At 39.9% G+C, this 72,089-nt stretch overlaps 1 long non-coding RNA gene and 1 pseudogene across 1 annotated transcript; one reads left to right on the top strand and one right to left on the bottom strand.

Moving 5' to 3' along the window:
* The first annotated feature begins 36,942 nt into the window (after nt 1-36,942).
* Nucleotides 36,943-37,380, top strand: LOC129625636 (60S ribosomal protein L27-like; annotated as a pseudogene).
* A 19,403-nt stretch (nt 37,381-56,783) lies between these two features.
* Nucleotides 56,784-65,579, bottom strand: LOC129629050 (uncharacterized). The gene is made up of 3 exons (XR_008703059.1): nt 65,530-65,579; nt 58,789-58,966; nt 56,784-57,672 (listed from the first exon to the last, which is right to left on the bottom strand). It is a non-coding gene; the product is annotated as an uncharacterized LOC129629050 (long non-coding RNA).
* Between the last annotated feature and the right edge of the window lie 6,510 nt (nt 65,580-72,089).

Genomic DNA, 72,089 nt, shown 5'->3' with positions numbered 1-72,089 from the left:
TAATCATAAGAGGGAGGTTTAAGCCAGAGGAGTTTGGTTTTAGTCTAAATGGGTGCTTCTCTCTAGGCCTGAAAGAGTAGAATACCCAAAGAGGGGACTATGGGCAAGGGTTCAAGTACCTTCTTGTATTTACTCAGCCATCCCCTGAAGGTCATAAACTCAATAAAGGAGGAGAAAATACAGAAAACAGCTCTCCTATTTCCCCTAATTAATACATCTCTGTAATAGGTGAAAGAAAAGCTTTCAAGTTTCCATGTGATTTAAAATCCCCTCTTTCAACAGTGTGACAGAGAGCAAGAAAATTTACACACCCTTGAGACAAGACAGTGAAAATATATTACTGTCCTGTGCAGGTAGATGCAGATTGCTAGTGGTGATTTTTTTATGTACAGATGTAGAAATAAATGCACTGGCCAAATCTGTTGCTAATATTACAGGGCATATTGGATAGCTTTTCCAGAATTGAAACAATCTCAAGTCCTGTATTAACAATGGCAGGAACAATTTTATTCCATCAGCAGCAATTCGTAGTTAGTCTCTCAAAATCATTTAAAATGACCACAAGGAAAATTTGAAAAGCAAAATAGTTGCCTACCTGGCATCTTTCATACCTTTAATGATATTAGGGGTCTCTCCAATTACCTCCAGCATTCTATATTATTTTGCATGAACTCTTCAGACAACCACCTAAATAATGGTAAGCAGTGTAAGTTCTAGTATTACCCTTCTAGAATTTCCACTCACAACTGGTTTAAATTACTTGGGTCCATTCTGGGACAGTAGTTGGCATTCTCCACACCTTGAACAGATGAAAAGATAATTATGTCAAGAAAACTGTCTCTGTTTTTCCCACTTGGGGAATTAAAAGTACCTATTTTCCTAGGCTTGTCACCTTACCCTAGAACCTGCAAATAAAAATATTTTTTATTTGCTTCAGACTTTGTCGGGCCTTCCTGACATTTCCAGGTGCGGTTAATCCTATGTTTAGTCATTTTCCAAAGGAGAGCATGCTATATTGTCCCATGAACAGTGGATACAAGCAAGGTTATGAAGTCCAGTATCCCAGCAAAGATGGGCAAGGACCAGGTCTCCTGTTCTCAATTATGAAGTTTAGGCGCTCTCATTCCCTTCCCCCTGCTCAGGGGCCCTGAAGAGACAGCTGTTACCTTGAAGTCATTGCTCATCAATGACAGGAGGCAGTAGGCCTTTTGTCAGGTGGGGTCCAACACCCAGGGACTGGGTCATCGCTCTGATGCAGAGTGTACGGTTGAGGCAATCAGAATGCTCTTCACACAACAAGAGGTAGAATGGCTTCCAGGTTAGAAACTCAACTGCCTGCCAGTTGTGTAATCTTGATGGAGTCATCATTTTCTCAGTTAATGTGGGGAAAATACTTAAATCATGAATTCTTTTTGAGCACTAAATAAGTTTGTACATGTAAAGTGCTTGGAACAGTGCCTGGCACAAAGTAACTACCTAATAAATGCATTAAGTACAATGAGCTACCATTATATTAATTTTGGTTCTTAAAAGTCCAGCAGCCATTCCATGAGACCAGCTTTCCAAATCACACCGACATTCTAAGGAGCCAAGGCCATGAAGTCTCTTGCATTAGATGATATGGTCCCCATCTTGTGGATCCCATTTAAATAGACAGCAGGTATGTAGGTTTAGGGAGCGTAAATATACCCCAATAAACCAGGTGTGCTACAACAGCCATGGATCTCTTCCTTAATGACTTCTCTAATTCCATTTGAGATGGTATTCTAAGAATGGAGAAATCCGGCCATTGCTCTGACTCTCTCTTTGCCCCATCCAGATCAGCAGTTTTGATGGATAGGATAGCTCATGATGTAAATGATGCAAATAGATGCAACTCTGATCTTCATCATAGTGGTGGAACTCTGGCCATTCTGTCACCCTCTGCGGAACATTGGACTACATCAGGGCCAACTGCCTTCAGCTTTGGGCTCTTAGATCAAAACCATGAAATAGTAGGAGAAATCTCATTTGACATCCTGTTACATTTGTACCTGTTTTGCCCTGGTGATTTCTTTTTTTTAATGACATTTCTTATTTTCTTTATAATTTTACAAGCAATATATCTTCAATATAGAAACTAGAAATACATAAAAGCATAAAGTAAAAAATAGCAAACATCCATAACCCTTACCCTCTAGAGATAACCATATTATCATTTTTATACACTTCCTCCCAATGTCTACATATTTTTCAATTGAAATATACTTGACCTACAACACTATGTTAGTTCCAGACACATAATATAGTGATTTGATATTTCTATACATTACAAAGGGATAACCATGGTACATCTAGACTGCTTACTTCTTTACCTTCCAATGTATTCCGAAATCCCAAGTCACTTGCAAAATGTCAGTAAAACTATGTACAATGAAAGAAAGAACCCTGGAGAATCCTTTTTGGAATCAACCAGCAGAGGAAATAACATAGCATTGAACATTAAGAATGGCCACTGATCAAATTTCACCAAAGGTTAGTTGTCTTGACTCTGAACTTCCCAGAAAGAGTAAATAAATAAGAAATAAAGTTGACTTGATTCATTTTGGCAGCCAACAGATAGATTTTGGTTTATTTTCTTCCTGTCCTACAGGATAATTTTTTTTTAAGGCAAAGAAAAAAATATATAGGGAAGGAACAAGGTAAATCCCAGGTCGATATTTAAATAAATTGTTCTACTTCGTCCAAAAGGAGCACTGAGCTCACAACAGGCATTAAAAGGGAGGAAAAAAAAAAAAAAAAGCTAGGATAAATACTAGACAGTTTAAAATGTAATCAATTGGCAATGCCCTCAAAGGCCACAGGGTACTAAGTAACCCCCAGCAGAAAAGCAAGTGAAAAAAGTCCAGTCAGGAAGCAAACATCCCCTCCTTCCCTCCTCCCTCCTCCCACAGGACAGGCTAATGAGAAACGATGAACTGGCTCTTGACTTGGGACAGGCTTTTTTTTATTCTCTTATACATGAGGGAGTAAGATAGTGATCAAGGCTGCCTCCAGCCCTTGGGTGTAAAATGTACTCAAGCTCACAAAATACAATAAGTTGATTATTTACCATTATTTTAGAAAACACAATGTCACGTATCTTGGATCTGTGGTTTACACATTTATCATTTCCTACACTAGACATACTGACAACTCTGACTTCTACTGATAATTAAAAGAAATTATAAACATCTTCTATGTGTAGCACAATGATCACTTTAACCTTACAAAATACAATTTGCTGCCCACACATTACCATTTTATCTTTCCATTTAACTACAGATAATGATCCTTTATGAATCAAACCCACAACCTGGAGATTTTCTATCTCATGTTCCTTTGGACCCCTGCAAAAACAATAAAGAAGGCCTGCAGTGTAAAATTAGGCCAAAACTTAATTATCTTGCAGCTTATTTCCTGAGTTTAATTAACTTTTCTGAGTGGTTTCTACTGCAATGAGGACTAGGCCCATTTTGTATTATTTGGTGTCATAACTTCACTTCTCTCTCAGTTCCAAGGACACCACAAGCTCCCTCCAGTCCTAATTGCCATGGAAAATGCAGAGATATGAGAACTGCAAAACAGCTATAACCAAAATTAAGAATATGCTGCTGTGCATACTAACAGAGGGACGGAAATCTATGTGTGTGCTATCTATAATCCCTTCTAGCCTCCAAATGAACTGACTTTAAATATTTAATTACCTTGTTAAGTAAATTCAGATTATGGATTCAAATTCTCCTCATTACAGATCATCAGGCTGTTTCAGAAGGAGAATAAATTGAGACCAGGCCAACAGGCTTTTATAAACTAGATTATGATGCACGGTTTATAGCTTAAAGTCCTCCTCCTCCATGCCTATGAATACTACTTCTCTGGACCCCGAGAGGGCTGGAAGTGACAAGACATTCTGCCCCTGGAGTGTCCAAACCTCGCCCCCATGCATAGTGGAGTGAATGTGGCCTTTGGAGCCCAACAGATGAAAATCAATCCAGACTGTTCCATGATTTGCTCTGTAGCCTCTGGCAAGCTACTAAGTCTCTCCCAGCCTAGACAGTCCTGCTATTAAATGCAGGTAAAGGTAAGTGCCCCCATGAAGGGTTCTGATGAATGTGGAACTGTGACCTGGAGACTGGGAGGTGAGATCACCAGTGGGCTACCTCACCCTCCCTTCCCCCATATAAAGCAGTTCAGGAAAGAAAACAGTTTCCCTCCAGGGAGAATTGTCAACTGATTTTTAACATGCCAAAATGCTTTGTGAATGCCTGAGAGCAGATAATGAACAGGAAATTGGACTTGAGGGAGGAAACAACCTCTGTTGAGAGGCGTAAAAACAAAAAGACTAGAGGAAAGGTTGTGAAGACCTAAACATTGCTTGTAACAAAAAATAAACAGATAGAAAATGCAGTAGGGGGAAGGGGGAAAGAAAAAAGAACACAAAACATCCAGAACATTCTGACACAAAGTACAAGAAAGAAGGAGAGTTTATGACAAAAACCAAGGAGAAACCAGAAAGAAAATAGGAACGCTACTAGGTCACCTCCCAGTCTCCAGGTCACAGTTCCACATTATCCACGACTGTGCCGCTGTTCTGCCCAGAGCCTGTCTTCACTCCACAGGGCTAGGGAGCAGCTGAGGGTCAGTACTGGGAGATGCTGTAACCTTTTAGATGCCACCAGGTAATTTGTGCCTACCCACCTCTCCACTCATTCTTGCTACTGGTCCAGTCACACAGTTGAGATTCTCCTTGTTTTAAGCACATTTTATATCCTTAGTTCTGTAATGTGGAAGAGTGGAGTGGCCCGCCACTGTTCTGGGTCAGAGGGATACCTTGATCTGGCTCCATTCAGTCTCTCCTTGGTCCCTCCTAGGCTAGCTCTGGAGAATTTTCCTTCACACCAACATCCATCTTTTTCCTGTCCAGGACCCTACGCTGGCTCCAGGTATACGGGTAGGTAAAACAAGGCCTGCTTAAGATCTTCTGAGCCATGGAAAGGGCCATCTCCAGTCTAGAAGGAAGGAACACAGATTTATGACAATAGTGAGAGGAAGGCACTGGCCAAGTGAGGTCCTCACATTAGAGAAAACAAGAGGATAATCACTATAGATTTTAGGCTCAGGTGACCAGTGATGCCACAATTTTGGCTGACACCTAGGATAATGACTGATACCTACAAAAGTTCCTTCCTAAGCTTTACAAGCATTGCTGTTTATAGTCCAAACACTCAATGTCTTGGGGAAAATTCGGCTTTCCTGTGCTAAGTGTCCCATACATGAAGATGCTGGGGTTGATCTAGGCAAAGGCATGGCTATAACTAGAGTGATGACCTCTATTGAGGTCCTGGCATTTTTGTTATTGCTGCTGTTACTATTCACATCATCTCATAGACCAGGAAGAATTCTCCTCCACATACTCATCTACTTGCTGTTTTCATTCCAAAATTTTAAATCTACCTTGTCCAGGGAAATTATTCTCGATAATTAATCTAATATATGACTTCGCTCTTCAAAAACAAAAAGGACTCCTAGGAAACAGAGTATCTATATTTTACTCATATTTAGTCCATAACCTTGGCCTTCACAGGCCCTCACATCCATGCACCAGCCCTTATTTTATATTAAAATGTAAAAACTTTGCCTTGAGGTTACTCTGAGCCACAGAGGACTTTGTACCTGAAAGCCTCCTGCCTGCATCTGGTTCCATGGCCTTCCACACACTCCACTGCACAGGCTTTAAATCATCCTGCACACCCTGCTCTTGTACCTGCCAACATCATCCACTGTCTAAATGCAGCGAGCAGCTGTTTATTTACAATTAGATCTGCCAGCTGGAAAGCAAACATTCTCCGCTACCGAATCAATCAATGTTACAGGGAGAGAAAAAAAAATTAGGTACAGCATGAAATGGAGGACAGCAACATCACATTATATGCCATTAGATGATCTCAGCACCAAGAATTCATATAACTACAGCCTATGATCAGCTGCCTTCCAGGCATAGATTCGACATCTAAGAAATACTGCCAACCAGAAGTGAAGGTTTGGGCATTGGAAGCCCACGGCCACCATCTGATGTCATGAACAACACTATCCTAAGGGGTAGGGCTCTAGCATGAAATCAGGGCTTTAGCATGAAATCAGGGCTTCTGCCCTAAATTACGATTATCATTTTTGTTTCCTCTTTTATTCAAGTAGTGATTAGAACCAAACCATGTATATTGATATTGAGCTTTCAAAATAACATATTGCCATGTTGATTATTTGGGGGCACTCTCTCATTTTGGAAATCTCAAATAATAATGAGAAACTCTTCCTCCTTGTCAAGTGGTGCTGCATAAATAAATCCTTCCATTTCTATTGGTTTATGTATTTACCAATGTTCATGACCTTGATTTGAGTTTGGATGTTAATTTAAAAGGCATAAGTTAAAATACACTTGACTGATTTAGACCTTTGACTGTGTGGATTACAATTAACTGTGGAAAGTTCTGAAAGAGATGGGAATACCAGACCACCTGACCTGCCTCTTGAGAAATCTGTATGCAGGTCAGGAAGCAACAGTTAGAACTGGACATGGAACAACAGACTGGTTCCAAATAGGAAAAGGAGTATCTCAAGGCTGTATATTGTCACCCTGCTTATTTAATTTATATGCAGAGTACATCATGAGAAATGCAGGGCTGGATGAAGCACAAGCTAGAATCAAGATTGCTGGGAGAAATATCAATAACCTCAGATATGCAGATGGCACCACCCTTATGGCAGAAACCAAAGAACTAAAGAGCCTCTTGATGAAAGTGAAAGAGGAGATGTTGGCTTAAAGCTCAACATTCAGAAAACTAAGATCATGGCATCTGGTCCTATCACTTCATGGGAAATAGATGAGGAAACAGTGGCTGACTTTATTTTGGGGGGCTCCAAAATCACTGCAGATGGTGATTGCAGCCATGAAATTAAAAGACACTTATTCCTTGGAAGGAAAGTTATGATCAACCTAGACAGTATATTAAAAAGCAGAGACATTACTTTGTCAACAAAGGTCCATCTAGTCAAGGCTATGGTTTTTCCAGTAGTCATGTATGGATGTGAGAGTTGGACTATAAAGAAAGCTGAGCACCGAAGAATTGATGCTTATGAACTGTGGTGTTGGAGAAGACTCTTGAGAGTCCCTTGGACAGCAAGGAGATCCAACCAGTCCATCCTAAAGGAGATCAGTCCTGGGTGTTCATTGGAAGGACTAATGTTGAAGCTGAAACTCCAATACTTCAGCCACCTGATGTGAAGAGCTGACTCATTTGAAAAGACTCTGATGCTGGGAGGGATTGGGGGCAGGAGGAGAAGGGGACGACAGAGGATGAGATGGTTGGATGGCATCACCGACTCAATGGACATGAGTTTGGGTAAACTCTGGGAGTTGGTGATGGACAGGGAGGCCTGGCGTGCTGCGATTCATGGGGTCGCAAAGAGTCGGACACGACTCAGTGACTAAACTGAACTGAACTGATTTAGACCTCAAAATTAGTAAAGAGTAACAATTTAAAAGGAATATGGCAACAAAAGCATAGCAATATGGTTTGTTTAAATTGGTGTTCAAATGGTGAGGCTGTTTATCTGCAGGAAATTTGTTTGGTTTATGCTGTCCCAATTTTTTTTTTTTTTTGGCTAGTAATTAATGGAGGGAAAAAGGCTACTAATTAAAAATTGAAGGGTCACTAAACATGAGATTCCAATACACAACCCAACATTTTTAACCCACAAAAATTACTTATGAATGCATTCATACTTTTCAGCACCCCCTAAAACTCACTGCAGTTTGAGTGTATAGCATTTACTTGAAATGCTATAAAAGTCCTTCTCTGGCCCTGGTGTGATATGAATTGGAAGGTTTCCCCTCTCTATGTGCTCCTAATACAAAACTCAATTGCACTTGGTGTAAATGCAGAAACATCTGCTCCATCCACCAACTGCTTACTGGAAAAGTACAGCCAAGGCTTCTGCAGATCTTCTCTGTCCTCATTAGAAAATATGCTGGCAGTAAACAGAAGCACAGCAAAACTCGGAGAGCTAAAGGAATCAGGAAAAGACAATGAAGACTTTCAGGAGGATAAATGAAACACTCCCAGTCGAGAAGTGGGAGTGGCCATGAGTAGATCCAGAGCCTTCATTCAGAGCTTCCTAAGTTCTATATCTGCAGGCCCAGATGCCACCCTTTTCATCTACCTCAATTCTAAAGCCATGGTCTATTTTCTTACTGTCTGCTTCACTTAATGGGGCTTCCCAGGTTGCACAATGGTTAAGAATCCTCCTGTCAATGCAAGACTCACAAGAGACACAGGTTCAATCCCTGGGTCAGGTAGATCTGCTGGAGGAGGAAATGGTAACCCACTCCAATAGTCTTGCCTGGGAAATCCCATGGACAGAGGCTAATGCTCCAAAGTATAGTATAAACACTGAGTTTTCCAGAGTACACAGAAGAGGACTTGGTTCAAAATTATAACCACATTCTGGGAGATTGATAGGTTGACCACATATATAGGTAGACTTGGGGCTTCCCTGGTGGCTGCAAGGCAGGAGACCTGGGTTCAATCCCTAGGTTTGGAAAATCCCCTGGAGAAAAGAATGGCTACCCACTCTAGTGTTCTTGCCTGGAGAATTCCACGGACAGAGGAACCTGGCAGGCTACTGTCCATGGGGTTACAGAGAGTAGGACACAACTGAGTAACTAACATACACATACATAAACTTACAGAGGGGCCAGACTCATTTCCATACACCATGACATTCAAGTAACAGCATCATATCATCATATTGGTTTGGATTATCTGGCTGAATGTAACAAAACAGGTTCTGGCTAACTTTAAAAAATAAAAAAAAATTTTCACTTTTTGGAAGGAAATGAGGTAGGTAGTACATCAAATGAAAGGGTAAAATGAGCAACCAGATCTCAGGACAGATAAAACCCAGAGTAACGCCGGGAAACAATGTTCGGCCTCTTCAGAACCGCCAGAAGGATGAATCATATTTTTTATCTTAAGCCCTTCTGCTCAGGTTGAGATTCCCATGAAGACTGCATGGAGTGTGGGACAGGAAGGTCCCCAGGGCTGGAGGCCAGGCAGGCGTCACAAGTGGCCATCCACCACAGCCGTAAATGGACGCACTTGTTCATGACACATTTAACACACAGCAATGGCGTGAAACTCAAAGAAACAACATTATCAGGGTCAGCACTTAAAAGCACAAGTCCGTCAAACTGCTTTTCATTTCATGGCAAAACACATTCTGCTCCAACACCCACATTCGGTGACTTCTATTCCTTTTAGAAATTTCTCACTTCAGTATCTAACTTTCACAATGAACACTGCCTGGCTTTCATTCTCCACTCTTGTTCATGAAGTAATTCTGATTAATTCTGTTTATCATGAAGAAAAGCAAGATAAAGCTATAAGAAAGGTCTCAAAAAAAAGGCGTTTCAACCACATCAATGCTGTCCAAGAGAACTTTCTGTGATGATGGAAATGTATATCCGGATTGTCCAATATACAGGCCACTGGCCATATATGGCTATTGGCCACTTAACATATAACTTAGTAAGATGGAGAAAATTAATTGTATTTCATTTCAATTAATTTAAATACAAATCTAAATAACCAAATGTGGGTAGTAGCTACCATACAAGACAGTACAGAATAGATACATAATCTTCAGGAAATCCTTGTTCTGTTTATTTTGAATGGACGTGGCTTTTACGTCCTGTCACATGCACGCACACCATGAATGTGGAATGTTAAAAGCCAAATTAAATGTTTTTCTGGGAACCTACTGTATAAATATGACAAGAAAGGCACCTTGTGGCTAAACAACTTGCATCAGGTCACCCAAAACCAAAACCATCCCAGATAAACACACAAAGCTGCAGGAAGTTCTGAGTTCTCTTTCTCTCTCTGGGTTTCCCTAGGCATGTGACCCTGGGCAGGCCAGCTTTCTCTTTCTTGAAAGGAAAGGGCATAGACTAGATGGGTTCAGGTTCCTTTTCCAACACGAAAAGTCTTAATTTCTATTTTCCTCTCACTATAATCTAGAAGCTATAAGACATGGTTCAGGCTGGTAAGGGAGTAAAACTTGCCTGATGAGATCTGGAGCAAATTGAACAACATATGTCCCAGTGAGTCATGCAACAGGGAATGTTAGCCCATCATCTGGAGATTCTGGTTTCCAAAAAGACGCCAGAAATCCTTTATTGTTGGAGTCTAAAACGGTTTTTAAGAAAAATTTCTGTGAGCTAAACAAATCTCATCCATGGGAAAGATGCGACATAGCTAAAAACCTGGAACTCTCAAACTCTATCCCAGCACATGACCCCTGGCCCCATACACACACATACCTCAGAATTTCTTCTCCACAGTCCCATATTGTTCTCTGTTTAAATGTTAATTTCCAAATTCCTCTCTTCTAGGTTCCAAACAGAATTTAAGTTAAAATACCAATTGTTAGATCAAGCCATGACACTGCTCTGATTTGTGAAGGTGACTTTGTTTCTAATAACCAGAATTGAGGATAAAGTTGTAATAGCTCAATGATACCCAGCAGATGCTCCATCTCTCATTTATCATTTGTGATGCTATTAAGGGAATTCAAGTCTTCTTTGATTCATTAAATTTGTGTTTTACGAGAAATACATTCAACTCATTCTCAGACAAAAGCTCAAATAATTACCTTCTCAAAAATTTAACCTTTCCCTGAAGCAGTACTTCACGTGGCAACTCCACAAATCTTACTGCAGTAAAGGAACACAAACACCAGGTGGCAGCATTATATCATTAAAGACACTCAGACCTTGCAATTGAGGTACATTGATAACATTTGTCTTGGCACATTTAAATCAGTCCCCCAGCCTTCTAGATCTCTTCTTAGCTGATAATTTATTTAGAATTTATTTTTTAATCAGTTATTACTGTTATTTGAAATTTATTATTATGGTGACTTAGCCATTAACCTGAAATAGGCTTTCAATTTTTGGAAGGTTCAGTTACCAACATCTTTGGTGTTAAATGGTATAAAATCACATAAGGATAATTTTGTAATGAATTTGTTTTAAGCAATGCCTATTATTAATCTATTTGTTTTATAGATGCCTGGGAGTGATAAATGTTGCATTTTGGAAGGGAAAGTCTGGATGGTTAAGATTCATGTTCTTGAATCCCTAGGAGATAGCCTAGATAATAAGCAAAGAACCTCTTTTAAAATCCAAGAATTGCACTTCCATGTATTCTGGAAATGAAGCCTTAGTCAGATATCAACTATAATGCTTAAAACCTGCTCCCCAACGACTGAGAATCAGAGACGTTCTCATCCTCCCTGCCTTCATCCACACACGCTCCACTTTGTTTTCAGTCTGTCACTGGAAACTGCCTTCTCGAAATTCAAACAAAACGTTTATTTTTACCACAATAAAAAAAAAAATTGTGTATTGGTTTGTAAATAAAAGGATTTCCTAAATAACTCAGTGGTAAAAGAATCTGCCTGCCAATGCAGGAGATACAAGAGATACAGGTTCTTTCTCTGGGTGGGGAAGATTCCCTGGAGGAGGGAATGGCATCCCACTCCAGAATCCTTGCCTGGAGAATCCCATGGACAGAGGAGCCTGGTGGGCTACAGTCCACAGTGTCAGAGAGTCAGACACAACAGAAGCGACTGAGCACGCACATGTAAATAGAAAGATGGATATACATTATGCCATTTTCTACTTAACAGTAATAAGTCCTTAATACCATCGAATATCCAGAAAGTGTTCTAATTTTCCATTGTTTCCCTCAATTGAAATGTCCTCAATTCTTAAAAAAAAAAAAAAGAAAAATTGCATACCTTTTATGCTTCCTGTCCCTCTCCATGTACAATTACATCTGGCTGAAGTCTCAGATTTGGAATCCTTTGCTGGGAGGAGCAGGGCCAATGCCAGAAGCAGGTGTTGCCTTAGGCTCTTTGACCCTGAGGGCTCACTCCCAAAGTGACCCTTCCCAAAACAAAAGATCAATCTGCCCCATTCCATTCTTAGAGAAGGCACAGAAGCAAATTCCTAGCAATTATAGAACAGCCGGTTTTATCCCCAATTCCAGAAATCATAGTTCAAAAATAATAGTCAACTCTAAAAGGACCCTGATACAAATGAGAAATATTTTAACTAGAAAGGGAAAACCATATCTCTCTTCTTCTTTAACTTTTTTCATTTAACGAGGCAAGAAACTAATACATTGAATCATTCATTTCTTGCTAGTCCTACAAGCCCCTTAGAAAACCTTAAGGAAGTTATGAACTCTCTCTGCACCAAAAAAAAAAAAAGTTGACATGCCCTAATGCAGAGAGTACATATTTTCTGAGGATTGAGGGATGGAGGACCTACCCTTGGCCCCAGTGTCAGAACCCATGGCACTTTCAACCTCTGTGGCCGGTGAGAGCTGTGCTGTACCCACAGGACAATACACATACACAAATCTGTCTCCTTAACCTAAACACCAGTTTCTAGCAGGTTTTTTGTCTGCTTGTCATTTTATTTTGTATTGTTCTATTTTTCCCACACAAAGCCTGTGGGAGAGCTGTAGTGTAACTGAGAGCCACACAGAAAACCACATTCAGGAAAGCAAGTCAGAGAGCCAGGGCAAAGGTCTAAACTCTCAGATTTTCCTGGTGCGTGAATAAATCGGGCAGTTTGGAAACCTACAAAGAGACTTCAAATTCTGCACATGCCTTGACCTGGCAATTCTACTTCTAGAAAGTTATCCTAAGGAAATAATTGTGACTGTGCAGGTGATGGTACCCAAAGGGTAGTCATTAGAAATAAACTGTCTGACAATGTTGAAAATGTTAAACCAACTACGGTACATCCATTACACAAAATAATATTCAGCCTTTTGTACTGACTTGATAAAGGTTAGTGATGATACTGAAATAGGTTTTCTATATTAATAAGTAGGAGAAGCAGATTCTAAAATAGTCTATGCTATATGATTCTATTTTGATAACATATCCTGAAATGATATACACAAAATGGCTAATATATGATTGATGCCTCCAAATGATAGAATTATGGTTGGTTTTCTATGTTGTCCCTTTTTTCTTTTGAGTCTTATTTCTTCTTACCTGTATTTTTCTAAAGATAAATATTGTTTTATAATAAAAAAAGTTAACAAGTGTGTTCCAGACATAAATACAGTCTGAGGATCCTTGCTTATTAAGGTCAGAGGCCCAAACAGAGGAAATTTGGAAAGCAAGAGAGGCAGGCCCCTGTCAAGCATAAGCATCAATATGGAGATTGAAACCAAGGCAAACTCTACTCCAACACAGCAAGATTTCAAGGTACAGGCCAAGAAGGAGAAATCCCAAGAGGCACGGGTCATGTCAAGAACCAGAGATGCTGCAGGTAGAGGGGTGCAGTGGTATTGACACCTACCCACACCCTTATTTTTTCTCTTCTCCTGAAGTGATTCTTGATATACAAACTCTCTTTATATAAAGCTAATAAGGAAATTACTTTGCCAACAAAGGTCCATCTAGTCAAGGCTATGGTTTTTCCAGTGGTCATGTATGGATGTGAGAGTTGGGCTGTGAAGAAGTCTGAGCACCAAAGAATTGATGCCTTTGAACTGTGGTGTTGGAGAAGACTCTTGACAGTCCCTTGGACTGCAAGGAGATCCAACCAGTCCATTTTGAAGGACATCAGCCCTGGGATTTCTTTGGAAGGAATGATGCTAAAGCTGAAACTCCAGTACTTTGGCCACCTGATGCGAAGAGTTGACTCATTGGAAAAGACTCTGATGCTGGGAGGGATTGGGGGCAGGAGGAGAAGGGGACGACAGAGGATGAGATGGCTGGATGGCATCACTGACTTGATGGACATGAGTCTGAGTGAACTCCAGGAGTTGGTGATGGACAGGGAGGCCTGGCATGCTGTGATTCATGGTGTCGCAAAGAGTCGGACACAACTGAGCGACTGAACTGAACTGACTGAATAAGGAAATAAATTCAAGTTTCTAGAGCTTTATAAAAAGTGGCTCCCAAAGGAGAGGGTGGGACGAATTGAAAGAATAGCATGATTCATTTTGATATTTGGCAAAACTAATACAATTATGTAAAGTTTAAAAATAAAATAAAATTTAAAAAATAAAAAAATTAAAAAAAAAAAGAATAGCATGGAAATATATACATTACCATATGAAAAATAGATAACCAGTGGGAAGTTGCTGTGTGACTGAGGGAACTCAAACTAGGGCTCTGTAACAACCTAGAGGGGTGAGATGGGGTGGGAGGTGGGAAGGAGGGTCAAGGGGGAGGGGACATATGAAAATTTATGGTTGATTCATGTTGATATATGGCAAAAACCAACACAATACTGTAAAGCAATTATCTTCCAATTAAAAATCAATAATTTCTTTAAAGTGGCTCCCAAATTCTTAGCCTGGGGAAAAGAAAATTTTTATTTCTGTATGCAAATCCCTGCCCAAGTCCAGAGAAAACTGCCATATGTAGAAGAGAGAATGCAACACTTTCCCTGATAAATAAGATTAATAGCAAGTTCCCGTTTCTCTGTCAATGATATTTTTTAAAAAGGGGTTTTGTTTCATATAAGAACATTTGAACCCATTCCTTTGTAAGTCTGAGCACTTTTAACTCAGACACTTATTAAATTCCCAGAATAGGTCCTTTAGCTTTGTGAATCTCAATTGATTTTTCTCCTATAATCCATGTCTCTAGTCTTGTCTGCCTTTCACAATGGGCTCAAATGCTCTGAGACTCAATCTCCAAAGCATGGATTTCTGCAGAAGCCATTCACAAACCCATCAATAACAGTCTTAAAAAAAAAAAAACACGAATTCCTCATTTCCTTGACTTAGAGACTCCCCCTTGTGACAACATTAGCTAGAACCAAAAACTTAGTGTCATAGATACAGTCATTTGATTTTGAGCTCCCATTTTGTGAAGATGGTAAAAATTCAGTTCTTATTGATTTAGAATTCTTTCCTTTTAATTAGTTGTATCTAAGTTTGGGGGAGTTTATATAAAGCCAAGGCCTCGGGACTTCCCTGGTGGCACAATGGGTAAGAATCTACCTGCCAGTGCAGGAGAAATGGGTGTGATCCCTGGTCTGGGAAGATACCACATGCTGCAGAGCAACTAAGCCCACACACAACTACTGAGCCTGTGCGCCACAGCTTCTGAAGCCCAAGCACCTACAGCCCGAGCTCAAGAGAAGCCACCACAGTGAGAAGCCTGAACACTGCAATGAAGAGCAGCCCCACTAGCCCCAACTAGAGAAAGCCTGCACAAAAGCAATGAAGACCCATCGCTCAGTCATGGCCAACTCTTTGTGACCCCAAGGACTATTCAGTCTATGGAATTCTCCAGGCCAGAATATTGGAGGGGGTAGCTTTTCCCTTTTCCAGGGGATCTTCCCAACCCAGGGATCGAACCCAGGTCTCACACATTGCGGGCAGATTCTTTACTAGCTGAGCCACAAGGGAAGCCCAAGAATACTGGAGCGGGTAGCCTATCCCTTCTCCAGCGGATCTTCCCGACCCAGGAATCGAATCAAGGTCTCCTGCATTGCAAGTGGATTCTTTACCAACTGAACTATCAGGGAAGCCCTAAGACTCATTGCAGCCAAAAATAAAAATAAATAAATAATTTTTTTTTTAATCCTCTCTTAAAAAAAAAGAAAGCCAGGCCTTGAGAGGTTCTTGTATCATCAATCATGAAGGAATCCCCCAGGCTGCACCCAGCTGCCCCAAGGGCTGAGAGGATACCCACCCCCTAAACGCTTTGCAGAAGTTCACTGACCTTGTGCCAGTGGTTGTTCCCTCAAACTAAACATCAAATGGTCTATCCAAGTCTGATGAATTCCATGAGGGAGGGACTCTCTACCCTAGACAGAAAAAAAAAAAAAAACATTCCATAGATTCCACAGCTAGTATCTATCATGTTTCGCTTTGTTCTTTGGCCACACCACTTGTGGGATCTCACTTCCCCCTCCAGGGACTGAACTTGGGCCCTTGGGCCTTGGTGCAGAGTCCTACCCACTGGACCAACCAGCGAATTCCCATTTCTATTGTTTTCTTTACCACAGTATTTTTCCTAGATCTTTTTGTACCAAAAAGTTAGTTTCAACTCATCTTTATTAAACTCTCTGAAATCTTCCAATATTTTTTATGCTTGAATGGTTCTAAATTATACACTCTGGAGTAAAATTAATTTAGACTTAGCATGTACTTTTTCTGGCTTTAAGTCACATTGGTATGTATGCCATCTTCCCAAATGATATATTATCTCAAAGCTAACACTAGGATCTTCGCAGGACATTTTTGTGCCTCTGTTCCCCTGTCAATCTACACTGCAGTAGGTGTCCAATAACTGTGGGCCTTGCTATGATTCCCTTACAACTAAAGATCTGTCTAGTCAAAGCTATGGTTTTTCCAGTAGTCACATATGGATATGAGAGTTATACCATAAAGAAGGTTGAGTGCCAAAGAATTGATACTTTCAAATTGTGGTGCTGGAGAAGACTCTTGAGAGTCCCTTGGACTGCAAGGAGATCAAACCAACCCATCCTAAAGCAAGTCAACCCTGAATACTCATTGGAAGGACTGATGCTGAAGCTGAAGCTCCAATGCTTTGGCCACCTGATGCAAAGAGCCATCTCATTGCAAAAGACACTGATGCTGGGAAAGATTGAGGGCAGGAGAAAGGGGTGAAAAAGGATGAAATGATTGGATGGCATCACTGACTCAATGGACATGAGTTTGAGCAAACTCCAGGAGATAGTAAAGGACAGGGAACTCTGGCATGCTGAAGTCCATGGGGTCACAAAGAGTAGGACATGACTTAGCGACTAAACGACAAGGCAGCGGCTGTGTACACTGTCCAGAGTGTGGGCTGTGACCTCTGAGGACTGGGTTTCAACACCAGCTCTGCCATGATTAACAGACAATCTTAGTGTTCTCCCTGCCTTCGTTTCCTCTTCTGAAGAATAAAGTAATAATAATACCTATCACACAGAGTTGTTTAGAGGATTTAATGATGCAATGTATATCACACACAGAAAAGTATGCAGACACAAATATAGACCATTTTTAACATTTCCATGAAACCAAGTTATAAATCAGGCCATTCTAAAGGGAATCATGTTTTCTCACACTACTTTACAGAAGTGCTACACACCTGTATAGCTTTCTTGGGTTGGGTGCAAGAGATTGTGTTTATTTGTTCATTTGTACAAAGATTGGCATCAAACGACTAATGGCTAGGCCAGAAAAATTCCACTGAAACAAAAATTAACTACAAAGATGTAAACCTTTGTAATTAATCAAAATAGTAATGTGACTGAAGTTCCATATAAATACACCAACCAAACCTCTAGTTCTGGAGATAAGTAAAACTTCATCTTAAGAAATCTTGTCACCAACACTCACTTTCACTAGATGGCAATGCCCATATATACCAGGATATAAAATATTAAAAGACCCATATGAAGGAAAAGACTATAGTTGTACATGCCTTCATTTAACAGTACACTCCAGAGGGGGAAAAATACTCATGTATTTTATATACAGTGTACCAGACAGGTAAGGAAGGCTTACTCTTTTGACAAAGACCCTAAGGAATTATCATTTGCAAGGTATGTTAAGTTGAAAATCTGGATACCAACTCTTTCTGGGTTGCAAGATACAATGTTGAGGTTTTCATCTTCTGAAACCTCCTATGAAAGTCACTGCTCAGAGACAAGCAAGGGCTCTCTAGTCAGGTAGCTATGTGTGTGTTGATTTAAAATCCTTCCAAAGATAACCCTCTCTGCTGTGAAGAGGCCTTCTTAGCACTGCACAATTCATTCATCATCCTTAGCTTCTGTTGAAAAAAATTTAGCTGTTCACCTCTCTCTAAAGATCAAACCCACGGTGTTCAAGACAAATTGCTTCCTTCTTAGAACTTTAAAAATATATATTTACTTCTAAGTCCTAATGAAGATATATGACTTCAAAAGCTATAAAATAGAAGTCCCAGATACAGCATGAATCCCAAGAAAGGTCAGCTAGGTTGTAGACATAAGAGGTTTCTGCTGCCTTGAATCAATCCCTCAAAGTGTTCCTCCAAGCTCTCTGCAGTCTGTGCTAACCAGCAGCCTTGGGGGGGTCAAGGAAGGGCCATCTGTTGGAAATGACTTTCACCTCTGAGACAGCAACCGAACAATGAGATGATTTTTTTTTTTTTTCCTGCAAAGGAGGATGCTTCTACACTCCTTTCATTCAATATGTTCAGAGGGGAAGACCAAAATGGCAGCAGAAAATGCTTTCAACAAAAGATGCAATAACAATTCCCTTTACTCAAGCCCTTAGAAGGGAAGTGGCTAAGAGTTTTCTACCAGACAAGGAAATAGTCTGAGACATCAAGGTCCAGAAGAGTTCAAATCTCCTCCACTCAATCAGGTACAAAGGCAGCACTTCTTTGGAAGACTTATACCAGCTCCCTCTTTTCTCCCTGAACCTTAGTGATACACATCTCAGTCAGAGGTCTTCACAGCACCTTTATGGAAAAGTGAGGGGGACGTGAAGGGTAATCCCGAGCAATTTTCAAAAGGCCATTCAGCAAGACAGTGGCAGATAAGGAAACATCTTCCCGATTCTGATAAGTACATTTCATTTTCTCTTAACACAAATATTGATCCCGGAGGCCTAACCGTTAGATTACCACAGTAATACAAATTGCTCTTTTCAAGAAACCCAGTTGAAAATGTTACATGGAAAAGTAAATTACCATCTCAACAAGAATCTTTATTGTCTTCAGCACATTCCAGGCCTGAGTAATCTTTACTGACTCTGGGAAGTACAGATTTAGGTCGAGTGGTTTTCAAACCAGACTCGGTGATGCCTCTTTAGAGAGCTCTGGGGGAGTAAGAAGAGCCAGATGGGACTCTGGCTTTCAACCCCAAGTGCAGCCAGAAAACTCCAAGTGCATCTGCTCAAAGACATTCATGGTTTTTAAATATTTTCAACAATCTAAGATAATTATATTCCTTTAAAAATGAAGGAGGACTTTGGTGGCATTCCAATGGTTAAGACTCTAAGCTCCCACTGTAGGGGGTGCAGGTTTGAGTCCTGGTCCTGGTCGGGGGAAGATCCCACATGCCAAGTGGCACAGTAAAAGAAAAAAGAAGAAGAAGAAGGAAAAGAAGCAAAAAGAAGTTAAATAACTAGAGAGAAGCATGGGTGAAAGAATGAGTGGTAGAAATCAGTATGTAAAGCAAGCAATCAATGCTTGGGGTTTAAAGAAGAAAAGAAGGTGAGCTTGGATGGTCCTAGGACCCAGGAAGATGAGCACTTTCAAGAGGTGATCCTCATAAGGGCATAATACAAACCCAAGAGGGACTTAGCTGATTGACTTAACATTGGTCCTCTTCCTTTGAACCTCATTTTCTTAAAATAGGTGAAATAGTAAACAGTACCATGACTGTTGACCTCCTTCATCATAAATACATTTACCTTCCTACAAATTAACCTGAGTAATTCTTTTCCTTTTCTTCTCTTTCAGTTCTAAACTTCTCCTTTCCTGGGCTACCTCTTCAAATCCCAACCCTTCTGTGAGGTTTTATTCTGAACTAGTAAAACCAGTTTGGTCCCACACAATTGCATGTACATTATATATACATATGGGCTTCCCTAGTGGCTCAGATGGTAAAGCGTCTGTCTGCAATGCAGGAGACCCAGGTTTGATCCCTGGGTTGGGAAGATCCCCTGGAGAAGGAAATGGCAGCCCATTCCAGTATTCTTGCCTGGAAAATCCCATGGATCGTGGAGCCTGGTAGGCTACCGTCCATGGGGTCGCAAAGAGTCGAACACGACTGAGCGACTTCACTTTCACTTATATTATCCAAAAGCATCAATTCAGTCTTGCATCTGTGGCCAATTCTGTCTCATGGAAAATGTCTGGAAAGAATATTTACAATAATACAAGAGATAATTTTAAACTATGTGTTCCCTCCATACACTGGTACAGTGGAATCCGACGATATGAGGATTATAGAGCTAGAGGGTCCTTAAGAGACCATTCTAAACCACCAACACCATCTTCAAAGAGCAACATCCTACACTCCTGACAATAAGAAACAGTTTAAAATGCATCCAGAGATAAACTTTAACACACATTTTAAATAAAATTGTTCCCCTGCCTTCTCTTCTTAGTTTCCATTTCTAGATTCTGTCATGATTTCTATTTTTTATTTCTATTTGTTATCTTTTGACCCTTCTTTATACTCTTGGTTTTGCATATCCCTCTCTCATCTTGAAATGTCAAACCATCTACTAGATTTCAACAAAAAACAACATTTTTCTGAGCTTCTTTTTTTTTTTTTTTTTTTTTTTCTGAGCTTCTACATACTAAATTCTTAACTGGGCCTCTGAGTTGCTTTTTCCCAAATTACTTTAAGCCTACTAGCAAGTAAACAGTATTGTTAACATCTTAGTGTACTCTTTCACTCGTTTTTCTTTTTTTTTTTTCTTTTTGACTGTGCCTTTGGGTATGTGGAACTTTCTCAATCAGGGCTTGAACACCCGCCTTCTGCAGTGGAAGTGCAGACTCTTAACCACTGGGCCACTAGGGAAGTCCCTCACTAATTTTTCTATGTAGAAGGATGGATAGATAGGTTCAGAATCTTACTGACCACATTTTTTAAAAACTTTTTTATTCAACAATATCTTTCGGACATCTTTCTATATCATTAAGCTAGATCAACACTGTTGTTTCCATACTTTTCTAGTATTTCACCATCCGTATGCAATAACATTTAAATCAAGGATGAATTCTGCCTTCCAAGAAGTTGCTTTCCCCCCTTTAACTCTCTATCCTTATAATTGCTGATCTTATCTTCCTAAAATACGGGAAGGACCATGCTTCTCCCCTTTTTATAATCCTTCTACTGCTCTTTGCTCTACTTCTCGAAACTCCTTCCAGGGCATACAAGTTCTCCTCAAACCTGGGTCTAGCCTAGGTTTCCTGCTCCATTCCCAGCCTCCCATTTCTTACAGCCCCTAACATAACAAACTTCTCATCATTTCCTGATCACTGCACGGAAATCCAAGCTTCTGTGCTTTTCCTGCTACCTAGAATGTCCTTCCCCACTTTTTCTACCCAGTAAATTCCCACTCCTCTTAAGATCCTCCTTTATACCCTCCATGTCACCTCACCTAGAGCCAGACATCTTGGAATCTGAAGTCAAGTGGGCCTTAGGAAGCATCACTACAAACAAAGCTAGTGGAGGTGATGGAATTCCAGTTGAGCTATTTCAAATCCTGAAAGATGATGCTGTGAAAGTGCTGCACTCAATTTGCCAGCAAATTTGGAAAACTCAGCAGTGGCCACAGGACTGGAAAAGGTCAGTTTTCATTCCAATCCTAAAGAAAGGCAATGCCAAAGAAGGCTCAAACTACCACACAATTGCACTCATCTCACATGGTAAAGTAATGCTCAAAATTCTCCAAGCCAGGCTTCAGCAATACGTGAACTGTGAATTTCCTGATGTTCAAGCTAGTTTCATAAAAGGCAGAGGAACCAGAGATCAAACTGCCAACATCCGCTGGATCATCAAAAAAGCAAGAGAGTTCCAGAAAAACATCTATTTCTGCTTTATTGACTATGCCAAAGCCTTTGACTGTGTGGAGCACAATAAACTGTGGAAAATTCTGAAAGAGATGGGAATACCAGACCACCTGACCTGGCTCTTGAGAAATTTGTATGCAGGTCAGGAAGCAACAGTTAGAACTGGACATGGAACAACAGACTGGTTCCAAATTGGGAAAGGAGTACGTCAAGGCTGTATATTGTCACCCTGCTTATTTAACTTATATGCAGAGTACATCCTGCGAAATTCTGGGCTGGATGAAGCACAAGCTGGAATCAAGATTGCTGGGAGAAATATCAGTAACCTCAGATATGCAGATGACACCACCCTTGTGGCAGAAAAATAAAGTCAGCCACTGTTTCCACTGTTTCCCACCCCCCCATCTATTTGCCATGAAGTGATGGGACCAGATGCCATGCTCTTCGTTTTCTGAATGTTAAGTTTTAAGTCAACATATTCAATCTCCTCTGAATCCCAAGGGGGAATTGTATTTCCACCCATCACAGTTGTATCCCTGATACAACGACAGCAATTGAAACTGCTAACCTCTTTTTCATCCTCCAGTTTCAACTCGAAGGTAACACCTCAGATATGCAGGGAATAGTCCTAAGGATAGTGTCATTGATATTATTCAACCCTTCCGACTGGTAGGAGGGAATGGTGAGTTCAGGCACTATGTCCAACATTCTATTACTACCCACAAACATCCTGGAAGAGGCACCCACTGTGGGAGAAGCCAGTACTGTTCTAGGAAACAATACAAGCCTGACAACAGCATCTAAATAACATTTAGATGTGAGTTTTGGCAAATATGAGGTATTTTATTAGTTTTATCATTATACATGACTTCCTTTTTCCTTTCCTTTCCAAGAAAGAATATACAGCTCTCAGAACAGAATCAACCAAGAAATATCAAATGCCATAGTCTTAGTCTTAGATTGTGTTTTCCGGGTGGATGGCGGTGGGGAGAGAAGCTGTCTAGATAACATTGGCTTCAGTGATATCAGTGTTCAGTTTTCAGTTTCCTCTTAGGGTTTCTAGATTTCGCGGAGCATGGTGATTCTTTTTTTCAGTAAAATAAGAGTTGTACAGCACTGCAATACTAAACATGGTTTGTTTGTTTGTTTGTTTTTTTGGTTTGCTTTATATTGTTTTCATTGCTTCTGATTGCCACTGATTTATTGGATGTTTGCCCTCTTAAGTGTGGTTTACATGGAAACCAAAACCCAATAAAATCAAAATCAGCATTGCAATAAAGTGGGTCTGAAAAAATAAATACATGGTACCAACTTAATGATACTCAATCTCAGGTTTCCCTTGAGAGTCAGTGAGAACCATTTTTCCTTTATTGTTCTATTTTTTTAAAAACTGTAACAAAGAAACAGCAAAGTGCAAAAATCTTAAGTGTACAACTCAATAAATTTCCACAAGCCAAGCCCATCAATATAACCAGTACCTAGTGCGGCACCACAAAAACCCACTATGTAAGCCCTCTTCTGGTCGAATTACAGATGAACTTAGCCTGTTTTCGAATTTTACATAAATGGATTCATACAGTGCCCATTCTTTTGTGTCTGGTTTCTTTCACTCCAAGTTATCCTGGTGAGACTCATCTTTGTTTTTGCTTATGGAAACAGTGTGTTCATTGTCACTGCTGTATAGAATAACCCCCTTTTCATTATTGTTTCAGAAGCATCTAAACAAACAAGTGTTCTGAGGAAATAACATGGATCCCAGTGTTAAAATATAAAAGCTTCAGTCAAAAGAGGAAACAGTGACTAAGATGACCTTTAGAAGCAGCTTGAAGTCAATTGTCAAGAAGCAGCTGTCTGAAGAAAGAAGTGGAATAGTAAAAAGCAGTCTGTGAGATAAGCCAGAAGAGCAAGCTTGGGAAGAAATGCCCAGAACTGACCCAGGGATCTTGGTTCAAAATAAAATAAAATGTGGCCTTCTGAAAAGGTTTGATTTAGGTTGTCTCTGCCTCATGTCTTCAGCAAAAGCTTTCTCCGTCGGTGGAGTTCTGCCTCCAAAGCCCAGTGGTTGGGAAGGCAGGATCACCATAAAGGACCAGATTACTACATCTTTTCCACACATTGTATAATATTTGACCAAACAATTCCTTGCATAAAAAGACATCTGCATTCTATTTCTGCCTCTTTTAAACACAACTTATCAAAAACTTCTTTGTAAGTCTTAGATATTACCATTATGGCGAACTATTGCTTTATAAAAGCTTATAAATTACTAAACCATTATTGCCAGCTAATTCTGATATTTAAGATAATTAAATTTTTACTAGTGCTTCTTTAAACTATCTTCATTTAAAACATTTTTATTCTACTATGAAGATGTTTATTAGAGCGATTATCAAAATCTTCCCATAAATATTGATGCCATATTATGAAAACAAAATATCCCTTTCTTCTTCCTTAAAAAAATTCGCATATAAAAACCTTTTGCTAATTTAAAAAATAATTCATTTGAAATATTACATTTGCTATCATTTTAAAAAGATAGTAATTGATTCCAGTGGTCCAGAAAATATTTATTCTGAGAATCTAAGCTTTCCCCTGCATCTTTCTCCTTACACAAGTTTACCTAAACCTGTCACATATTTCAAGGGTTCTGGCTTAAAATAGTTATCAGGAATGAGAATAGACACATTGAAGTATTTACCTGGGTATTAGTAGAAGAGTAGAAATGATTGTCAGCACATGAGTAATACGGATTCTTGCTTTAAAACAAAATCCACAAGCAAGAGGACACAGCACCCAAAATTCATCTCATTGGCTACTAAAATCTACTAAATTAAAAATGGTCGTGAATTAATCTAGCTCCTTCCTTCAAAAGATGGAGTCTCTTTCCTCACAATGACAGACTGAGTCAACTTGTGACTGCTCTGACCATAGGCAGAAGTGACACCGTGTGACTGAGCTCAGACCTGAAAGAGGCCTTGAAACTTTGCTCTCACCTCCTGGACTTGCTGCTTTCACAAGAGAAAGCTTGTGAAGGAGGATGTCGTGTGGAGCAAAGACAAGTCCTCTCAGCTGAAGTCCTTGACTGTGATGGGGAAACCATGGGTGACGAGTGAAATCCATTTCTCCTGCCTTCACTAATCAAGGTCATTTTAAGATGTCCCTCAGCGGGGGAAGGAGAGGATGGGATGAATGGAGAAAGTAGCATTGACATTTATACACTATCATGTGTAAAATAGATAGCCAGTGGGAAGTTGCTATATAACACAGGAAGCCCAGCCTAGTTAGTGCTCTGTAATAACCTAGAGAGGTGGGATGAGGGGCGGGGAGAGAGATTCAAGAGGGAGGGAATATAGGTATAATTATGGCTGATTCATGGTGTTGTACAGCAGAAACAAATACAATGTAAAGCAATTTTCCTCCAACTAAAAAACAAATTTAAAAAAAGATTTGCATGTCCTTCAAGTAACACATAACCTAAGCAAAAAGTTGTTTGCTCAAGTTATTGTCCAAGAAAGTGGAATCATCTGTGTCTATTTCAACTGAGTTGGTTAAGACCAGACAGGACCTCCAACCCTCCAACTCAGCATGCTCAGAGTCATCTCAGTGCCATTTGCACATGCAGAGGACTGGAGCTGAGTTATGCCTGTGCAGAACATGATCACACCTTTTCCCAGTCACCTTTCCCCACAGTCCCACACCCTCCATGCCTCAGATCCAGCCCATGAATATACCACTTCTTTATCCCATGAATATCCCAGACCCTTACCCTGGGGAGGCATATTTAAGATTTGTTTGGTCTCCTTAGTTGGCTGCCTTTGAATAAACCCACTCTTTGCTGCAAACCTGTCTTAGCATTTGGTGTCAGGCAAAACAAACCTGGTTTGTAACAATAATAAATATACGTGTCAACTCACCTGGCCTAAGAGATGCTCAGAAAGCTGGTAAAACATTGAGTGTGTCTGTAAGAGCAGTTCTGGAAGGGATTAGCATTTGATTCAATAGACTGAGTTAAGAGAATCTGAGCTAACCAGTGTGGGTGGGCATCATCCAATCTGTTGGAACATACAGGCAAAGAAAGGGTGAATTCTTTCTGTTTTTAAACTGCGACATCCATCTTCTCCTGTCCTCTGTCATCAGAGCTCCATATTCTCACCCTTTAGGCTTGCGTGGTTCTTCAGCCTGCAGATGGCAGACTGTGGGACTTCTCAGCCTCCATAACTGTGTAAGACAATTCCTATAATAAATCTCCTCTACTACATTTATATGTGGGATTCCCAGGCAGCACAATGGTAAAGAATCCCCTGCCAATGCAGGAGATGCAAGAGACACAGATTCAATCCCTGGGTTGGGAAGATCCCAGGAGTAGGAAATGGCAACCCATTCCAGTATGTTTGCCTGGAAAATCCCATGGACGGAGGAGCCTGGTAGGCTGCAGTCCATGGGGTTGCTAGGAGTCGGACACGACTCAGCGACTTCACTTGTACTTTTCACTTTCATGCACTGGAGAAGGAAATGGCAACCCACTCCAGTGTTCTTGCCTGGAGAATCCCAGGGACGGGGGAGCCTGGTGGGCTGCCGTCTATGGGGTCGCACAGAGTCGGACACGACTAAAGTGACTTAGCAGCAGCAGCAGCAGGGATTGCATTGAATCTATAGATTGCTTTGGGTAGTATATTCATTTTCCCTATATTGATTCTTTTGATCCAAGAACATGGTATATTTTTTCATCTATTTGTGTCATGTTTGATTTCTTTCATCAGTGTTTTATAGTTTTCTACATATAGGTCTTTTGTTTCTTTAGGTAAATTTATTCCTAAGTATTTTATTCTTTTCATTGCAATGGTGAATGGGATTGTTTCCTTAATTTCTCTTTCTGTTTTCTTATTGTTAGTGTATAGGAATGCAAGGGATTTCCATGTATTAATTTTATATCCTGCAAATTTACTATATTCATTAATTAGCTCTAGTTATTTTCTGGTGGTGTCTTTAGGGTTTTCTATGTAGAGGATCGTGTCATCTGCCAACAGCGAGAGTTTTACTTCTTTTCCAATCTGGATTCCTTCTATTTCTTTTTCTTCTCTGATTGCTGTAAGCCACCAAATTTGACGAAGTTTCATTTCACAGCAAGAGATACCTCAGACTGGCACCCAGAGCCCATTTTATTATGTAACATAACAACTGAGTAAGGAAAACTGGCTGATGTATTTGGAATTTTACTATCATATCTCCAACTTTAAATTTCTACAGCACTTTGCTGCCAAATTTAGGCACAATGTATTTCTAATCAGGACAATTCTAGTTGTCCTGACATCTGTGCCTGCTCCCATTTACTTCCCATACCAGTCTAATCTTCAAGTTACCACCAAATTATCTAGGATCATAATTAAAATTCTCCCTGCTATTATTCTTCCATTTAAACATTTCTGTCTTTGGGATAAAATTCTGAGCCTCCCTTTCAAAACATTTATTCCACCAACTAGGGAAAGGGAAAGTGAAGTCGCTTAGTCGTGTCCGACTCTTTGCGACCCCATGGACTGTACCCTACCAGGCTCCTCCATCCATGGGATTTTCCCGGCAAAGTTACTGGAGTGGGTTTCCATTTCCTTCTCCAGAGTATCTTCCTGACACAGGTATCGAACCCAGGTCTACCTGCATCCACCAACTAGGGTTGCTCCCAAAGGTGGGCACATACCATGGCCTAGAAAGTTCCTCACAACCTCTGTAATACCAAAGGAAACACTGGGGCATTAGGTGAAGCACTTAACAGGAGACTATGTCACCTTAAAGTTAGTGGAAACCTGCATGGAACTGCCCAGTATAACCACAAGTGAAATCATAGGGCAGCCAACAAAATGTGAATCAACTAGCCATTGTTGCTGCCGTTCCATGTCTAAGGTCATACCTGAAGATCCGTTTCCTTGAAGATCCTTATATCAAAGTTCTCCTGGAAAAGTGCAGGAGCTCCCAAGGTGGTTGTGCAAACCGCGGGTCCCCATGAGTCAGTAATGGGATAACTGATATCATGCATTCCTTGATCCAGTGCAGAGAAGAACTCAAACATTACTTTTTGCAAAAATGGATATGCTGAACTTAGCCAAGAGGCAGCAAAAGCAAAAATAAACAGGACCTAATTAACCTTAAAAACTTTTGCATAGCAAAGGAAACTACTGACAAAATGAAAAGACAGCCTTCTGAATGGAGAAAATACTTGCAAGTAACATGATCAATAAGGGGTTAATATTCAAAATATATAAGCAGCTGATAGAATTCAATATTAATAAACAACCCAATTTAAAAATAGGTAGAATATCTGAATAGACATTTTTCTGAAAAAGATATACAGATGACCAACAGGTACATGAAAATATGCTCAACATTGTTCATTATCAGAGAAATGGAAATCAAAACCAGTATGAAAAACTGCCTCATACTTATCAGAATGACTGTCATCAAAGAGATTATAAATAACAAATGTTAGAGAGGATGTGTAGAAAAGGGAACCTTCCTACACTGTTGGTGGGAATGTAAATTGGTACAGCCTCTGTGGAAAACAATATGGAGTTTCCTCAGAAAACTAAAAATAGAACTACCATGTGATCAAGCAATTTCACTCCTGGGTGTATATCTGAAGAAAAAAAACACTTACTCAAAGAGCTGCACTCCAGTGTTCATAGCAGCATTATTTATATTTGCCACAATACAGATGCATCCTAAATGTCCATCAGCAGACAAATGGATAAAGAAGATGTGGTATATCTTCAAGATATATGGACAAGAGATTAAGAGGCACAAACTACATATCAGTTCAGTTCAATTGCTCAGTCGTGTCCGACTCTTTGCGACCCCATGAATCGCAGCATGCCAGGCCTCCCTGTCCATCACCAACTCCCAGAGTTCACTCAGACTCACGTCCATCGAGTCAGTGATGCCATCCAGCCATCTCATCCTCTGTCGTCCCCTTCTCCTCCTGCCCCCAATCCCTCCCAGCATCAGAGTCTTTTCCAATGTGTCAGGTCTTTGCATGAGGTGGCCAAAGTACTGGAGTTTCAGCTTCAGCATCATTCCCTCCTAAGAAATCCCAGGGCTGATCTCCTTCAGAATGGACTGGTTGGATCTCCTTGCAGTCCAAGGGACTCTCATAAGGATATATTGTTCAGCACAGGGAAAAAGGCCAATATTTCATAATAACTAAAGATGGAGTATAATCTGTAAAAATTTTGAATCACTGTGTTGTACACCTGGAACTAATATAATATTGTGAATCAACTATTCTTCAATAAGATAAAATTTCTTAAAAACACAGATTGAATTATATTCCAAAACTAATTGTTCAGTACTTTTAAAGGGTCAAATCAAGTTTATTGAAAGGCAAAAACTAAGGGGTGTCACAGACTGGAGGCTAAGGAGACATTAATTAAACAACATGAGAATCTGGATTGAATTGCAGACCAAGAGAAAAGCACTAGCGGAACAATTAGAAAATTCACATACAGTCTATGTGTAAGGAAATAGTATCAATGCTAATTTGCTGATTTTGATAATTGTGGTGTGGTTTCGAAATGTATTATCACTTGAGGAAACTGGATGAAAGGTTATGAAAAGTCTTGGTATGTTTGAAATATTTTGTAAATTTGAAATGACTTAAGATGGGAATACCAGAGCACCTGACCTGCCTCTTGAGAAACCTATATGCAGATCAGGAGGCAACAGTTAGAACTGGACATGGAACAACAGACTGGTTCCAAATAGGAAAAGGAGTAGGTCAAGGCTGTATATTGTCACCCTGTTTATTTAACTTATATGCAGAGTACATCATGAGAAATGCTGGGCTGGAAGAAACACAAGCTGGAATCAAGATTGCTGGGAGAAATCTCAATAACCTCAGATATGCAGATGACACCACCCTTATGGCAAAAAGTGAAGAGGAACTAAAAAGCCTCTTGATGAAAGTGAAAGAGGAGAATGAAAAAGTTGGCTTAAAGCTCAACATTCAGAAAACGAAGATCATGGCATCTGGTCCCATCACTTCATGGGAAACAGATGGGGAAACAGTGAAAACAGTGTCAGACTTTATATTTTTGGGCTCCAAAATCACTGCAGATGGTGATTGCAGCCATGAAATTAAAAGACGCTTACTCCTTGGAAGGAAAGTTATGACCAACCTAGATAACATATTCAAAAGCAGAGACATTACTTTGCCAACAAAGGTCCGTCTAGTCAAGGCTATGGTTTTTCCAGTGGTCCTGTATGGATGTGAGAGTTGGACTGTGAAGAGAGCTGAGCGCCGAAGAATTGATGCTTTTGAACTGTGGTGTTGGAGAAGACTCTTGAGAGTCCCTTGGACTGCAAGGAGATCCAACCAGTCCATTCTGAAGGACATCAGCCCTGGGTGTTCTTTGGAAGGAATGACGCTGAAGCTGAAACTCCAGTACTTTGGCCACCTGATGCGAAGAGTTGACTTATTGGAAAAGACTCTGATGCTGGGAGGGATTGGGGGCAGGAGGAGAAGGGGATGACAGAGGATGAGATGGCTGGATGGCATCACTGACTCGATGGACGTGAGTCTGAAGGAACTCCGGGAGTTGGTGATGGACAGGGAGGCCTGGCATGCTGTGATTCATGGGGTCGCAAAGAGTCAGACACGACTGAATGATTGAACTGAACTGAACTGAATCCCTCAAAATAAAAGGGTGAAAAATTTTAACTATTAAATCAATAAGATAGAAGACGATGGAAAATTTAAGAGGAACCTTAAAAATAGATTACAAATGTCTTCTGTCCTATTTAATTGGCTATTGGCTGACCAGAGCAATGACTGGCCACACTGGTTTGGGGCCACCCTACACCACTCCCCATACACATACAACTTCTCAACTCTGTTTTGATTTGAATGTGTCACAAAATCCTCAGAATTTCAAAATAGCATTTCTCAAAATTCAATTTGATCCTATTGTATAAAATATCCTCTATAAATACTTCTTACAAGGGGTGCAGGAAAGGAGAGCGAAAGTCATACAAATGAGAGGCTATTTCCAAAGAGGTGGTTCTGAGTTTTTAAACCATCAGCTAAAGCAGAATCACCTGTGTAACTTGTTTTTTCAAAACTCTCATGCCTAAGCCCTATGTCAAACCCTTCCCTGGTAGCTCAGCTGTAAATAATCTGCCTGCAATAAAAAAGATCGGGTTTGATCCCTGGGTGGGGAAGATCCTCTGGAGGAGGGCATGGCAACCCACTCCAGTATTCTTGCCTGGAAAATTCCATGAACAGAGAAGCCAGGCAGGCTATAGTCCATGATGTCCCAAAGAGTTGGACACAATTGAAGGGACTGAACACACAGGATTCTGAGACATACCAGGAAAGTCTGCTGCTGCTACTGCTGTTAAGTCACTTCAGTCGTGTCCGACTCTGTGTGACCCCATGGACGGCAGCCCACCAGGCTTTCCCGTCCCTGGGATTCTCCAGGCAAGAACACTGGAGTGGGTTGCCATTTCCTTCTCCAATGCATGAAAGTGAAAAGTGAAAGTGAAGTCGCTCAGTCATGTCCGACTCTTCACGACCCCATGGACTGCAGCCTACCAGGCTCCTCCATCCGTGGGATTTTCCAGGCAAGAGTACTGGAGTGGGGTGCCATTGCCTTCTTTGGCCAGGAAAGTCTGAGAACTGTTAATACCATCCACAAAAATGACTGGTCTCTGAAACAGGATGTGTTAACCACTAGATGGTGCCAGGATTCTGAAGATGGAATTTTAGTGTACATTTCCCTTTGAGTAAACAGTATATTCATTTTCCCTTTTATTTCTCTCCTCCACGTCTCTCCACCTTTTAGAAAAAGAGCATAACTCACCAAAACAACTCATCATCTTTCTCCTTGAACTTATTTCAGTTGTCTTAGTCTTTCTCTGAGCGGGGCTTGAGGAAGGCTGTTTTAGGGCTTGTTTTTCCCTTAGCATCTTCCTTTCTGAGTGGAAATGTTTGGAGGAGAGCTGTGACCTCAACATTTTGGTGTGATAAGAGTAAGTTTGAGATGTTTATTTAATATGGGAAAAGTTAGGGGGAGATTATAAGATTTGATGGTCATCAGCACATAAATAGAATTTAGAGCCCTAAGGCTGGATAATATCACTTAGAGGACATGTGTAGATAGAGAAAAGTGTTGAGGCCTGAGCCCACTGATTACACTGATGCTTGCTACTGCTGCTAAGTTGCTTCAGTCGTGTCCAACTCTGTGAGACCCCACAGACGGCAGCCCACCAGGCTCCCCCGTCCCTGGGATTCTCCAGGCAAGAACACTGGTGCTTCATACTCTCTCAGTAAGACCGTAGTGGTTATTTCTAATATGATGTAGTTAAGGTGAGAATGATAATACTGTATATGGTTATTTCAAGGAATAAATGAATACATAAAATATCTAAATGCCAGACAGAGTAGACTATCAACAAGACATTACTTTTTTCCCCTATTTCATTCCTTGGTAAAAGTGGATTCTGCAGTACATTCCAATAGAATTAAAATATTTCCATTAGCTCAGATGTCTTTACAACTGAAGGAAATCTTAAGAATCATCTGTCTCCACATCTTCAAAATGAGGTTTTTGTAAGGTGTTCACAAGTTTCCAGGATCTCTATTAAGCCTGAGTTATTAAAGTTCAACAGATTTCTTACAACAAGGACCTACTGTATAGCATAGGGCACTATAGTCAATATCTCATAACCTATAGTGAAAAAGAATCCAGAAAAGATATATATTAATATTTAAGTTACTATTTGCTAAAGCTTTGACCCATAACTCAAAGTTTCTAAATCAGAAGAAAGTATCTTTTACCAGTGATCAAAAGAACATTCAACTAAGTTTTTAAAAGCAATAGCAAATATTTTTCCCTAACTGTAAGATTACACCATGGAGAAAAAGAATAGTGCATCACAGAGCGCACTTTCTCACCAACATTTTGCAGAGAAGACTGGAGCACAAGGACATCAAACCCTTAGCGTGGACTTCCCTGGTGGCACAGTGGTTAAGAACCCACCTGCCAATGCAGAGAACACGGTTTCCATCCCAGGTCTGGGAAGATCACACATGCCTCGGAGCAGCTAAGCCTGTGGGCCATAACTATTGAGCCCACACTCTGAAGTCCTCCAGCCGCAACTATTGAGCCTGTGTCCTCAACTACTGAAGTCCACACATGCCTAGAGCCTGTGATCTGCAACAAAGAGTAGCCCCCACTCGCCACAATTAGAGAAAGCCCGTGCAAAGGGAACAAAGACCCAGCGCAGCCAAAAATAAATAAATAAATACTAAAAAAAAAAACCACCTTAGCATGCCTGGGGGCCCATCACACATCAGACATGAGTTGGATTGGAAGCCTAATTTGTCTTACACCAAAGAAGTCACAAGAGCTTCAATGGAAAGACATAGAACATGGTCAAGACAGGAGTAAGAAGAAGGACTTGCAGAACAGACCTGACAAGAGTAAACGGCAGGTGCTGCTGTAGGATTTTCATGGGGAGTAGGAGGGCTGAAGGGGAGGCTGGGGAAAAGGGGGATGTGGTGGTAACAGCATGCTGAAAGTGAAAGTCGCTCAGTCATGTATGACTCTTTGCGACCCCATGAACTATACAGTCCATGGAACTCTCCAGGCCAGAATACTGGAGTGGGTACCCATTCCCTTCTCCAGGGAATCTTCCCAACCCAGGGGTTAAACCCAGGTCTTCTACATTGCAGGTGGATTCTTTACCATCTGAGCCACCAGGGAAGCCCAACAGTGTGCTGGTCTATGTCTTTAAAAGATGTCCTCTACCCTACCTTACCTTAAAGCTACCTTTCCTTATTTCTGATGAGAAAAGTCTTCTGAAGTATATTCAGCTATTCCCCCAGGAAGATTCCACTACAATCTCCAAGTTCCCTCTGTTCACTTAGTGAAACTGAAGACACTCTCAAAGTTACTTTCATGTAACTCAAGCAGTTGACAACAGGTAAAATATAAGTGCCCCTAAAAGGAGCTATTATCATCTTACTCCATTAGTGATAAGAACGTAGAATCTGAAGAAGTTGGCTATTGCTGTATAACCATCTCAAAACATATGGGTTTAAAATAGCTACTTATTGTTTATAATCAACATGTTAGCAGGTGGTTCTACTGATCTAGACCAATTAGATTCTGGCTGGACTAGGTCACGTGTCAAATAGCAGGTCAACCAGGAGCTGAGTGGTCTGTGAAAGCTGGAATCCGTGCTCCACCGGGTCTCACCTGGAACATGCCCCTAATTCAGGCATGTTGCCATGGTGACCACAGAAGAGGCAGAAAGGAAGCAGAAATACACTTGGCTTCTTGACTCAGACCTGTCACCACATCATTCCTGCTACATTATATGGCCAAAGCAAGTCACAAAGGCAGCCCAAGTTAGAGGATCAGGGACTCCAAGGTTATCAGACAAATAGTATGGACAGAGAGAAGCCATTAATTTAACTGGGATCATTAATGCCTTCAATCTAACACAGGATGGAAAGGCAAATTTTGCATGCAAGAGTAGGAAAGAAATGATAGAGAATAAAATTATGTGTACATTTTACAGTCTTATGCATGGAAGTCTCTAGTTCTATTATCTAGTTTTGAACTCAAGCAAATTGTACTCTTTCTGCTCTATGTAAACCTTCATCTTAGTATTTCCTATACAAATAAATCATCTCCCCACATACATTTTGTTGTGCAATGGTCTTAGATTAAAATGAATTAGATATTCTAAAATATTTACATTTGAGTTCAGTCAATTAGACTTCTGTCTGAAACAGAGCAAAAAAGGAACTTTAATGTCATTTTATTATTTTTCTAGTTAATGAGCAACTTAAGTGTCTGTATTAGTGTCATGGTAGAACAGCTAAAAAGAAGGAAGAATAAAAAAGATCAATTTCCCAGTAAATCTGGCTTTAAGTATAGCAGGTTTATCACCAGTAAGTATTTACTGAGCCTCCACAGTGAGGAAAGAACCATGATGAATACAGTATAAAACATGTTCTTTTTTAAAAAAAAAAAAAGTATATTCTCATTATAGAAAGCACAGATGAGACATGGGTGATAAAATATTGATGTTTTATCAATATTTTGATAATATCAAATTTGTTACATTTAATTGAAATAAATATGAAAGTTATTATGCTGGGCATGTTTAATTTAAATAATATACCGTCATGAACTTCAGGGAGTAAACTGAAGGCCATTTAGGAAGAATTAGGGTAGAACCTCTGAGGTAGCAGGTACTTACTGCTTTCTAAAGTGAGGAAAGACATCAAATTTTGTGTAAGACAAAGATCATCATGAATAAGGGGTCAATGAAAGTAACCCCACACCAGCCTCAATAAAAAATGAAGCTCCTGAGGTGACAGGATAACATTATCCTAGGAGTCACATAGAAAGTCTCTGTGGCCAATTGCTGACTCACATGTGGGTTTCAGATGTGGCTGATCTGTCCCTCTAACCAGACCCTGAAAGAGAAACTCTTTTATATACTATTTGTGAGGGAAGAACAGGCCAGTTGGCTGAAAGGCCTGTTATTGGCCACATCAGGAGTAAACTCAAAGTTCCTTCCTGACACTCTTCAGAGTTTCTTGAAGATTAGTTAGCCTCTAGAAGGTGTGGAAAATACAACAAGCTCTGGCAGCAAAGAGGAGTATCCAGCAGACATTCCAAGCACAGCTCATGCCCTGGAAGAGTAGGCTCCAGGGGAAAGCAGTGAAGCCAAAGGATCCTGACCTGGAACTGTGACAGGTCTCAGACCTGGAAAAAGTAGTTAAGTGTAGAATGTTGCCTCTTTGCTGCATTAAGGGTCTTTTGGGTATCTCTAGGACAGAAAGTCTCCACGGGAAGAAGATCCTATCAGGGGAAGTTTCTATGTTTAATCATCAGGGATTTGAGCACAAACAAGGGTGGTCCCTGGTGCTCAGGAATCTCTGATACAAATGCCTTTTGCTTATTGGTTGATTGCAAAGCAGAACTGGTAGAGTTTAAAGTTCTTCATGTCATTCAAGCTGAAGAGGGTGAACTCAAGCAGAGGGAGACCATGAACAATTCTAGGAAGGACTTGGAAGTATGGTTGCAATCTGGGACACAGTTTGTCCAGGAGAACTCATTATGTTCTACACAAGGGAAAGAGGATGATTACATACTTGCACTGTTACTCATGCAACTTACTGTGCAACTCTGCAAGTTTGGGTTTTAAGTTCCTTTTAATTTAGAAAGACAGATTAGGTTTTAGGTTAGTTTCTTCCTTATAAGCAGACACTGTAGATTAGGCTTTTGGTTTTTTGACTTTTACTGTGTTTATTAGTTCAAAGTTTGTAAAACTACTAGCAGGGCACCATGTATGTGGTAAGGTGTTGAATTTTATTTTAATTCCTCTACAGATCCAACTATGAATGCAACTGCTTAAATATCCCTCAAAGAATCCTATCTGCAAAAGATTCTCTTCTGGGAAGGTGATCAGTCTCAGCCTAGACCCAGGGCAATTAATAGAAGGCCTCAAAATGACATCTGAAGGCATCACAATAGGTACACACAGACACTGTGAAGGCATACACTGCAGGAGGCATGATGGGTACATAAAATGTGATATAATAAGTAGGTTGAAGAAATCAGGAATAGGAACCATGTGTTTTATTTTCCTTTCAGAAAAACTGTATAATAGTGGAAAGACTTTGGATTCCATAGGCCTGCATTTAAATTTCAGCTCTGCTGCTGTTTAACTGAATGTGTGAACTAAGAAAAGAAGCTGTTTTTCTTGAGTTCGGTTCCCTTACCTTTGAAATGATGAGAAATATACCCGTTTCCTAGCATTACAGGAGGGTTAAATAAGTTTCTATATGTAAAGTGCCAGGAATACAGAAATTACACAACAAATAAATCCACTTCTACCCTTTATCCTCCCTCCCTGAAAACCTAACAAGTAACACTGGAACACAGTTTCTCAGAGAAATAGTCTCTCTCCTCAGCCCCATGATGGTCCAGGCAACCACCAAACCCCACCTTACTCTATAGAGTTTGCACAGAAACATAGGGCAGAATTCAAACTCTGGTTTACCAGAAATCTCACAATGACCTCTGACCAGTCTGGGCTAAACTCTCCTTGTGGCTATGGAAGGGTAGATCAGCATCTATACCTAGGTTTGAGTCTCAGCTTGGTCACACACAGGCTGTGAGATGTGGGATGAGTTCATGAAACTCACAAGCCTCAGCTTCCTCCCCCACAAAATGAGGATGAGAACTCCTTTATGGGATATTTCCAGCATTGAACACATACATGTTAAGAAGCCTACCACTAGCTGTAGTCTCAAGTGGTGCTGCTGAAATAGGCAAGTTCATGAAATCTAATATTATGGATCTGATCTTGGCCAGATGCTACTCTAGACACAAAGTGGTCATCATGAAGAACATTGGTAATAGCACCTCAGGCCCACTGTACAACCATGCTCTGGGGGCTAGAATTGACCACAAACTAACAGCCACCATTAACAAGATGAAAATTGTTAAGAGGTCAAAGATCAAGTCTTTCATGAAAGTTTATAATTATAATCACCTTATGCCCCACAAGGTACTCTGTGGATATTCCCTTGGACAAAATCATTGTCAATAAGAATGTCTTCAGAGATCCTACTCTCAAGAAGACACCAAGGTCACATTCAAGGAGAGATATAAGACCCACAAGGACAAATGGCTCTTCCAGAAGCTGCAGTTTTAGGTTTGTCTTGCTTCAGTCATTTAAAATACCAAAAAAACCAGCCTACTACCATCACCACAAATTTGGTGATCTTTAAAAAAAACTCTGCTAATTTGTTACCCAATTACGTCATCATCTGCATTTTTTATAATTAGTAGAGCATATTTTTCACTTATTTATTATCCATGTATATTTCTTCTTCCATACATTTCACACTTCTATCCTGACTCACATCTTAAAGATACCATAAAATAACTTTTTAAGACTAAACTGTCACAGACAGTACCATCACAGTCAGTTGTTGTAAATTCAGCCCAGCCTCACCATTCGTTACTGTTTTTTTTAATGTTACAAGATGAATGCTAAATTGAAGAAAAGTAATCAACAGTAAATAGAAACATATTAGTAAGTGAATCTCTTTCTGTTTGCTGGTCTTTAAGACTGGTCTCTTAGTTCATTCCCTTCTAAACGCTTGAAGATTTTGTAGAGAATCATTACTATTAATGTTCTTTGTTATATCACTGTTACAAAGAGGTGAAATAAACAACCACCTAAAAAACATGATTTCAGGATTACCAAGAAGGATAAAGGGAAAATACCAAAAATGCTGGTCCTGGACTTACGTAGACCAGATCTTATGAAAAAGATAAAAACACACGTCTTCAAAAGAAACAGTGTTGATAAAATTAATCAATTGTTAATAAATTTCTAATTATATTGTTAAAATAGTTAGCCAGAAATAAAACCTAACATTTACGGTCAATTCATTTTCAACAATAATGTCAGGAAAACTGGCCAAAGAGTTAAGTGCTGGGACAACATGCAAAAGATTGAAGTTGGATCCCTAACAAATAATACATTTAAGAATTAACTCAAAGTGGATTAAAGACCTTACACTAACGTAAATGCTAAAATTATAAAACTCTTAGAAGAAACATAGGAGTAAATCTTCATGACCTTCGGTTAGGCAATTATTTCTTATGTATAACACCAAAAGCACAAGTGATAAAAGAGAGAATTGATAAATTGGATGTTACCAAAATTAAAACTTTTGTGCTTCAAAGGTCACCATCAAGAAAGTGAAGAGAAATCTATAGAATGGGAGAAAGTATTGCAAATCACATATTGGAAAAGGTACCTATTTCCAGAATATATGAAGGATACAACTCAATAATAAAAAAGACAACCTAACTTGAAAATGGGCAAAGGATTAAACAGATTTTTCTCCAAATAAGAGCTATAATAGCCAATAAGCACAGAAAAATGCTCAACATCATTTGTCATTGCTGCTGCTGCTAAGTTGCTTCAGTCGTGTCCGACTCTGTGCGACCCCATAGAAGGCAGCCCACCAGGCTCCCCCGCCCCTGGGATTCTCCAGGCAAGAACACTGGAGTGGGTTGCCATTTCCTTCTCCAATGCATGAAAGTGAAAAGTGAAAATGAAGTCACTCAGTCGTGTCCGACTCTTCACGACCCCATGGACTGCAGCCCACCAGGCTCCTCCATCCACGGGATTTTCCAGGCAAGAGTACTGGAGTGGGTTGCCATTGCCTTGTCATTAGGAACATGTAAATAAAAACCATAATAAGATACCATTTCACATCCACTAGAATGTCTACAATCAAAAAGAAAAAAATAATAAGTATTGGCAGGCATATGGAAGTATTGGAACCTTCATCCATTGCTGGTTGAAATATAAAATGGTGAAGCCATTTTGGAAAGCAATTTGATGCTTACGTTCAAGGTCAGGAGGGGCAGTGGTGAGGAGACACCCCTTGTCCAAGGTAAGGAGCAGCGGCTATGCTTTGCTGGAGCAGCCGTGAAGAGATACCCCACGTCCAAGGTAAGAGAAATCCAAGTAAGACGGTAGGTGTTGCAAGAGGGCATCAGAGGGCAGACACACTGAAACCATACTCACAGAAAACTAGTCAATTTAATCACACTAGGACCACAGCCTTGTCTAACTCAATGAAAGTAAGCCATGCCCGTGGGGCCAGACCTCATGGTGGAGAGGCCTAACAGAATGTGGTTCACTGGAGAAGGGAATGGCAAACCACTTCAGTATTCTTGCTTTGAAACCCCATGAACAGTATGAAAAGGCAAAGTGATAGGATACTGAAAGAGGAACTCCCCAGGTCAGTAGGTGCCCAATATGCTACTGGAGATCAATAGAGAAATAACTCCAGAAAGAATGAAGGGATGGAGCCAAAGCAAAAACAATACCCAGTTCTGGATGTGACTGGTGATAGAGGCAAGGTCCGATGCTGTAAAGAGCAATATTGCATAGGAACCTGGAATGTCAGGTCCATGAATCAAAGCAAATTGGAAGTGGTCAAACAAGATATGGCAAGAGTGAACGTCGACATTCTAGGAATCAGTGAACTAAAATGGACTGGAATGGGTGAATTTAACTCAGATGACCATTATATCTACTACTGTGGGCAGGAATCCCTTAGAAGAAATGGAGTAGCCATCATGGTCAACAAAAGAGTCCAAAATGCAGTACTTGGACGCAATCTCAAAAACGACAGAATGATCTCTGTTCGTTTCCAAGGCAAACCATTCAATATCACAGTAATCCAAGTCTATGCCCCAACCAGTAATGCCGAAGAAGCTGAAGTTGAACAGTTCTATGAAGATGTACAAGACCTTTTAGAACTAACACCCAAAAAAGATGTCCTTTTCATTATAGGGGACTGGAATGCAAGAGGAGGAAATCAAGAAACACGTGGAGTCACAGGCAACTTTGGCCTTGAAATACGGAATGAAGCAGGGCAAGGCTAATAGAGTTTTGCCAAGAAAATGCACTGGTCATAGCAAACACCCTCTTCCAACAACACAAGAGAAGACTCTACACATAGACATCACCAGATGGTCAACACCGAAATCAGATTGATTATATTCTTTGCAGCCAAAGATGGAGAAGCTCTATACAGTCAGCAAAAACAAGACTGGGAGCTGACTGTGGCTCAGATCATGAACTCCTTATTGCCAAATTCAGACTGAAATTGAAGAAAGTAGGGAAAACCACTAAATCATTCAGGTATGACCGAAATCAAATCCCTTATGATTATACAGTGGAAGTGAGAAATAAATTTAAGGGACTAGATCTGATAGATAGAGTGCCTGATGAACTAGGATGGAGGTTCGTGACATTGTACAGGAGACAGGGATCAAGACCATTCCCATGGAAAAGAAATGCAAAAAAGCAAAATGCCTGTCTGAGGAGGCCTTACAAATAGCTGTGAAAAGAAGATAAGTGACAGCAAAGGAGAAAAGGAAAGACATAAGCATCTGAATGCAGAGTTCCAAAGAATAGCAAAGATAAGAAAGCCTTCCTCAGCGATCAATGTAAAGAAATAGAGGAAAACAACAGAATGGGAAAGACTAGAGATCTCTTCAAGAAAATTAGAGATACCAAGGGAACATGTCATGCAAAGATGGGCTCGATAAAGGACAGAAATGGTATGGACCTAACAGAAGCAGAAGACATTAAGAAGAGGTGGCAAGAATACACAGAAGAACTGTACAAAAAAGATCTTCATGACCCAGATAATCACCATGGTGTGATCACTCACCTAGAGCCAGACATCCTGGAATGTGAAGTCAAGTGGGCCTTAGGAAGCATCACTACGAACAAAGCTAGTGGAGGTGATGGAATTCCAGTGGCGCTATTGCAAATCCTGAAAGATGATGCTGTGAAAGTGCTGCACTCAATATGCCAGGAAATTTGGAAAACTCAGCAGTGGCCACAGGACTGGAAAAGGTCAGTTTTCATTCCAATTTCATTTCCATTTCATTCCAAAGAAAGGCAATGCCAGAGAAGGCTCAAACTACTGCACAATTGCACTCATCTCACACGGTAGTAAAGTAATGCTCAAAATTCTCCAAGCCAGGCTTCAGCAATACTTGAACTGTGAACTTCCAGATGTTCAAGCTGGTTTTGGAAAAGGCAGAAGAAACAGAGATCAAATTGCTAACATCTGCTGGATCATGGAAAAAGCAAGAGAGTTCCAGAAAAACATCTATTTGTGCTTTGTTGACTATGCCAAAGCCTTGGACTGTGTGGATCACAATAAACTGTGGAAAATTCTGAAAGAGATGGGAATACCAGACCACCTGCCCTGCCTCTTGAGAAACCTATATGCAGATCAGGAGGCAACAGTTAGAACTGGACATGGAACAACAGACTGGTTCCAAACTGGGAAAGGAGTATGTCAAGGCTGTATATTGTCACCCTGCTTATTTAACTTATATGTAGAGTACATCATGAGAAACGCTGAGCTGGAAGAAGTACAAGCTGGAATCAAGATTACTAGGAGAAATATCAATAACCTCAGATATGCAGATAACACCACCCTTATGGCAGAAAGTGAAGAGGAACTAAAAAGCCTCTTGGTGAAAGTGAAAGAGAAGAGTGAAAAAGTTGGCTTAAAGCTCAACATTCAGAAAACGAAGATCATGGCATCTGGTCCCGTCACTTCATGGGAAATAGATGGGGAAACAGTGAAAACAGTGTCAGACTTTATTTTTTGGGCTCCAAAATCACTGCAGATGGTGACTGCAGCCATGAAATTAAAAGACACTTACTCCTTGGAAGGAAAGTTATGACCAACCTAGATAGCATATTGAAAAGCAGAGACATTACGTTGCCAACAAAGGTCCATCTAGTCAAGGCTATGGTTTTTCCAGTGGTCATATATGGATGTGAGAGTTGGACTGTGAAGAAAGCTGAGCACCGAAGAACTGATGCTTTTGAAGTGTGGTGTTGGAGAAGACTCTTGAGAGTCCCTTGGACTGCAAGGAGATCCAACCAGTCCATTCTGAAGGACATCAGCCCTGCGATTTCTTTGGAAGGAATGATGCTAAAGCTGAAACTCCAGTGCTTTGGCCACCTGATGCGAAGAGTTGACTCATTGGAAAAGACTCTGATGCTGGGAGGGATTGGGGGCAGGAGGAGAAGGGGACAACAGAGGATGAGATGGCTGGATGGCATCACTGACTCGATGGACATGAGTCTGAGTGAACTCCAGGAGTTGTTGATGGACAGGGAGGCCTGGCATGCTGCAATTCATGGGGTTGTAAAGAGTTGGACACCACTGAGCAACTGAACTAAAAAGTTAAACATAGCAATTTTACTCTAAGGTATACAACTAAGATAATTGAAAATATATGACCACACAAAACCTGTACTCAAATTTCCATAGCAGCATTACTCATAAAGCCAAAAAGTGGAAACAATTCAAATACCCATCACCTGAAGAATGGATAAATAAAACGTGGTATATCCATAGTTGTTGTTTAGTCGCTAAGTCGTGTCCAACTCTTTGCAATCCCATGGACTGTAGCACACCAATCTCCTCTGTCTATGGAATTTTCCAGGCAAGAATACTAGAGTGGGTTGCCATTTCCCTCTCCAGTATCCATAGAGTTGAATATTATTTGGTCACAAAATGGAATAAATTACTGATACATGGTACAATGTGGATGAAATCTCATGTTAAGTGAAAGAAGCCAGTGGAACATGCTAAGTAAAAGAAGCCAGTCAAAAAAGATCACATATAGTATGATTTCATTTACGTATGATCTCATTTATATAAAATACTCAGATAAGGTACTTACTTTCTCTTATATAGGGCAGTTACATTAGTAGATTAGCAGTTGCTGAGGGCAGAGAAAGGAGGTTGTGAGGGGATCCAGAGTAACTGCTCATAGGGTACAAGGTTTCTTTTTGGAGTGAGGAAAATGTTCTAAAATTAGACGATGGTGGAGGTTGTGTAACTTTGTAAATAAACTAAAAACCACTAAGTTATACACTTTAAACAGGTGGAGTTTGTGTTACGTAAATAATATATTAGGCTCTTCTGAAAACCTTGAAAAACAGTTAATTAGTTACTGTACATAAGGCCCTATGATTTTATTATAAATTTTCCAGGCAAGAATGTTGGAGTGGGTTGCCTTTTCCCACTTTTATAAATGTTGATAAAATTATAAAAGTTGGTAATAATTATAACAACTTACTGAGTGCTCCTTATGTGCCAGACAATATTCAAAGGTTTTGCAAGTATTAACTAATTTGCTTTCCCAAGAAACGTGAACGTGAACGTGAAGTCGCTCAGTCGTGTCCGACTCTGCAACCCCATGGACACCAGGCTCCTCTGTCCATGGGATTTTCTAGGGATTTTCAAGGAGTGGGTTGCCATTTCCCTCTCCAGGGGATCTTCCCAACCCAGGGATCGAACCCAGGTCTCCCGCATTGTAGACAGACGCTTTACCGTCTGCACAGATTAGAAAACTAAAGCTAATAAGTTGCATCATAAGAATTCAAGCACAGAGAGTCGGTGTTTTTATTTTTATTTTTTTTTCACTGTTACATTAAATGTTTATTCAAAAGCCTCACATGTTGGAAAGCTCTTTTTTTGAGATAAATGTTAGAGGAGAAATTATTTTTTTTTTTTTAAGTTTTTTTTTTTTTTTTTAATTTTAGAGTCTGTGTTTTTAAATAAAATGTGTACAGGCCCTAGAATCCAATAGCAAAATATAGGGAGAAAAATCCCTGAAATTCAGAAAGCTGGAGAAAATTTTAAGTATTATGATTAATGACAAAGCCTAAAAAAGTTAACATCTAAAAGGAGGACTGCTGCTTCACACAATAGCAGTGAGAAATGAAATGTTTAAAGACAACAGCAAATACAGGTGAGCTGCTGCTGCTCCCTGATATGTTATTCTCCTGTGAGTGACAAGAGGAGGAATCGTGCAGACCCTCATGGTGTGAACAGGAGCCAGGTTACCAGACCGGGAATGAAGAGAGAGTCCAGGAGGCAGCCCCACCTCTGCTACATGATCTTGGGTGAGTCATCTAACCCTTCTGGATACATCTATAATGTGAAATATCTTTAGGTCCCTTTTCATTTTAAAATCTCATTATCTACCATCTAGTCCCTAGACTAGAAACATCTTGGCCAGTGTTGTGCTTACTCCCAAACAAATCTTGCTCAAATCTGTCTCATGAAATTCTCCAAACATGTCTTTTCTGGCTCTACATCAACTTCTCTGGCCCCAGATGCTCCAGTTGGGGGCGGCGGGGGGTGGGCACAACTGAAAAGATGTATCTGTTTATTCCTCACTTTGAATGCAAGGCCCCTTACAAATAATAAAAATCTGTTTAGTAAATGTTGAATATTTTTCCAGGATTAACAATTTGACAGTCCTTTAGAGTAAAACATGGCAAGTAGATGGGGAAACAGTGAAAACAGTGGCAGAGTTTATTTTTGGGGGCTCCAAAATCACTGCAGATGGTGATTGCAGCCATGAAATTAAAAGACGCTTACTCATTGGAAGGAAAGTTATGACCAACCTAGACAGCATATTAAAAAGCAGAGACATTACTTTGTCAACAAAGGTCTGTCTAGTCAAGGCTATGGTTTTTCCAGTAGTCATGTATGGATGTGAGAGTTGGACTATAAAGAAAGCTGAGCACAGAAGAATTGATGCTTTTGAACTGTGGTGTTGGAGAAGACTCTTGAGAGTCCCTTGGACTGCAAGGAGATCCAACCAGTCCATCCTAAAGGATATCAGTCCTGGGTGTTCATTAGAAGGATTGATGTTGACGCTGAAACTCCAATACACTGGCCACCTGATGTGAAGGGCTGACTCATTTGAAAAGACCCTGATGCTGGGAGATTTTGAGGGCAGGAGAAGAAGGGGATGACAGAGGATGAGATGGTTGGATGGCATCACCGACTCAATGGACATGAGTTTGGGTAGGCTTCGGGAGTTGGTGATGGACAGGGAGGCCTGGTATGCTGCAGTTCACAGGGTTGCAAAGAGTCGGACACGATTGAGTGACTGAACTTAACTAGAGTAAAACGTAATTTTGATGATGCTAAAATAGTCACTGTGATTATTTCTGGGAACTGAGGATTATAGGTGATTTTTAAATTTTCTTTATATTTTGTGTATTTTGTCTTATAAACCTTATGGTAAAACATTATGAACCACATTAACCACATTATTTAACCACAATAAAAATAATACCAAAAAAATCCATTATGAGGACATTAAAAATCATATACTGTTCATAAATATTTCTCTGGAAATTATTAATATTACCAATTTGTATAAAATCAAACAAAACAGAATATACTATAACTCCTACACAATTTATCAGATGATTGTTGTTACTGTTGTTTAGTCACTGAGTCATGTCCAACTCTTCGCAACCCCATGGACTGCAGCATACCAGGCTTCCCTGTCCTTCACTATCTCCCAGAGTTTGCTCAAATTCATGTCCATTGAGTCAGTGATGCATCTAACCATCTCATCCTCGCCCACCCTCTTCTCCTTGTCCTTTAATCTTTCCTAGCAATCAGAAGCTTTTCCAGTGAGCTGGCTCTTCACACCAGGTGATCAAAATATTGGAGCTTCAGTTTCAGCATCAGACCTTCCAGGGAATACTCAGGATTAATTTCCTTTAAGATTGACTGGTTTGATCTCCTTCATGTCTAAGGGATTCTCAAGAGTCTTTTCTAGCACCACAATTAGAATGCATCAATTCTTCAGCGCTCAGCCTTCTTTATGGTCCAGCTCTCACATCTGTACATGACTACTGGAAAAAAGGCGGGAGGAGAAGGGGATGACAGAGGATGAGATGGTTGGATGGCATCAACTCAATGGACATGAGTTTGAGTAAGCTCCGGGAGTTGATGATCGACAGGGAAGCCTGTTGTGCTGCAGTCCATGGGGTCACAAAGAGTCGGACACAACTAAGCAACTGAACTGAACTGGAAAAACCATAGCTTTGACTATATGAACCTTTGTCAGCAAAGTGATCTTTGCTTTTTAATATGCTGTCTAGATTTGTCATAGCTTTCCTCACAAGGAGCAAGCGTCTTTTAATTTCATGGCTGCAGTCACCATCTGCAGTGATTTTGGAAACCAAGAAAATAAAATCTGTCATTGCATCTACCTTTTCCCCTTCTATTTGCCATGAATTTGATGGGATGGATGCCATAATCTTATTTTTTGAATGCTGAGTTTTAAGCCAGCTTTTTCACTCTCCTCTTACACCCTCATCTAGAGATTCTTTAGTTCCTCTTCACTTTCTGCCACTAGAGTGGTGTCATCTGCATATATGAGGTTGTTGATATTCCTCCCAGCAATCTTGATTCCAACTTGTGATTCATCCAGTCCAGCATTTCACATGATGTACTCTGCATTTAAGTTAAATAAACAGGGTGACAATATACAGTCTTGACATACTCCTTTCCCAATTTTGAGCCAGTCTGTTGTTCCAGGTAACATTCTGTTGCATTCAGTTGCATTGTTCTAACCCGCATTCAGGTTTCTCAGGAGACAGGTAAGGTGGTCTGATACTCGCATCCTTTTAAGAATTTTTCTCAGTTTGTTATGATCCACACAGTCAAAGACTTTCATGTAGTCCATGAAGCAGAAGTAGATGTTTTTCTGGAATTCCCTTGCTTTCTCAATGATCCAATGAATATTGGTAATTTGATCTCTGATTCCTCTGCCTTTCCTACACCCAGCTTCTACATCTGGAGGTTCTTGTCTCACATACTGCTGAAGCCTAGCTTGAAAGATTTTTAGCATAACCTTACTAGCATGCTAAATGAGCACAACTGTCTGGTAGTTTGAACATTCTTTGGGACTGGAATAAAAACTGACTTTTTCAGTTCTGTGGCCACTTCTGAGTTTTCCAAATTTGCTGACATATTGAGTGCAGCATTATCTTTTAGGATTTGAAATAGCTCAGCTGGAATTTAATCATCTCCACTAGCTTTGTTTGTAGTAATGCTTCCTAAGGCCCCACTTGACTCCAGGATGTCTGACTTCAGTTGAGTGACCACACCATTATGGTTACCTGAGTCATTAAGACCTTTTTTGTACAATTCTTTGTATTCTTGACACCTCTTCTTAATCTTTTCTGCCTCTGGTATGTCCTTACCATTTCTGTCCTTTATTGCGCCCGTCTTTGCATGAAATGTTCCCTTGATATCTCCAGTTTTCTTGAAGACATCTCCAGTCTTTCCCATCCTATTATTTTCCTCTACTTCTTTGCATTGTTCACTGAAGAAGGACTTATCTCTCTTTCCTATTCTCTGAACTCTGCATTCAGTTGGGTACCTCTTTCCCTTTCTCTCTTGCTTTTCACTTCTCGCCTTTCCTCAGCTATTTGTAAAGCCTCCTCAGTCAACCACTTTGCCTTTTATAATCTCTGTTTATAAAAATACAGCACCGTGACTTACTGGAAAGCATCAGAAAAATGAGGTATTTTCATCATCAGTGGTCTTACTTAAAACTGCCTTCTAGTTGGCAGGTTTTGTCTTGTTTAGTTTTATTTATTAATCTCCCTTTCCATGGAAAGATATGAAAGGTCTCTGCTATCTTTATTTTCATTGTATTCTGATTGTTATCATAGATCATACTTTTTTTTTTTTTTGCCGATGTCTCTGTCACCTGGTCTTTATTTCCATTTTTCCACATAAAAATGAAAGTTGTGGCAAAGGCTAAAAGTGCCTTGAGTATAGGCCACATCTAAACGCAGCCAAAGGGGTCAAACGGTGGCAGCTGAGTGTCTGCAGGTGTAGATTAATGCACAGCTGCCAACTGCCATCCATTTAAAAACTATTCAGTCGTATTTCTTTCAGTGGTCATGTGCTATCAGAACCTTATTCCTGTTTGAACATAAAGTGCAGACATAACTACTAGCAACATTTTTAAGACTGACCATAGGTAGCTCATATCAGGAAGTGGAATTCAGTGGAAAAGCCATGACTGAATCCTGCCTTCAGACAAGTGTAGGTTGCCCCCTCCCACCAGCATCTGTGGTTTCACACTGACAAGTTCTAGGGAGGGCATGAGCGCTCCACTTTTCTGCCACTTTCTACAGACTTCTAGGGCCCCTCTCCCCGTCATGGTTTTACTTATCTTCTGGGTCTTGAAGGCATTTGAGTTTGTGACCCATGCTGTAGAATTTCAGCAAATCTCTGACACAGTTTCTCATGATAAGGAATGAACTCAATATCTTACGTAAGAGTTCAGTCCATACTGTTTCCACTACTTCGGGGCTGCCTCCCGTAGGCTGGTCATTGCTGCCTCTATGAAACAACCCTATCACCAGGTGATGGCAGAAGTGAATCCACTCATTCCCTTCTGCTTCCAAAGCATGATGATGTACTGCTTTCCTCCCTCTTTCATTGCTTAGTTAACTTTTCAATTACGTATATTTTCTCTTCCTAGCTACGTATTGGAGCAAGGACCCATTTCTTTAAATATTTTTGTATCACTCACTGCAGCTAGCATGAAGACTTGCTGATAAAATATTGTTGATTGAGTGAATATTAAGAAATCTTCTCTATTTAAAAATATGTCCAAAGACTGACTGCTGACCCTAGGATTTCTTCCTTTTGAGACATTTTGTCCTGAGTTAAGCACTGCCCCCAGTTAAAATCCAAACCAGCCTAGGAAACAGTAACATTATGTTTAATTAGTTGTAGTATCTGTGCTGATGAGACTTTTTTATTTATAAGGAGCAGAAACTACCTTATAGGTTGCTGCTATGATAGAGGTTTGGTAATGGATTTTTTTTTTATTGAAGTATAGTTGGTTTACAATGTTGCCTTAGTTTCAGCTGTACAGCAAAGTGATTCAGGTTTTATCAATAGATTCTTCTATTACATGTTATTGTGAAATGCTGAATATAGTTCCCTGTACTAGACAATAGGTCCTGGCTGTTTATTTTACATATAGTAGTATGTATCTGTTAATCCCAAACTCTAAATTTATCCCTCCCCCACATTTCCCCTTTGGTAACCATCAGTTTGTTTTCTATGTCTGTGAGTCTATTTCTATTTTGCAAATAAATTCATTTGTATCATTTTTTTAGATTCCACATATAAGTGGCATCATATTTGTCTTCCTCTGTCTGACTTCATACAATAATCCCTAGGTCATGATAGGTTTGATTAATCCATCCACTTTAGTATAAATTACCTTACCTAACATCTTTCTAACATAATTGCAACACAAAAGGGGTACATAAGGGGAAACATAAAGGGAAAAAGAGAAATATGTATACTGCACTATTAAAAAAAAAATTAGGAGGGAAGCTGGGTGCAATGCACCATCAGAATTGTAACAAGACAACACTTGGAGCTAGGGTGACCACCTGCTTTGGTTTGCCCAACCCTAAGAGGTTCCTGGGATATGGGGCATTCAATGCTAAAAATTAAGGATATTCTGGACAAACTGGGATAAACTGGTCATTTTGGTAGGCACCAGTAAAATCCTACTGAAATATACACTTTGTCTAATAATTTCAAAAGTATGCTTAGAGTCAGTACTGCACACAGAGATGCAAAAACCTACCCCTGACCAGTTATCAGCTGGTTAGAGCAAAGTGCTAACAAAAGCAAGGCTAAAGGTTTGATTTCCCAGGAAACTTTGCTCTCTTCCACTATCGGAATCTGCGTACTTCACTTAAGGCAGTCACTCTTCAATGTCACTGACTAATCACAAGGGGAACAGAAGAGAGAGAATATAGCTCCTTTGAACTAAATCCTTCCCTGCCACTAGTAACACTGGTGAAAACCTGATGTTTTTCTTGTGAAGAAACATTAAGTGATTGACGATCTGAAGATCATCACACAGTAAATTAATTTTCCCTCCTGCTATTAGTGGGCTTCCCTGCTGACTCAGGCGGTAAAGAATCTGCCTGCAATGCAGGAAAACTAGGTTTGATCCCTGGATCAGGAAGATACCCTGGAGAAGAGATTGGCAACCCATTCCAGTATTCTTGCCTAGTGAATCCCATGGACAGAGGAGCCTGGCAGGGTACAGTCCACTGGGTTACAAAGAGTCAGACAGGACTGAGCAACTAACACTTTCACTTTCACACTTTTAGTAGGGTTCTAAATAACAATAATGATAATATGTAGAATATTCTCCAATATGATTTCCTTCTAATCTTGTGAGAGACACATGGTTGATATGCTTGGCAGGGTTGGGATCGCCTGTGGTTAGACAGCCAGCATGCAATGAATGGAGTCTGAGCCCTTAACTCCTAGTGTTTTTTTTGTTTGTTTGTCTTTATTGTCATCACCATTTTGATACCGAGTACAGTTTTCTATAACCAGCAAAATACATAGCCTGAATGTTGAAGCTCCCCTAACTTGGAACGTATCACTTCCATAAGAACTCTAGAGCTCTCCAGGTCCCAGAGACTCAGCACCACAGCACACAGCCTCCTGTGTGTCTTACCAAACACGGGCTAGTTATTTCCTATACGTGTAAAGGTGTCAAGCACATTCCCTGCCCTTTTGATCAGACTCGGGAGGCTAAAGAAAACATTTCTGCTTTTAATGTTTCGTTACTGCCTGTCTCTACATCTTGTTCTTTTAAGTCTTTGAGTTTCCATAGATGTTTCTGCCTAAATCCAGAGTCATATGGTGTTCCTATTAGTAAACTGAAAGCTGAGTCTGCCAAACATGTTTATTTCTCCTTCAGAGCAAATGTGGGTAGGATGGAAACCACTCCATGTTATACTTACATGTTACTCATTAACTGGCTTCAAAAAAAAAATCACCTCAGCTAGATTAGGAGTCATGTGAAGAAAGAGCTTCCTGCAATGCAGAAACCGAACAAGGCTGAAACTCAGAGATTTTCACATTATTGGGGAGCTTGAAAAATGAGCCCTTGAGTTTACTTCTTGAGCTGGCGATTGACAAGTGTACAATGGTGAAGAAAAGGCTCTCATCAGGCAATGACACAATGTTCCGGTCTGAGATTCCAGGCAGCCCAGGCAAGTCGGGTGCAGAGGCCCAGAACAGCATTCCTGACAGCCCCGGCTTAATGTTTCTCAGGTGGGTACATCCTCTCTGCCCGCCCTCGACCCCATGGCTTCGGCCACCCAACAGATACTGCTTGGAGAGCTCCTTCCTCATCCCCAAAGGGAGGATTCTGCCAAAGAGAAAGAGAGGGCACAGCCCAGGCCCCTGGGCTGGTAGGTTTTAAGGGAGTACCTAGCAAAGGATGTGATTTGTTGAGCAAACAGAACTCTTATCACCATGAAGGGACAATAATTGTTGTTGACTTCTTAGTACTATTTACTACGTACTGGAAAACTGGCCAGCTATGCAGTTACTTGATTCCTGACCCACTGTCAGGTTCATAGTAAGCGAAACCAAATTGGTGGTGGTGGTGGTGTGGTTGTTGTTGTTTGGTTGCCAAGTCATGTCCAACTCTTTGAGACCCCATGGACTGTAGCACTCCAGCCTTCCCGGTCCTTCACCATCTCCCAGAGGTTGCCCAAGTTCATTCATGTCCATTGAATCAAACGGTTAAACCAAAAACCTCCCTTTGCTGTCAAAATTATGGTATAAGTATCAGAATATGCTGTGTGCTTAGTCATTCAGTCGTTTCCAACTCTGTGTGACCCCATGGACTGTAACCTGCCAGGCTCCTCTGTCCATGGGGATTCTCCAGGCAAGAATACTGGAGTGGGTTGCTATGCCCCCCTCCAGGGGATCCAACCCAGGGATCAAACCCAGGTCTCCTGCATTGCAGGCAGCTTCTTTACCATCTAAGCCACCAGGAAACCCAAGTATCAGAACAGTAATTATTAAAATATCAAAACAGTTTCCTTCTTTGGAGCTTGCTAAATTAAATGTTAAAATAATACTGGCTGTGGTCTGGTCCTGCTACTTACTGTAAAACGATTTATAGCAGCTTTGACTAGATTTAGAACATATCTTTTTTAGCTATAATTGTTAATACCTACATGAGCACCACTCTGATAATTTATATTTTTAATGAAAATTCATTTATCTACTCTTCATTCATTTGTCTCAGAATAATTCTCCAGCAACTTATACAATGGGGAAACCAAATGCAGATGGAAATCTATTACAAAAAAAAGTTTTTCATCCAACTTTTTTAAAATTGAGGTTTAATTGATTTACAAAACTATGTTAGTTTCAGATATACAATGCAATCAAACCTTTATAGATTATAACTCATCCAACCTTGGTGTAAATTTTTTAATGGAGGTGACGTTGGTCTATAATATTATGTTTCATGTTTATAACATTTTATTTCTACTTCTATATACATTACAGCATGCTAACCACCTAAAATTTACTTTCCATCTGATGTAAATGTTAATGTAACTTCCATGTAAAGTAATCAAGTCAAGGTAGAAGAGGAACCTCCACATCTGAACTTCACTTTTGCATAGCACCATATCCAGAAAGTCAATCGTCTGATTTATTTTTTAATCATTTTAAATCATTTATGCAAAAAAGTACTCAAAATTATAGCTTTTAAAAATTAAATAGAAAATAAAGAAATCCCACTAATAGCATTCACATATTAGACTGTCAGTTTAGGAAGACAAATTCATTTTTTAAAAGTTTTTGACATCAAGAGCCTGAATTTACATAAAATGTTTCTCAATACATCTATTTAAAGTTAGTTTAATTTTTCCATCCATCAGTAAAATAAATCTACCTTACTTGCATTATAATTGTTTGAGTAAGAGTACAATTCTGATTGAAAATGTAAAACTCCTGGATTATTTCCATATTTTCCTGAAATTTGTTTCTTTAATTGCTTTGCCTACCCAATCCTTCTTTTACATTGACTGTAGTGCAAACTCTTCTTGTAGCTCAAGATCTAAACAGGAAAAATTAAATTAAATGTATAAAACTATTAAAATGTATAAAATATGCAAAATATAATTTAAGTAAATATAATACATATGACCTAAATAAATATAGATAAATGGAATACTAATAAAATAAAAACCTGAATCAATCCATATTTAAGACTTTTTAAAAAGAGCCCAGGCCTATTTTACCTGCATCTTTGAATATTCAACATTAAATCTATATATTAGTATATGTAAGGTTTTTTTTTATGTGTATTGGAACCTATCTTAAAACATTATTCATACCTCCAAATATTTTGGCTCTTGAGTTTTAGTCTAGTTTAAAGATCTACTTAACATATTGTGTATAAAATCTTTTAAAATAATTTTTTGAAGCACTCAGTCATGTGTTGGTTAATTATTTGAGGTCAAAAATCAGATAGAAACCAACAAGGACCTACTGTAGAGCACAGGGAACTATACTCAAAATCTTGTGGTAACCTATAAGGAAAAAGAATCTGAAAAAAATATCCATATACATATAACAGAATCACTTTGCTGTACACCTGAAACTGACACAACCTTGAAGATTAAATATACTTCAATTTAAATAAGAATCAAAAAAGATAAACACTTTCCTTTACCTTCTAAATAAATGTTGGGAATTTATGTGGCTGTTGTATTATCCCATTATCTTTCCCATGAACTAATCAAATGTACCCTCAGATCAACAAACTACTCAAACAGACACATAGAATTTATGCAGTTTTTTCATTCAATCATTCAGTTCAACAAAGATTTATTGACTAAGTATTATATGCCAGGCTATGTGGAAGACACAGCAAGTACAATCAAAAGCAAGATAGACCTAGTCCCTGTCCTCATAAAAGTTATGAGTTTAACATTGAACATAGGCAAAAAAAAAAACAACTATGAATTAATGCATATATACATGCATAATTTAAATATTAATATATATTATTATAGGAAACAATTACAAGGCAGAGATGGAAAATAAGATGGGAAAAACTACTTTAGATGAAGTGGCAAGTCAAGGACTCTCCAAGTGATATTTAGGCTGACTTTGAGGATGAAAAAGCCAAGCACAAAATTACTGGAAAGGAGCAAGTTGCTCTGAAGTGGAGAAGACATGTGTCCTGAGGAACCACAATGGGCACCTGATGAAATCAGATAGACAAGCAGAGGATGAGGAGTTTAAAATTCTACTCTAATTGAGGTGGGAAACCACTAGAAGATTTAGGGGAGTATCATGATGTGATGTTCCCTTTTGCCCCTCTCTGGATATTTCCTGTTTGTTGCTCATTCAAGCAATGTTCCATCTTGCCCAGATGTCCGGTGTGCTTGTGCAAGACTGTCTCCAAGGTTCCTACCTAGGAGAGGAACAGTGGGGCATTTTATGGACATGATTAACTTTACTCATTATGTCAGATTCCATTTCAAAGTACTGTGTCATTGAGGCTACTACCAGCAGTTATTCTGCTTCATCAACATTGCCATTATCTAAATTTTCATTTTTTTCTAATCTGGAGGGTGTGAAATGGCATCTCAAAATAAACGGTTTTAATGAGCATGTCTCTTATTAAGACAAGAGAAGCATCTTTTCAGTATGTTTATTGGTCATTTTCATTTCCTCTTTTAAATTACTGTTTATGAATGTATGACCCTTTGGGGAAGCAGAAATGGAGAGAGATTACTAATTTTTCCTTATTTTTAGATAGCTTTTGAAATACTCCCAATACTGATCTTTTGTTAGCTTTGTATGTTGCAAATGTTTTATTCCAGCATATGACTTGTCTGTTCAAGTTGCCTATTATGTCTGAGCTCTTATTTTTAACTTATTAGTTTGCTTTTTTTTTATTGAAGTATAGTTGACTTACAACATTTCAGGTGTACAACATGGTAATTCAATACTTTCATAAACTGTACTCCATACAAAGTTACTATAAAATATTGACTATATTCCCTGTGCTAAACATTACATCCTTGTCAATTATTTATTTTATACCTAGTAGCTTGTATCTTTTAATCACCTTGACCTATTTTGTCCCTGACCCTACCACTCTCCTCTCTGGTAATCACTGGTTTGTTCTCTGTATCTGTGAGTCTATTACTGTTTTGTTATATTTTTTCATTTCTTAGATTTCACATATAAGTCAAATCATACATTGTCTTTCTCTGACTTATTTGACTTATTTCACTAAATGTAATGTCCTGCAGGTCCACTCCTGTTGTTGATGACAAAATTTCGATCTTTTTATAGTATATGAGTAATATTCTGTTGTATATATATACCAAAACATTTATCCATTCTTCTGTTGACGGACACTTAGGTTGCTTCCATATCTTGACTTTTATAAATAATGCTGCTATGAACACTGAAGTGCATACATCTATTTGAATTAGTGTTTTTATTTTCTTTGTATAAATACCCAGGAGTAAAAATACTGAATTGTATGGTAGTTCTATTTTTAAGTTTGTGAAGTACCTCCATATGGTTTTTCATAGTGGCTGTACCAATTTACATTCCCACCAACAGTGCATGAAGTTTCCCTTTTTTCCATAGCCTCACCAATGCTGGTTATTTTTTGTCTTTCTGATAATAGCTGTTCTGACTGGTGTGAGGTGATATCTCATTTTCTTAATAATTTGCACTTTCTGTAACTTAAGAACTCCTTCCATTCTGAGGTTAAAAGAATGTGCTCGTGTATTTTCTTCTAAAAATATGTTTTCTTTTCAAACTAGGATCCTTTATGTATTTGGAATTTATTTTTGTTTCTGGTGTGAATTAAGGCATCATCTAATCATTTATAGGGATAATGAATTCTTCCCTGGTGGCTTAGACCATAAAGAATCCATCTGCAAGGCAGGAGACCTGGGTTCGATCCCTGGGTTAGGAAGATCCCCTGGAGCAGAGCATGGCAACCCACTCCAGTATTCCTGCCTGGAGAATTCTATGGACAGAGGAGCCTGGCAGGCCACAGTCCAGGGGGTCACAAAGAGTCAGACGTGACTAAGCCACTAAGCACAGTACAGCACATGTATTTGGAATTATTTTTGTTTCTGGTGTGAATTAAGGAATCATCTAATCATTTATATGGATAATGAATCCTCCCACCTTATTTATCGAATAGTCTTTCCTTCCCCATTAATCTGCAATGCAGCTCTATGACACATTGCTGTCTTCATTACTGTTACTTACAAGGAAAGTTTTTTATCTGATAAGACAAGACTTCTTACCTACTTCAGAAGTGATTTGCTACTTTTGACCCTTTGATCTTCCATTTAAATTTTAGAATGTGGCTTGTCAAGTAAAGATTTATTTTAAAAGTTGAAATTGCAGAAAATCTATTGCTCAATTTGAGAAAATGTGACATTTTATGGTGTTCAATATACCTACTCATATACATGATGGTGCCTCCATTTATTACATCTTTAATATCCTTTGATAAAGTTTTAGAGAATTCTACACAGAAGTCTTGCACATCATTTGTTAGACTTATTCCTAGGTACTTTACACCTTTGTTGTTTTTGGAAATTTTAATTGCATTTTATTTTGTTGATGTTGTACAGAAATATAATTGAATTTCTAAATTGATCTTATGTTCCACATTCTTGCTAAATCTTATTAATGTTAATAATCTGTAGACTGTGTTTTTTGTAGACAATAATATTATTTGAAATTTAAAAAAATTTTTTACCTTTCTGAACTTTAGTCCTTTTAAATCTTTTTTATTTAATTATACAACAAGAAACTCCATATAATGTTGAATATAAATAGTAATTCCAGGCTTTTTCATTTTGTTCCTAATTTAAAAGGGAATGCTTTTATTTCAGATTTTATCAACTTTTCTGAGGTTAAAGAAGTTTCCTTCTTGTTGAGGTTTTTTTAAAAGGTTGTTGAAACTATTGAGTGCTTTTCCGGCCTCCACTAAGATAATCCTCATTTGAAAATCTCTGGCATTCATAAAGCATATAGCACTTCATTTGAAGTTCATGAGAAGTCATCATTTCCCAAAATACAGAACACTGGAAGGTCTTGAAAAACACGAATTGCTTTAAGCTTCATAAATAGACTGGAAAAGGCTCTGATGAATTAACAGTTCAATAAACTAGTCATTCAGCAAATAAAAATCAGGTATTTTTAAATTAGTTTTTGGAGATTTACTATACAAATTAGCCATTAGGTCTATTGCTTTTTAAAAATTTGTTTCTCCAAAATATTTCATTTTAGATTGTCAGTCTATTTCCATTTTAGACAAAGATGAAAGTTGCCAGTGAAGCTAATGTGTTAAAAGGAGTGCCATGGGCTTTGGGGGTATAAACAAGGGCCAGGATGACAACAAAAGAGGGCAAATATGGGGCAGTACCAAGCTGGAATGTGAAACTAAGATGGACCCAGTGCTGGGCTATGGTTTGGGGAACCTCCAGGCTGCAGTGGACGATGAACTTGGTAGGTTCAAAACAGCCTTGAGTCACTTTCACTGTGCCTCCTCGTAGTGGCTCCAACGACTCTGCTTCCACTCCTCTGCTCATCAGTTGTCATCAGTGAGTGGTAGAGGAGATGTTGACCCTTCTTCCTTTCCACTCTCCCCTCCCAAGAGCCTTGCTTTTTCTTAGCCAGTCCCATTTCTGCAATTAGGGAAAGGATAGAAGACTATTTGGTACTTGAAGAACAGGAACATAGTAGATACTATACCTTGATCCATTTTTACTAGGTAAGCCCCATGGCCTTAGCTCCTGTTCACAGGAGTTGAAGAGTTGAGTGACATTTAGAAGCTAAAGGGAGGTTGAGTTTTAGGAAATGGGCTTCCTTCTCCAGGAACGGGGGTGAAGGCTAGCAATCAAAGAAAGCAGGACTGTGTTAAGGGGAAAGATAATAGTGTCCTGAGTATGAGGCAAGTATTTCAGTGAATGGAGTGAGGTGAGGTGGGGTCAGGTGAGCAGGTGAGGGCAAGATGGCAGGATCAGTGAACTCTGCTGGGCCTTGGGGTACAAAGATGTAGTAGAAGTTAGAATGAGGAGGTGGCATACAGAGGAAGAGGCCTCTTCGATGGAAGAGTTAGAATTTTCCAAGAAGAAAAGAGAACTCCCCAGCACTAACATTGCCAGAAGAGGAGGGACCTACAGTCTCCTTCCCAAACTGTGCCAGATACTTCCCTACTGTCTAATGATTCTCACAATACACATGCTCAAGCCTATTACCAGGCTTTTGTAAATGGAGTAAGTCTGAAAATTCCCATTCACCTTTCCAGATGCACCTCCTGAAAGGTTTAGTATAACATCAAAGCTCTTCCCTTGCCCCCTTACTTCTGCCCTCAAAACTAGAAGCCTTTTCTTATTATCCCATATTAACTATGTATCAGAGTGAATTGTCAAAAGGCAAGTATTTATTATAAAACCAAAGAAGCTTAATCTTCTACCTTCACTTATTTGGGCCCTTCCAAGGCCCTGGGAATGTCCCTAGCAAGATATTCATGTAGTTGTACATTTTAATAAACTTTTCAGATAATATTTTAACTACAATTATAATTGCCTTCTCTTCATTTCAATTTTCTCTCTGTTACATGTCCCCTCCAGTCAGGTAGCCAAGGGCATTTTTGGCACTGTGAACTAAGGGGAAGTTGTTTGGAGATACATTTAATTAGAGATAAGTGGAATATATTGATGGGATTTGCCATCATTTCTATGTGCTAAGTTATCACTAGTCCTCCTGGCTTCCAGGAATACTCCACTAAGCAAATTCACCTTCCTTGGTGACACAGAAGTGCAGGAACAGGGACTACGCTGGTGGTCCAGTGGCTAAAACTCTGTGCTCCAAATGCAGGGAGCCCAGGTTTGAATCCTTGTCAGGAAACTAGATGCCACATGCCACAACTGAGAGTTCACGTGCCACAGTGAAGATCCCACATGCTGAAACTAAAACCTGTGATGGCCAAATAAATAAATAAACATTAGAGGGGAAAAAGGTGCAGGACCAAAGATGATTCCATCATATAAACATGTCCTACAAGTGCCATGCATCAGAAGCACGTAGGTAATAGAAGAGAAATTAAGTTGGAAATGTACAGAGCCGAAGGTTGTCTCCGGCAAGGTCTTCCCATCATCACACGTGTAAATTGTAACTTCTGGGTTCTGTTCTCACTAACACCAAGTCAAACCAGAAATTCTCTCTCCTGTTATGACTTGATGCTTCATAATGCAGCTGATATAAGTATACCAAATTTTATTTATGCTCATTACACAATTTATCAGAATTCTTTATGGAGCACAAACCCAAGGTAATACTAAAAGCAGCCATTGTGTCTGTGTCACATAGTACATCTTGCTGCTACTGCTGCTAAGTTGCTTCAGTCATGTCCAACTCTGTGCAACCCCATAGACGGCAGCCTATCAGGCTCCCCGTCCCTGGGATTCTCCAGGCAAGAACCCTGGAGTGGGTTGCCATTTCCTTCTCCAATGCATGAAAGTGAAAAGTCAAAGAGAAGTCGCTCAGTCGCGTCCGACTCTTCGCGACCCCATGGACTGCAGCCTACCAGGCTCCTCCGCCCATGGGATTTTCCAGGCAAGAGTACTGGAGTGGGGTGCCATCGCCTTCTCCGCTTAGCATGACAATATCAAGAACAGGTTTGAAACTGTCTGAAAATGTCTAACCTATTGATAAAACTCATGGCTTCCCCCGTGGCTCAGATGGTAAAGAGTCTGCTGGCAATGCAGGAGTCTCAGGTTCAATCCCTGGGTCAGGAAGATCCCCTGGAGAAGGAAATGGCAACCCACTCCAGAATTTTTGCTTGAAAAAATCCTATGGATGGAGGAGCCTGGCAGGCTACAGTCCATGGGGTTGCAAAGAGTTGCACATGACTGAGTGACTAACACTTTCAATTTCAAACTTTTTCTAGAGAAAAGACTGTATTATCTCTAATTGAAAATTACAAAACTTGTGTCATATGAAAGGATCAACAAGTACCGGTTAAAAATAAAACAGCATAGAATATGTCAGACAGTTAATTTATAAGAGTGTTACATTAGTTTTTTGGATTTGGAGATATTGATGGAGTTTGTCAGCTATTTCTAAACTAATAACTTGACTTCTTTTCTCTTTCTAAATATATATTCCCTTTCATGCCTAATTTTTTGTTCCTAATTTCTCTTAAAGAAGACCCTAAAGTAGTATAAGCCTTCGATCCACAAACTCTTGACATACTCCTGATTCTAATTGTTTCTGTATCTGTGTTCTCCAGGAGATCTGAGCCTTTTGGTCTTAAAACTTCATGGAAATCTATGGATATGGATAAGTTTAGCTTCAAGTCCCACTTTCATTAAGAGTTTTTTTGTTGTAACAGATTTTTTTAAAAGTCAGACTCATTTCCATGCCTTCATCTCTTTCCTTCCCTCTCTATCTCTCTTTCCCTCCCTTCCTCCCTCCTACCTCTCCTCCATGTTTAACAAAATAAAACCAGCCAAGGGTAACTGATGTGGAAATTCTAGGAGTTTCCTCCATGTGTATCTATATGGGGCTGGATGAGGGAGATTGAAAGCCCTGCCAAGAAGTACATAAGTAATGAGTAACTGTTTCTACATAAGCCAGCAGTAACAATAATAGCCTCCTCTATTTGCACTGTGGCATACTCATGGGAATTTTTAGAGATATGACCTTATAAACTTTGGTGGTTTTTTCCTGCAATAGATGGATTATGGTTACTCTCTATGTTGCTTAGGTGAGGAAAGCAAGTAACAGAAAAGGAAGAGAAGTTTTCTGTTGTTGCCATATGGCAAAACTGAACCAATGAAATGAATTCATGCAGTGAATACGCAGCCAGTTACAAAACCAAAATAGTTATCCAACTTCATTAACCAATTTATTCACCTGGCTTAGCTCCAATTATTTGGGCTACTTCCAAAAATCAAATCCAAACTTCAAGGGTCATTTCATTCAGTTTCTTCATGGTGATTTTTATAACCCCACAGGGGACACTGGTTTCAGAGACAGGCATAATTCTCTGTTTGAAAAAATGAAGTTAAGAAGACTTTTCTGGGATTCTGATTTTTACATTTAGTCCTTTTATGATCCTGTGAGTTTCAGTTAAATTTATGTTAAAAGACAATGGTATTTGCTCTATGTGCTTTTGAGCAATAACAAAAGAACAAGTATGGTGGGTAATTTCATTTATTAGAAAGTTATAGAATACTTTCTAAGATCTATGGGTAAGGATGCTCTGTCTAGGGAGTACTGCTTGGTGTACATCTGGTTTAATCACTTTCTAAACTGTGTAATTCCTCAGTGCCTCACTTTGCTCAACTGTAAAATGGAGATAATCATAGGATTGTGGAGAGTATTAAGTGAGATAATACAGAAAGTGCTTGGCACACAGCAAATGTTCTGACACTAGTTGTGATTATGATAAGGCAATGGGAGAGTAATAATGGTAATATTCACTTGCCACCTAGAGCTCTTAGAGGCCAGGAATACATCCTTGTCTCTGTATCCCTAGCACCTAGCACAAAGAAGAAACTCTATGATAAGGAGAGACTCCTGTGGAGTAAAGAAATGGCTAAAGAAGGGATGGGATGGGGAGGGAGGTGAGAGGGGGGTTCAGGATGGGGAACACATGTACACCCATGGTTGATTCATGTCAATGTATGGCAAAAACTGCTACAATATTGTAAAATAATTAGCCTCCAATTAAAATAAAAAGAAAAAAATTAAAAAAAAAAAAAAAGAAATGGCTAAAGAGTCAGCTCCTATTTCCAAGGGACTTCAGTTTCTGCTGGAGACAGACACACACTCAGACAACCATAAAAGGTAGAGAAGGTGCATGTACCTTGAAGATTAAATTATTGACTGAACTCTCCAAGCTATAATTTCCCACAGCATATTTCCTGTTAATCCCAATGTTGCAATACTTAGATCTAGAAATAAACTACACATTTCAAATGTTTAGTGGGACAAAATAAACTTTTCCTAATGTGGAAGTCTCACAGCTGCCAGGATGATCCTGGAGGAAAAGAAACTCCTACTTAATTCCCTCCAACAAACCCAAAGGGGCAGAACAGGATGCCATGAACAAGCCTCACTCCAAGCATATGTGTTCAGTCATGTCAGACTCTTTGCAACCCCATGTAGCCTGTCAGGCTCCTCTGTCCATGGAATTTTCCAGGCAAGGGTAATGGAGCAGGTTGTCATTACCTACTCCAAAGGATCTTCCCAACTCAGGGATCGAACCCATGTCTATGGAATCTCCTGCTTTGGCAGGTGGGTTCTTTACCACTGCACCACCTGGGAAGCCTTTCTCACTCCAACCATGCTCCTGCAAAAGGAAAAAGAAACTTGGAAGCAGGAATGGTCGTATCATACGAGAGTGTTGATTTATCTCTGAGCATTGTCCTTTGGACTGTGAGGAGGGCACTCTGTGACCTGGTCGGCTTCTCTGTCACATCTCTTGCCCTGTTTGTACCCCAGAGAGGCTACATTCCAGCCACACATGCTAATTCTGGGCCTTTGAACCTTCTTCTCTGCCTACAAGAGTTGGACACAACTGACTGACTAACACACACACACTGGCTACGACACACGGGCAGAGTACAGTCTGAGCTGTCTTTCAAAGCTGGACCAGGTACCACTGCCTTCAGAAAGTCTACCCTGACCTTATCCCCCTTTCTCTGGACTTACATTGTACCTTTTGTTTACTTTCATTACTGCATTTATCACACACTCAATCTTACTTGTTGTTAATATCTCTCTTCCTTACACTCGGCCTTTTATTCCTAACCAATCACTCAGCACAGTTCCTGGCGTAAGCTAAACAATGATAAATGTTGGATGAATGAAGGGTGGTGGATGATGGATACATAAGGAGCTCCCCTGAGTTGACCAGAATAGCTGACCCTTGCTGGGGTGCTGCTGACCACACCCCAGGAAGGCTGAGGAGGAGCAGACAAGTTGGTAATATGCTCAGTGCAGGGAGAGCAGCTAATGGCAAAGTCAGATGACCTCTCAGATCTTCTGACTCCAAGTCTAGAATCTTTTCACTCTCACACTAATTTCACTCTTCTTCTAATTCATTATTAGATCTCAACTGCTGTTTGCTTCACTATGGTCCCAAGTGCTTTACCCTTGCCATTGGGAAGAGAGAGGAGAAAAGTACACAACTAAAAGGCTACGAGGAGCAACATAGGCTGAAATTCCTGTTTCCATAAATATAAGGTTAATTTTAACTTAATTCTACACTGAATTAATTTAAGCTTAATAAGCTTAATTACTCTAAAACTAAATTAATAAATATAAATAATTTAATAAACATTGGTTTTTAGTTTAATAAATAATCCCTCAGAGATGTCTCACATTTTCATAGCTTCGTGCCTCTGTGCCTGTTTTCTCTCTGCCTGGGATAGTAGTTCCCTCAAGCAACACTTAACCAACAAGTATTTTGCATTTTTGCAATATCCTGTTGGTTACACAGGTTGGCCCAGCGTATTCAGTGGGCATGGGGACCATCAAATGGGAGAAACCCAAGAAAGGGAGGGATCACATGAGACCATCGTGGAGGCGGGGCACCTCAGCAGTTTGTAGATGACACCAAAACTACTACATATTTCTAATCTGAACAGTAATATATGAGGGAAGGGCAGGAGCCCTGGAGTTACTCAGACCTATATTTGAATCACAATTCCAGCACTTACTGCATTACCTTAGTTACCTAATTTTTCCAAACCTCAGTTTTCTCATCTGTAAAATGGGGCAAGTAGGACCTCTTAGGACTGTTTTGAGGATTAGGCATGTGCAGTATGTGGCAAGCAGGGCACTCAAGAACTGCTGTTACAGTGACAAGGTCGGTGAAGTGTTACTATAGAAATACAATCAGTTCAGTTCAGTTCAGTCGCTCAGTCGTGTCCGACTCTTTGCGACTCCATGAATCGCAGCACGCCAGGCCTCCCTGTCCATCACCAACTCCCGAGTTTACTCAGACTCACGTCCATCGAGTCAGTGATGCCATCCAGCCATCTCATCCTCTGTCGTCCCCAAACAGGAAGTCATAATCCAGACACTGAGTCAAATCTTAAGGGTCCCCCCCCCCAATTTGTTTTATTATCCCCATAGACTTCCCAGATAACTTAGTGGTAAAGAATCCACCTGCAATGCAGGAAACCAGAGTTCAGTTTCTGGGTTGGGAAGACCCCCTGGAGAAGGAAATGGCAACCCACTCCAGTATTCTTGCCTGGGAAATCCTATGGACAGAGGAGCCTGGCAGGCTATCAGTCCAGATCAGATCAGATCAGATCAGTCGCTCAGTCGTGTCCGACTCTTTGCGACCCCATGAATCGCAGCACTCCAGGCCTCCCTGTCCATCACCAACTCCTGGAGTTCACTCAGACTCACGTCCATTGAGTCAGTGATGCCATCCAGCCATCTCATCCTCTGTCGTCCCCTTCTCCTCCTGCCCCCAATCCCTCCCAGCATCAGAGTCTTTTCCAATGAGTCAACCCTTCGCATGAGGTGGCCAAAGTACTGGAGTTTCAGCTTTAGCATCATTCCTTCCAAAGAAATCCCAGGGCTGATCTCCTTCAGAATGGACTGGTTGGATCTCCTTGCAGTCCAAGGGACTCTCAAGAGTCTTCTCCAACATCACAGTTCAAAAGCATCAATTCTTTGGCACTCAGCCTTCTTCACAGTCCAACTCTCACATCCATACATGACCACAGGAAAAACCATAGCCTTGACTAGACGAACCTTTGTTGACAAGAGTCAGATATGACAACTTAAACAACAACAATAAATAATACCAAAAGTCCATGTGCCCAATACACAGAGGCCAAACAATACCAAAATGTCAGAGTTTGGAACAGAGAAAGGTTTACTGCAGGACCATGAAAGAGACAGGTCACTTATGACTTAAAAACCCCCAAGCCCCCTGAAAGCTTTCAGCGAAGCCCTTTTGTAATAAGTTTTGCAAACTTCTTGGTGTCACATCCTTTGTTCTTGAGTTCGGGTCATGGTCAGGTAAGGATGTTCCCGTAAATCTCTACCAAATGAATGTTTTTCTCTGTTCTGACAAGAAAGGGCAAGATCCCAAGGCATAGTTTTCACCCTCCAAGGTCCCGGTCCTGGCTAAGGAGGCAGATATCATATCAGTAGGCAGCTCCCTCAGGGCCAGGTTCCCAGACCCTGTCCAGCTGCCATCCCTGAGGGAGCCAGGCACCCAGGAGCCAACTGGCCCTCAGGTTCCTCAGGCCACACAAATGATGGGAGCCAGGTCCTGAAGACTGCATCTTAAGCAAACGGCTCCTGCCATTAGGTCGCAGAGGCAGGGATCAGGGAGAGGCTCCACCGTGGCCCGACCAGCCCTGCTGAGGGCTCTAGAGCCCTGCAAAACATAGCTCTTAGCCTGTTCCCTGGGCCTGCCACCCCCAACCCCCACCCACCACTCACCTGCTGGCCCAGAGCCTGTGAACTGGAGGGTCTGGGGTAGAAGGCCAGGAGTGGCCTCTTACCTTGCTCTCTGTATGCAGACCGCCACTTTGCGCAGGCCCACCTTTGACTCAATGTACTCGCTAACTGGCGGCTCTTTGGCGGTTGCTTGTGGGCGGGTCCAGCTGCGGCGCTGACCAATGACTAAGTAGGACCACTAATGGTCCCCCTGGCTAAGCCTTCAAGACTCTGCCTGCAACGCAGGAGACCCGGTTAGATCCCTCTCACTTTGACTTTCACAGGGTCACAGGTAACAGGGTAGGTAGGGGCTGTTGCACGGGAGATGTACGAGTGTGCATGTTTGTTGCTCAGTCGTGTTCGACTGTTTGTGACCCCATGGACTGGAGGCCGCCCGGCTCCTCTGTCCATGGGATTTCTCAGGCGGGAATACTGGAGTGAGTTGCCATTTCCTTCTCCAGATCTTCCCAAAGTCAACTAAACAATAAAACAACTCAATGAGAGCTAAAAACAGGGGGGTAAAGTAGATGAAGCTTAAAAAAAATACTTTTTTATTTATTTGAAACATGGAAACACTTGAGAATTTAAGATTCAAACTTGAAGAGCCAAGCAGCTGTCAAGATGCTGGGCTAAGTAGTTTCCTCAAAATTACACTACTTTGTGGGGAGGCAGGGGGCAGAGAGGGATGTGATTATCTCTAGGGGAAAAAAAAAAAAAAAAAGGTTCAAAATGTCTGTGTCACATCAAAATGAAAGGTTTTCCCAACATTGCTACCAGTTACAAGGTGAAACAATGTTCTGTACTCAGGAATTCCACACTTTGGGCTTTGAACTTTGTTGTAAATTTGTCCAACAATGTTCTGTACTCAGGAATTCCACATTTTGGGCTTTCACTTTGTTGTAAATTTGTCCCAGCTTAGCTTCTTCTCCAGTAAAGTAACACTAAAGACCCTAAGAAAAGAAGCTTCTTTGTGTCTGATACAAAATATTCTTTCTTCAAATTCATCTGCTGAAAAGAATAGTGGAAGGACCCCTAACAGGCTTCTGTGACCTAGAGCAAATCACTGACCCTTTCTTCTTCCTCATCTCACAAAATGGAGAGATCTGTTGTGAATAAAGTTTTTCCAGACAACTGAGAAATTAAAAGGAGAAAAAAATCAGATGAGGTGATATATAAAGTTTAAAATTACAAGATCCTTCTGAGGAAAAAAAAGTGAAGCATTCTTTTTGGGTATTTTATTCTTGTGGAATTTTTTCAAATTTTATTTTAGTTACTATCTGAAGTGGTGCTTTATCATTTAGGCTAATTAAGCTGAAACTTTTAGGTCCTATCAGAATGAAGCACTTCTAATTCAATATTCATTCTTTGCACCTAATTTTGTAGTGCTTCTGAAAGAAGTCCTCCATATTGTTTAGGCTTTAGACCCTACAAAACTGAGCCTGCTGTAGTTGCTGAAGTTTTCAATCAAGACTAATAGACATTATCATCAATATTTCATGAAAGCAAAATGGGAAATAATCTAACAGTTTAAAAAAATCTATGCAGGAAGCTATTGTGATGGTATGAAAGGGTATTTCCAAAATTGGAAAATATGGAAATAAAACGTATTCCCTACACAGACATACTTTGAAGGAGACCATTCATACTGTCATACAAGATGACCACATTATATAATCCATATATACTAGAGTATGTAACATATGCTTAATGTAGAATGTAATTTTAGAGTAAAACATAAAGGTGGTAACATCTTTAAAAGAGAGAAAGGAGTTATCAGATCTTTTATTTATATGCATTATTATATCCCACATCTGGGGAGTTTTGAAGAAGTAGAGGTTCCAGAAATCCAAAAGCTACTCTACTAATAATAATTCTTCTTTGAGTTAAGAAGTAGCATAGGAGAGTAGTTAAGAAGACCAATTCCTCAGCCAGATTGTCTGGGAGCCCACCTCATTTGAGTAGCTTGTCGTGTCTGTACTTCATTTACCTCTCCTATTAAAGTGGGGGAAGGGTGACAGCGCCTACCTCAAAAAGCCATTGTAAGGATTGAATGAGTAACTGGATTTAAGTGCTTAGAAATCTGCCTACCATATATAAGTGCTACCTGTGAACTTGTATGCTCAGTCATATCCAACTCTTTGTGACCCCATGGACTGTAGACCACCAGGCTCAGCTGCCCATGGAATTTTCCAGGCAATAAATGTTACTTAACACACCTTTGGCTGATTTCTAACTTCGGCTAACACCTCACAAATTGTTTTATTGGCTTTATGAAATTTTTCATCTTATCCTACTGTCGTTCTCCCATTAATGATAGCATGTTGCCTCTAGATCACCTACTGAAATGCCAAATTTTTAGTCAGAAAGAATGTGTTATTCATCTTTGTATCCCCTTAAGTTTATTGGCTAGTCTTCTGGCCTTATTTAGGACGGAAGTAATCACTGAATATTTCTGAATTGCAACTTAAGAACAAGTGAAATAGAAAATCGTGTGGCATAGCTTAAATGTTTCACAGCATAGGATTATTATGGGTTTTTTCAAAAGGGTTTTTAATATTTGCTAAAATTTCCACATTAAGAAGTATAATTATGCCAATTACTGAGCAAGAGTTGAACTTTTTGATGATGAATAAAATAACAAAATTTTGGGTTGAGTTGGTTAAACAGAAGATATTAAAAAGCTTCTTTCTCTTAAGTATCAATAAGATATTTCTACTGGAAGCTGCCTCATTTATTAGTCTATCTGCCACACAGAAGAAGCCTATTAAGATGATTTTACTTTGAACTTTCCTCAATATCTGGGTTTATCATAATAAAACAGAGTATGTTTTTATGCCCTAAACCACTCTGTTTATGTGAACACTAAATGACTGGGTTAGTTCTAAAGTAATGTTGTAAAGTATGGTAAATATTTAATGGAAATATTGAGTGACCATTTTTAAAGTCCCTTACCTAAGTGACAGGGAGTTTTGTTCATTTTATAGTTGTACAAATGGCCCTAAATTAATGATAAATAATAAGAAACACATGGTGATGCTGACACCACAGTTTTTTGGGTCTAGGTCTCTTCTTTGGATCCCAAAGAGAAATAGCTTTGTTTATTCCTGAATTCAAAAGAAATAAAATTATCCTACTGTGTGCCTATCAGGTTTTTCCATAGTGCTGGAAAACTATATAATAATAAGCAAATCTGCAGTTCTATGTAGTTTTAGCAGCCTATCCAAAATACATAGAAACAGAGTGATAGCTCTACTTCTATTGAGTAATTCTTGATTAGGTCCAGGCTCAGTCCCACCTTCTCTTAATAAAAATGACAATAGCCTAGTGTATATTAGATACCTCCTATGTGCCAGGTACCACGGTAAACTCTTTCTGCAATTTAGCTAATTCAAATTTCACAATAGCCTTATGAAGTAGGAACTACCCAATTTTGCAAATAGAAAGCTGAAGTTTGGAAAAGTAAGTACTTATATTCCATGACAGATGAGTTGGACTCAATCTTTAGATTTTAGGCACATGCTCTTTCTATCTCACTATACTCCAACCCCTTCCACTTTTAATCTCCTTCCATCATGGAGTAACGGTGCTGGCTAATGGGTGTGGACATTCTAAAGTAAGTGGGTGATCTAAATCCCCACCAAAACTGGAGAATTAAATGTGACGCCAAAAACCTAAGCTACAAAAGAAATAATAAATTGGACCTCATCAACGATAAATGCCAAAGACCATCAAGAAAATGAATACAACCCACAGAACGAAAGAAAATAGTTATAAACTGTGTATCTGATAAAAGTATAGCATCTCGAATATATAAAGAACTCAATAATGAAAAGACAATTCATTTTTAAGTGGGTAAAAGATTTGAACAGCTTTTTCTTCAGAGAAGATGTATAAATGTCCAATAAGAAGTAATATGGTGATCAACATTATCATTCACTGCTGCTGCTGCTGAGTCGCTTCAGTCCTGTCCGACTCTGTGCGACCCCATAGACGGCAACCCACCAGGCTCCGCCGTCCCTGGGATTCTCCAGGCAAGAACACTGGAGTGGGCTGCCATTTCCTTCTCCAATGCATGAAAGTGAAAAGTGAAAGTGAAGTCGCTCAGTCGTGTCCAACTCTTCATGACCCCATGGACTGCAGCCTACCAGTCTCCTCCGTCCATGGGATTTTCCAGGCAAGAGTACTGGAGTGGGGTGCCATTGCCTTCTCGGTATCATTCACTAGGAAAATACAAATTAAAGCCACAACGAGATGCCACTTCCCATCTAGTAAAATGACTATACTCAAAAAAGAGAAAAAATCAAGTGTTAGTGAGCATGTTTGAGAAACTGGAACCCTCATACGTTGTTGGGAGTGTAAAATGGTACAACTACTTTGGAAAAAATTTGGCAGTTCCTCTAAAATCTAAACTTAAAGTAGCTGTGTGACCCATCAATTCCACTCCCAAGTATATACCCAAGATAACTGAAAATACCTGTGTAGGCCAAAACTTGAACATGAATATTCATAATAGCTAAAAACTGGAAAAAAACCCAAATGCCTATCTATTGATCAATAAAATGTGGTATATCCACAAGATGGAATATTATTTGGTATAAAAAAGGAATGAAGTACTGTTACACGTCACAACATGGATGAAAGAAGTTAGTGACAAAAGACTTCATCATTCTATTTATATGAAGTGTCCAGAAGAGGCAAATCTATGGAGATAGAAAATAGATTAGTGGTTACCAAGGGCTAAGGAAAAGGGACAATGGAGATTTACTACTAATGGTGACAGGGTTTCATTTTGTGGTAATGAAAATGTTCTGGAATTAGTGGTGACAGCTTCATAACTCTATATAGTGATACTAAGACCCCTGAATCACATAGCCTTCAAAAGAGTGAACTTGATGGTATATGACATATATCTCAATTAAGCTGTTATTTTTTTAAATGCTAGTGAAAGATTATAAGAAATCATTTATTTTTTTTGCAAGTTCATATTCTGTAAGTATAAAGTATGTAAATAAGTTTTCCATGACTGATGATTTGGCTTGTGCATGCGTGCTCATATCTGACTCTTCGTGACCCCATGGACTGTAGCCTGCCAGGCTCCTCTCCCCATGGAATTTCCCACGCAAGAAAACTGGAGTGGGTTGCCATTTCCTACTCCAAGGAATCTTCCCAACCCAGGGATCAAATCTGCATCTCCTGCATTGGTAGGTGGAGTCTTTAACACTGAACCACCTGGCAAGCTCTTTAAATTGGCTTCCTGATTTTTAAAAGGAATGACATGTTTTTACTGAACCAGAACTTCTAGGTCAATATTTTCTTTATTTGCCACTTAACTTTTTAAAAATGCTTCCCTTTTACCCTTTCACCAGAATTGTGTAGCATTAGGATCGGAATACTAGAGTCCTATAAGAAAGGGGTTGTGTCAGAGGTCCCCCACAACAGCCCACACTCAGAGATTCATATTGCAGGGAGATTCTTTACCATCTGAGCCACCAGGGAAGCCCCAGAAAGACTCACAGAACTCAGCATATGGTTGTACACGTGGCTAGGATTTATTACAGTGACATAGTAAGTTGGGCCATAAGGGGAAAAGATACTGGTGGAGTCAGGAGTCTGTGTACAGGATTCCTAATGCTCTCTCCCTCCCTGGGTTACAGGGAATGCATTTCTCCCCCGGAAACAAAAATGTAGCAACATGCTTATGATATTTCTGCCCAGAGAAGCCCATTAGACATTCAGAACCCAAGGTTTTTATTGGCAGCTAGTCACTTAGGCACCCTCTGCCTAGTTCATACTCCAAATACAAACTCTCAGAAAAAAAAGGCAGATGATCAGGGAATTCTATGGTTGTCCAGTGGTTAGGACTCGACACTTTCACAGCTGAGGGCTTTGATTCAATCCCTGGTTGGGGAACTAGGATTCCACAAGCTGTGTGATGCAGCCAAAAAAAGGCAGATGATAGGCATAAATTATATTATCTGCATATTCTAGGCTCAGTGAGGTGGAGAACAGTGGAAATACCCCAAAATCCAAATTCCCAAATGCCAACTAAGAGTCAACCTTGCAAACAGGTCTTTCTTAGAAGTCTCAGACATGCTATGTTACCTCTTCTCTGCACAGGAGTGGAAAATGAAGATCTCAAAACCAGCATCCCATGAAAATAGATTCTTGAGGGAAAGAGGAAGAGGATTAAGAGTTTTGAAATAGACTCAGAACGATTTCAGGGCCAGGGGGACACTGTAAGGTTTGGTTTTCAAGTCAGAAGTCTATTGACTCCACAACCTTGGCAAGAAGATTGATTCACTAGTCTTAGGACCACTTAGGCCTGATCACTTTGAAGTAGTCCCAGGAGTTTCTAGCTTAAAGTCCTGTCTGTTACCACCATCATGGCCTTCCACTCTCCAGCCTTCCAAGTGAAAGTAAACCCCTGTTCCTTTCTGGGCATCTACATATTCCAACAGAAAGAAGAATGTCTGAATTACAAACATTCTTTGATTCTTACCAAAAGGTAAAAATGGAATGCCCTGGCATTCCATAAAGAATCCTCACAGATGAACAGATGCTGAAATGGTTATCAGTAAGAGCAGAGTTCATGACACACCCTCGAAATACTTATCAGCTCAGCAGT

Source organism: Bubalus kerabau, chromosome 1, assembly GCF_029407905.1.
Source record: "Bubalus kerabau isolate K-KA32 ecotype Philippines breed swamp buffalo chromosome 1, PCC_UOA_SB_1v2, whole genome shotgun sequence".
Lineage (NCBI taxonomy): Eukaryota > Metazoa > Chordata > Mammalia > Artiodactyla > Bovidae > Bubalus > Bubalus kerabau.
This window is presented reverse-complemented; position numbering and strand designations above follow the sequence as displayed.